The sequence below is a fragment of the Vulpes vulpes genome, chromosome 5, assembly GCF_048418805.1.
Source record: "Vulpes vulpes isolate BD-2025 chromosome 5, VulVul3, whole genome shotgun sequence".
In the NCBI taxonomy this organism is placed as follows: domain Eukaryota; kingdom Metazoa; phylum Chordata; class Mammalia; order Carnivora; family Canidae; genus Vulpes; species Vulpes vulpes.
In genome coordinates this window covers 35577290-35649378 of record NC_132784.1, presented here as the reverse complement: position 1 = coordinate 35649378, position 72089 = coordinate 35577290, and the positions used below count along the sequence as shown (strand labels likewise).

The following is a 72089-nucleotide window of genomic DNA, read 5'->3' as shown; positions in this document are numbered from 1 at the left end:
CTGAGCATTAATCAGATAATTTTTAATGATATTTTTAAAGATATCATTATATTTCATTTGCTCTTCTAAGGAATTTTGTAATGCGATAGCCCCGGGTATTAGAGTTCTCACTTTTACAGAAGAAGAACTAGGCCCAGAGAGATTAAGTGATGGCTCAAGGTCACAGAGTTACTTTATTTGAGTAGTTTGCAGTACAGTTAGGCTAATAAAACACAGCCAGGCACATAAAACATCCTGAGAATAATTAGAAGCTTGTGATTCTCTGAATCAAATTCCCAAGAATTTGAAAGAGTTCCACACAAACAAATCATCCTTGTCTGCCTAAGAAATACAGTTGGTTCTTTTCGAGGATGAAAAACAAACTTGCGTTCTTCAAGCTTGCAGATGTAGTAGAAATATTGGTGCAAGACTTTTACAGTTCATTAACTGTCATCCCGAGCAAGGAAGATTTGTGGGTTGCTTAAGGGATCGTTAGGCAGGAGTATGACAAACTTGCCAATAGGGTTAACTCTTCAGCAGCAGGCCATGTCAACAGACCAGGGGGCCACCAGCGCCCAAACAAAGGCAATGAGGATGTCAATCAGCCTCAGGATAAATTTCTTTGAGTCCTGAAAATTAAAAAAAAAAATTTCTAGAAATTTGTGTTTTTAGATTGGTTCTTATATGCTTTTTGGTGGTTTCTGTTTAAAATCAATATTTATAAGCCACCTCTGGAAGACCTATGTTGTTAGTATTAGATGTTATAAACTGAACCCTCAGCTCCACATTCCTAGTTCTTTAGATTGATAACCAGCGTTTCCTTATGTGCCAAAGCAAAGGACAAAAACTGGACTGAAATCTATGGTATAAAAGAACAATTAACACGTATGTTTGATGACCAAGCAAGGTGTTCTTCAAGTTCAGCAGAACTGCTTGGTATTCCACCCACGGCATGCTGTTTACTCCAAAATAAATTTCACAAAAATTGACTGATTCAGATCAAATGTGTAACCCCGAAGAGCACTGAAAAAAAGAAAAAAAACCTGAAATGTAATCTGGGGGTTCAATCAGTCATCTTGAAAAGAAATGGTAAGTCGAACTTCTCAAGTCAGCTTATCTTCAAATGAGCTCCATCTTATTGAGTCATACGGTGAAGTTCTGGCTCACAGAACCAGAGTTTCGAGGTCCCTGTGTTCTTCTATTGATGATATTTGCTGTTTATTTGGGTGAAATAAAGTCTTCTGTGTCCATATAAGTAATCAGTGATTGATATTAAGTGATACTATGTTAGATTTATTCAAGAGTGAGTCAAGAGAGCTTGTATCTCACAGAAGGGATATAGACAGTTAATATTTCTCCAAGCTGAAACTGCAACCAAGGCATAAGCTGTTACTTATGGTAACAAACAATTTTCCATCACAATAGAACTAAAAACAGAAATCTGATTCATGAATATGCTCTCACTTATTCCTCCCTGCTGTGGACATTATTAGTCTTTTTCAGCCCTGGAATATATTGATAAAAAGTATTGTATACAGGCACATGAGTGGGGGGAGGTGTACATATGTGCATGTGTGTGTGAATGTAAATAGTCAATAACATGTAACTCCACTCATTTTTTTATAATAACTACCAAATAATAGCATCTAGTGTTCAGCAAATGAGTAGGACAAATGTTCTGAAACTTTTAATCCAGCGCAAGGATTATGCCTAACGTTATTACTGATGTACTCTCTTCAGATAAGATTACAAAAATAATCTCTCAGTGAGTGATATACAAATTATATTGTGACAATCTTTTGAGGTCATAAATAGGTTGTCAATGATCAATAAGTAGGTAGTCACTCATTCATTCATCTTTGATTCAAACTGGTGTAAAGAATACTTGCGTTACTTTCTGTCTACAAGTATATGTCGTTGATCCTGACCCCGTATTTCAAAATTCTTTTAGATCTCTGATCTTACAACCAATGGTAAAACCATCAACTGGGTGGCAGTTGCAGCTGCCATTAAATGTTCATTCATGAACTTGGTCATAAATGTTCTAGTGCCATTACTTCAATTAAATAATTTGAAAAAAAATTGAATAACTTGTTAGGCCTGAAATGAAAAGCATATCATTAAAAGATCAAAAATGCCATACAGAATTTCTTTCTTGAATTTTTATGTGGTCTAATTACCAAGCATTTTTTTTAGTACTTCGTGAGTATTGAATTAGAATCAGAGAGATCTTCCCCAAGCTGAGATTAAAAATGTTCCTGCCTTTTACCTTTTATTTTTATGGTTTAAATTTCTTATTCTTACATCTTCGATCTTTTTGAAGTTTATCTTGTATTCTATCCTTTTTCCCATTTATTGTATTCTAAATTTGTTCATATTTATTTTAAGGCATTCCTGGACTTTTGATTATTTTCCTTTGGTCTAGTTGTCAATTCATGCACTGGTATTGCGTGATTTTAATCAATAGGACTTAATAATAATGTTTTAATGTGCAGTAAGATTTTGTATACCATATTTATCTTTTTTCAGAGTTTTTCCAGCTGTACTTATTTTTTGTTCTTTATAAGAGCTTTAAAATATGCTGTTTCAAAAAAACATTTGTAACGCTAACTGCCTTAGATTTAAAAATTATCATGAGAGAATTGATATTTTTATAATGTTGAGTCTGCCTATACAAGGATATGAGTGTCAAAGATGGTTAGCTAGTCACCAAAATAGTTCCATAATTGCTACTAGAAAGTGGCTGCCTAGCGAGGACTACATTTTCCACCTACCCTTACCTGTAGGTGGTCAAGTGAAGGTGGGTGGAGAGAAGCACTTATTAGTTTTACTCATAGATATTTTACCACTTTAGGTACTCTTGTAAATGGGATATTTCTGCCATTATGTTTTCTAACTGGCAATTGTTTATATATATGAAAGCTGTAAATTTCTGTACATTATCTTTTTACTTCAGTACCTTAGGGAATTTTCTTATGTTTATTGCATTTCCGTTAATACCTTGGATTATTCATCATATCAAATCCAAATTTTTATAGGTTTATTTTCCCTCACTATTAGATTTCTAATCTATCTTATCAAATTCCATTGACTAGCACCTGCCATAATGTTAGATAATACTCCCAGTAGACATCCAAGCCTAGTTTCTGACTTCTGCAGAAATATCTCATGTGTTTCCCTCATTAAGGCTGATGTAGTCTTTGGGCTAAGACAGATGTACTTTATCATGTTGAAGATACCATTGGCTGATTATCTTACTGTTTTGAGCAATAATAAATGTTAACTTTTTTTTTTTAAGAATATTATTTTTATTTTATTTTTTTTAATAATTTTTATTTATTTATGATAGTCACACAGAGAGAGAGAGAGAGAGGGAGAGGCAGAGACACAGGCAGAGAGAGAAGCAGGCTCCATGCACCGGGAGCCCGATGTGGGATTCGATCCCAGGTCTCCGGGATCGTGCCCTGGGCCAAAGGCAAGCGCCAAACCACTGCGCCACCCAGGGATCCCTAAATGTTAACTTTTATCAAATATTTTTCAGTGTCTATTTTTCTCCTTGGGTCAATTATTATGATAGGTTATTAACATGTTATAATACTGAGAATACTGCATTAATTGCATTGCTAGAATAAAATTTATTTGTTCATATGTTTGGGTCTTTTAATGTGGTACTAAATCCCTACTAATGATTTATTTAGGATATTTACATTAATCTTCATATGTGAAATTTATATAGAAAGTTACTTATAACTTTCTTTTTTAAAGATTGTATTTATTTATTTGAGAGAGAGAGTGTGAGCCCACCCATGAGTGGGGAGAGGGGCAGAGGGAGAAGCAGACTTCCCACCGAACGCAGTGTCCCAGGCGGGGCTTGATCCCAGGACCCAGCAGGACTCAATCCCAGGACCTGGAGATCATGAACTGAGCCTTAACTAAGCCACTTAGGTGCCCCTATAATTTTCTTGTCTGTACAGTTCTTATCAGGGTTTGATATCAGTAACTTTCCCACTTCATTAAAAATATGTGGATTTATTCCTTCTTATTCTTTATTCTTGAGGAGCTGAAATAACATTCTTTAATGGTTTCATAGAATTCTTCTATGTAAAGAAAAAGAACCTCATTAGTTTATCTACTTCTGTTCACATTAGCATAATAATATATGTTCTATCTCTCCTGGGTTCAGTTTTGATAAATTGTGCTTTCCTAGAAAACGATGGATGTAAACCAAATTTTCAAAGTTATTTCTACAAAGTTAGGCAAATAGATTTGGAACTTTCCTATCATTCTGTAGTTAATTTCCTTTATCATTTTTTACATGTTTATCTGTCCTTCTAAAAAAGATATTGTCCCCCCTTTGTTTGAATGACCTACTACTATATTTATTCAACTTTTTGTAACTTTATCCTATTTTTTGTATATAGTTCTAGTCTGTTGATTTTCAGTTACCAACTCATTAATTTCTGAATTTATTTATACTAATTAATTGTTTTGCTTTTCTTCAGTTTATTGCTGTTTTACTCACTTTTTGAATTGGATATCTGATTTATTGTATAATTCTTTTTATTGATATAAATATTTAAACTATGAGTTTTCCTTTGGTCACTCCTTTGGCTATATTTCATGTGTCAAGCAGCAGTCTGAATCATGGTGCTTTAATTATTACTAAGAAATTATGCAATGTTTATTATATGTTATCATTGATCTTGAAGTTGTATGACACCTTTCATTTTTAAAAATTTTCCAGTTGTAAGATACTGTTTTTGTGTCTGATTTTTTTCTGAAATCTTATTATTTTACATTATGAAAAATTAGTATTTGTAAATTTGGGGAAAAATATTTCCCTTCTGTGTGTCTCCTTTACTGCTCATACTACTACCATTTTTACAGCATTTTTAATACTTCTTGTCACCAAATGTGTGAAGTTTTCTCCCCCATCAGGCAATCCCCTACAACACCAGTTGGGTGTCCTACAACTTAACTCCATTCTGACTCTATATACCTGGAGACAGAGGTTAAGATCCCACAGGTTAAGGGCTCAGTCCTATAAGACTATCCACCCCCCACTTTAGATGCCAATCTGAAGGGGTCCAGGTTGGCACCTATGGTTCTGACCAATCGGCTATAAATCAGAGGTTCCCACAATTCCTCCTCAGGTTTGATTACTACGGCAGCTCGCAGAACACGGGGAAACACTTATATTTAGTAGTTTCTTAAAGGATGTGTTAAAGGTTACAGATGAACATCCAGATGAAGAGATACGTAGAACACAGTCTGGGAGGGTCCCAAGCACAGGAGCTTCTGTCCTCATGGAGTTGGTGTGCATCACTCTGCACAACCTGTTATGTGAATGTGTTCCCCAGATTGGAAGCTCTCTGAGTGCTACCAGGAGGATTTTTATGGAGGCTTTATCATGTAGGCAGAATCAATCACTAACTCCATTTCCAACCCTTCTCCTTTCACAAGAGGATGGGGAGAACTGAAAATTCCAAGTTTCTAATTAAGGTTTGGTCTTTCTGGGGATTAGCTCCCATCCAGGAGCCCATCAAGAGTCATCTCATTAGAACAAAAGACAATGCTATCATCTAGGAAATTACAAGGTTTCAGGAGTCTTCCATGGGTCAAAAACCAAACAAAAGATGCTCCTTGTGCTCTATCACTTATGAAATTAAAATGACTTGTCAGATAAAGGGTTACTATCCAAAATCTACAAACACATTCTCAAACTCAACATCTAAAAAAACCCAAAAAATCTAGTCAAGAAATGGCCAGAAGACATGAACAGACATTTCTCCAAAGAAGAATACAAACGGCCAACAGACACAGTAAAAATGCTCACCATCACTTGGCATCAGGGAAATGCAAATCAAGACCACAATGAGATATCACCTCGCACCAGTGAGAATGGGGAAAATTAACAACTCAGGGAATAGATGTTGGCGAAGATGTGGAGAAAGGGGAATCTTCTTCCACCGTCAGTGAGAATGCAAACTGATGCAGCCACTCTGGAAAACAATACAGATGTTCCTCAAAAAGTTAAAAATAGAATTACCCCATGACCAGCAATTGCACTACTAGCTATTTACCCAAAGAATACAAACATAGTGATTCAAAGGGACACCTGCACCCTGATGTTGATAGCAGCAATGTCCACAGTAGCCAAACTATGGGAAAAGCTCAGAAGTCCACCAACAGATGAATGGACAGAGAAGATGTGTGTATATATATATATATATATATATATATATATATACACATACATATACAGTGGAATATTATTCAGGCATCAAAAAGAATGAAATCTTGCCATTTGCAAAGATGTGGAAGAAACTAAAGGGTATTATGCTAAGCAAAATAAGTCAGTCAGAGAAAGACTGGTATTTACCATATGATTTTACTCATATTTAGAATTTAAGAAACAAATGAACATGGGGAAGGGAAGAAAAAATAAAATAATATAAAAACAGAGAAGGAGGCAAACCCTAAGAGAATCTTAACTCTAGGAAATAAATTGAGGTTTTCTGGAGGGGCAGTGGAGTGGGGATGGGGTAACTGGGTGATGGGCACTGAGGAGGGCGTGTGGTGTGATGAGCACTGGGTGTTAAATGAAACTGATGAAGCACTAAATTCTACCCCTGAAACTAATCATACACTAAAAGTTAACTAAATTGAATTTAAATAAAGAAATTTTTTAAAGAAATTATAAGGATTTCTGGACTTCTGTGCCAGAAACCAGGGGCAGAGACAAAATATATATTTTCTATTATCTCATAGTCTGTATTACTTATACTTCCTGGAATATATTCAAATTTTCTCTATAATCTAGTATATGGCCAATTTTATTACAATTTTCCAGGCACATAAAAAATTATTTATCCTCTATTTTCATGGAATAAAGTTTGAGATATATCCATCTCATCTACATGTGTGTGAATCATACTATTTTTTCTCGACGTTTTTGATCACTTGTACTATCAAAGATTTAAAGAGGTGACCTAACGTCCCTTATTGCTTATCTTTCTCCTTTTCTTTTTATTCCATGTAATTTCTTTATAATTTGGATGCCATGCTATGTGATGTGTGGGTAAGCATAATTGTTCAAGATTCAGGAGTTGCACGCTATAGGATAAAACTGCCTTTATTTTATTTAACCCCTTGATTTTGCCTGAATTCTACGATTTCTAGTATTAAAATCATGACGCTTGCCTCACTTCCCTTTTTGTTCCTTTAGTTTTGGGGGTTTGCTTTTGTTTTAGGGAGTTTGGGGGGATTGTTTCTGGTTAGTTCTCCTTTGGGGCATTTTTTAGAGGGGCGGGGCGCAGAGGGGCAGAGAGCAAGAAAGGCTCTTAGGCAGGCTCCACACCCAGCGTGAAGCCCATGCAAGGCTCTACCTCACGACCCTGAGATCGGGACCTGAGCTGAAGTCAGGAGTTGGACACTTGACCAACCAAGTCACTGAGGTGCCCCTGGCATTTCTTTAGTTTACTTTTGCTCACCTCGTATCTTCAACTTCACTGATATTTTGTTTGGGTATGTTACCCATACACCAGATAGCTTGGTTTGCTTTGCTGACGCACTCTGAAATTTTTTTTGATAGTGACTTCAACCTATTTACATTAATATGAAGTATATTTATCTTAGATCTGCCATTTTATGTTCTCTCTCTCTCTCTCTCTCTCTCTCTCTCATTTTAATTAATGGTATATTTTCTTTGCTTCAGTCTTGGGGCATGTTTCTTCCAACATATACAAATTTCATTTATAATTATATATAACCCCCTTAGTCTTTTGTTTCTTTAGACAGTGTATGTTAATTCCTGACTCTGAGAAACTATAAAATTAGCACATTTCCTTTTCCCTGACCACCTTTTTTCAGTTACTGTTATGTTTACCTTTGTAGAGTTAATTATGTCAATTTTCTAATAGCCTGTAATAATAGCTATTGACTATTATTTAGTGAGACAGTGAGCAAAACTATTCTACTTCCCACCTTCTTTTAACTTTTCTCTAAACTTTTGTTAGAATTTGTTAGTTGTAACATTTCCAAACTATCAGAACACATAAGACTTATGTTATGGTTCATTCCTCTAGTCTCCAATTGTGTACCAGTGTTGATTCTGGAGGGAAGTATATTCACTCTTCCTTGCCTTTTGCTATAATTTTCCTAGTCATCTGTTGGCTAACGTAAGTTCATCCTCTAGAAGGTTCCTCATAAAAGGCTCCTAATACTTAAAGTTTCTTATTTTTTGCATATTCATAACTTTGGCACATACCCTTTATACTTAAAGGACAGTTTTGATGCATAGAAAATTGATGACTTATGCTTTCTTCCCTTGAGTTTTTTTTTTTTTAAGTGTTGCACCATGATCATTTGTCATGGAATTTTGCTGTACTGGACTTTAAAGGCTGCTTAATTCTTATTTCTTTATATAGGCTTTGATCTTTTGACCCCAATGCCCAGAGAATGTTTTAAAAATCTTTACATCTAACGAATTTACTTGACTCTGTCTCAATATTGATCATTCTAGGTCAATGTTTCTTATCTCATGGTGTGAACTTTTGACATAGTAAAATTTCATTAAATTACTTGCCTAAATATTTTTCTCTCTTCCATTTTTCACTTTCACCATAAGAGATCTCAACTACGGAAATGTTCAGTCTCTTTGGCCATTCTTCGTTAATCATAATATTCTATCTACACCTGCACCTATTCTTTAGAGTTGCACTCATGTTCGTGACTTCTCTAATTCCTTCCTCTTCGTCTGCGATTGTTTTGCATGGGGTATGTTCTCCACTGTACTTCTTAAAATTTTGTCTCCATTTCCATGATGGCTGTTCGTTTTCTACTTCTCTCCTGAGATCCGACTCCTCATGTTTTGTCTTATTACCTGGCCATTTCTTTCCCAAGTTCTTATCTTTTGCATCTAACTCTTTATTTGTAGAGGTGATTGCTTTGTTGTGGGTCTCTTTCTGTCTCTTTCTTTGATTTGTAGTGAAATGCAGTGGTCGCAATTTTACTCTACTTTGTGGAAACATTTTTCTGGTAAATGTTCATTTGTTTGTAAGTTTTGATGCTCTTTTGCTTCTTTTATTCTTAAAATACCTTTGCATTGACTTAGTACCCGCTCCTCTTTTTTCTTAGCCCTCACTGAATCCCTGGGCCAGCTATTTGCAGGAAGTCCCTTTACCGGAGGGAAGAGCATACTTTAGGGGAAGGGGTAGGCTAGCAGACATTTGTAACCCAATCCACGCAAAGGTGGCATGTGGGTACAATCGTCTACGAAGCCTCCATCCTCTGGTTCTCTCTACCAAACCCATTTTATGACAGCTTCTGCTAACACCTCTGATTAACCCAGATCCCACCTCTATTATTATAAACAAAACACACAGTGTCTGCATTTGAGGACGTGTTCCTCTGTTCAGAGATGCTGGTACCTCCGAAACAGCTACCACCTTGTCCATGCTTCTTCTCTTCACTTCATGCACCACTTCTCCCCGTTCTCAGCTTGGGATCTGTGAACTATACAGTTCTCCTAATTTCCAAAAACAATTTCCAAGTCTTTGCTTTTCTAATTTCGCTTTTGGAATGTTGATAGTTTCTGGAATGATAAGAATAAATGCCAACTTACAAAGCCATATTCCTTCAGAGCTAACAGGAGAGCCTTTTAACCAGAACCTCCCTCCATTATCTTTCCTCCCCTTGTACCAATCATCTTGTGCGTTGGTGCCAATAACTAATCATTTTTTAAAAAGATTGATTATCCATCTGTGCAAAACAATACAGCAGCTTCCTGCTGAATTCCTACTCCTTAACCCACCATGCGAGGCTGAGTGCTATGTGGTCGCAGCCTAAACTTTGAACATCCTTTTCCATTCAGGCTTTTCTTTTCAGCCTCTTTGTTTTGTGCACGTTGTGTTTTCCATGCAAAATGCCTTTCCCCTCCCCTTATCTTTATGTGAACTAGTCCTATTGTGAACCCGTACCTCAAAATGATTTTTATCTTACTCTCACCTCCTATAATATTTTTCAACACTTAACCTCTGAGACTTTGTCTTTCTCTCTGACATTATAGTTATTCCCATTTCTTGTCTTGCCTCCCAGCATAAAGGCTCCAGAGAACACCACGTTGCCTGATATATCTTGTTTTCCCACAAAACATCCAGCATATTAAAAACACCCCATAAATATGTGTTGAATGAATGAGGTCATTCTCAGGACCTAAGAACAAAAAATAAATATTACTTTAAAGATGAATCATTTTTTTCTGGGCTTCAGAGATACCATCTTTCCATGTGGCAGGAATTAGGAATTATGTGTGCTTTGGTGTTTTCATACAACAGAATTTTTAAAGGAGCCATTTATCATCGAGGGTGCCCACTAACCAAGCTCCGGCTACCTGTGGCTCGGCAGGTCTTCAGCGGCTCTGCACCCCTGCCTCTGTCCTGTGATTCCTCCCTTCCCACCTGGGGCTGCCTCTCTGCCCAGAGACCCAGCAAGAGCCGCCTGAGGCCTCTCCTTCCCTGACAGCTTCCCCAGCCCCCAGGACTCAGGGGCAGGCTTCCTTACAAAATCCCAGGGCAAATATATTGAACGTGAAGTTCTTGGCAGAGACTCCCTTTCTCCAATAACACTATTATGACTAAATTTCTTACCTTCCCAAGCAGACTGTCTTCTTTAAGGACAAGGGTCAATATCTTACAGCTTTTGTCTTGAACCCTAACAACTGGATCACATCCAATAATGTTAGTTATGTGGCTTCCAAGAACCTTAGTCAGCTCAGCCCTACAGACAGCTCCCCCAGAGACAACGGCCATATAAAATCCCATCACAACATCTCAGACATATGCAGTTCTGGTGTCTTCCCTCAAAGCCAAGTTTACCAGCATCTTTTCCCCTCTGGCCTTTGACCTTCAGCACTTGAGGCTGCAACTGAAGCCTTGACCACCATATAATGGACACGAATACTGAAAAGGTAATGCTGTGCTGTGCTCCAGTAAACCAAACGGGGCCAGCTGGTCCCGCCATTCTGACCACGGGCAGGAACATGGAAGGGGCAGGGACGCAGGAGACAAGGACAACTGGGAAAGACTGTGTGTGTGTGTGTGTGTGTGCTGAAAACGATGCTTTCTACCCAGAATGTAAGGGGATGGCCCTTACATCATTTACCTAAAAATGTAAAAAGGGTACTGTAAGGGGATGGCCGGATATCCCCGTACAGTCCCCTTGCCAAGGCCCCAAAAGGAAAGAACACATTGTGATTGTACAGACGAGATTAGAAGCCCAGACATGACAATACACGAGACCAGGACGCGGTTAGGAAGCCCCAGCTACCTGCGCCTGGACAGTCTCAGCAGGACACAATTTTCTAGCAAGAGAAATAGAAAAAGAAAGCTAAACGGTGAGTGCCACCTGGTGGAGAGACCTGCCCCTGCAGCCGAGCCCCCAGAGTGGGAGGAGGACCATCCCTGTGCTTGGGGATGCGGCTTGGGGATGCCAGGAGCGCACACACACCCGGGGGCCTGTCCCTCACCACCTCCTGTGCGGGGGGGCTTTCCACTCTCCCCAGTTCCTGCTCCATCGCCCGCCACGACTTCCCTTCGTCCTCGGGGTCCACGGGGAAGAAGGCTGCAGCCTCTGGGGTGGCTCCCGACACCTGGGCGGGGACCCTCGGGGAGGCGGGGACCCTCGGGGCCAGGCCTTGTCCTGGAGGAGAGGCCTTGCTCCTTTCTGTCGGGTGGTCCACGGGCCTGCGGTGCAGCCCTGAGCTGCGGTGCGGCCTGGACTCCTGGGCTTGGGGTGCAAAGCCTTGGGGGCAGCGGCTGCCCTTTCAGAGGAGGTCCCCTGGGGGGGATGCAGCGGGGCGGCCTCTGTCCTCCTCCAGCAGGGATGCGGAGGGGCCGCCTCTGTCTTCCCCCAGCGGCCCCCAAGGAAGCCGGGGGCTCTAGCCAGTGCTGCCGCTGAAAGAGGCCGCACCTGGACCCCGGCTCCCCTGGGCCCCTCAGTGACCTGCCAAAGGTACAAACCTCAGGCATCCTGGGACCCACCGGGGCTGCTCCCGCGGGCCGGTGGCCTGGGGCCCGAAGTTGCCCGGGGGGCAGAGAGAGGCTGAGGCAGAGGCTGGGCCTGGCCGCGCCTGCTGCAGGGGGAGGCCTCACCTGTCCTGGGGACCCCGGCCCCCCGCGTCGGGCCTCCACTGTGCACCTTGCAGCCATGGACGTGCACGGCCCAGGACATCAGGACATTTTTTAAACTATGATAATACAACAGTTGTATTTGGGATTGTTTTAAATACTTTGCACACAGTTGAGATATTTGCATGATTCTCTCTCATTACTTTAAGGTAAGTGTCATGCGTACCCACTATGAAGACAATCGGGGATCTCAAAGGGGGAACCCTTTTGCAGCCGATCCTAGGTTTTGCTTAGATAATGCTCTGCACAAGCTGCTGCTTTGGCATTGATAGACTCCTCGTTTTCTACAAAGCAGGCTTTTCTTCTCCAAAGCAATAGAAGTATTTATTACACTGCTACGTGTGTCTGTCCGGTCCTGGGTTTCTCCTCTGGGTTTATTTTCAGCGTCCAAACAGTAGAATTCACTGTGCAGTTCTACGACTTCTGACGACTGCATGGACTCCTATCGGCTCGTAACCACAACTGCCACAGAATAGATCTACCCAGCCCCCAATTTCCTTCACGCTGACCCTTTGTAGGGTCAGTTCTTGGCCATCACTGGTCTATTCTCCACCCCTGGAGTTTTGATTTTTCCAGAACATCACACAGATGGACTCATAGGATATGCATCCTTCCAGGTGTGGCTTCGTTCACATCCCGTGAAGCATCTGAGACGCATCCATGTCCTTGTGACCCTCAGTAGGTCGTCCCTCCTCGTCGCTAAGTAGTTATGGGAACTACTTTAGGACACCTGTCTGTTAGCGCTCCTGCCCCTCGTCTCCCAGCCTGGTTCCTAGGCAAATGCAGACCAAATCCGAGAGTCTCATTGGCGGGTGTGCCGTACTCGGGGGTCTTTAGGAGATGGAAACTAAAGAAATGGTCCTTGGCCTTAGGGAAGCTGTCACCGCACTGGGCAGCTAGCACCGAAGCAGCTGCACCACTGAGCCAAGGGTCCCAGGCCGGTTCCTGGGCCAGAGCGGTTGATCACAGCCATCAGAAAGCAACATCAGGGTCTGAGAAAGAGGAAGATCACTGGAGCGTCAGGGAGTTTTCACGGAGGAAGTGGGCCTGAATTGAGCTTTAAAGTAAGAGGGATGAGCACTGGGTGTTATGCTATATGTCGGCAAATTGAACTCCAATTAAAAAAATAAAATAAAAAAATAAAGTAAGAGGGAGCTTTGGGCGGGCAGAAAGGAAGAAAGGACGCAGGGGAGAGCAGCATGGGCCACCACTGGAGCAAAGGACAGGGGACTCCTGTGTGATGCTAGAGGGGGTCGAGCACAGTCAGTGAGGGGAAGACTGGTAGGAAATGTAATGAGCAAAGGGGCCAGAGACCGGATTAAGGGGCCACAGGGCCACTGTGAGTACATCGGATTTGCTGCATGTGCGATGGGAGCTGCTGGAGGGTTCTGAGCAGAGGGTGGCCACAGTCTAACTCACCTGGTAGTAGGATCACTGTGGCTGTTCTGCTCCAAACACCCTGCAGAGGTCAGGGGTAGAAGAAAGGGACCCAGTAGAGGATTTTTTTTTTTAATAATCAAGGTGATATATGGTAATGACTTATGTCAGATGGGTAGGGAACAGGTGGTGACAGAGAGTAGGAATCTGGATGTATTGCAAAGGTAGAACAACAGGATTTGCTGAAAAATGTCACCCAGGAAGATGCAAGTGGTGTTACCCTGAGATAGGAAGATTGTAGGAAGAGCAAGTTTGGACTGTGGAATCAGCAGTTTGGTTTTGGCTGCCTTAGGGTGAGGATGTGTCCTAGATGCTGAGCACAGCGATCACGGAGGGAGTTAGGGCTAGAAATTAAGGTGTCATCTGTGTATAGATGAGAGAGCAGGGAGACGTCAAAGAGGACAGGCCGTGAAGGGGAGAAGGCTCATGACAATGGTCCATGCACATGGGAGGGGGATGGACAAGAAGAAATAGAAACTTAGAGACCTTTAAAGGATGTCTCTCTGGCCTTGGGGGAGAAGACAAAAGGTTCCCATTTAAATCTTGAAATGGTCACAAGACTGGGGTCGCCTTCTTGGGAATAATGATTCATGGATCTCGCTCGAATTTTAGTGCAGAAATATGTCTTACCTATGACGAAAAGCACGAGCTTTATATTATCAAAAAGGAATTAGTGCAATTTTTTTTTACCTCAGTAGAAAGAATGCATAACTTTTGTGATAGTTTATCATCAAATGATGGTGTGTGTTCGACTCCAGCATCCAAAGAGCTCCTACTCCTTCTATTTTCCTCAAAAACATCTCATCGTGAATAGTCCAAATCTGTAAACTATCTCAAATTGTTTCCAAAGTGGGCAGCCTGCAGAGTTGGAATAAATTCAAATTCAAATGCCAGAGTTCAGTTCCCTGCTTTAATGAAAATAATTGAATATCTCAGCCTTGATAATGATTCGCCAGGCCTCACGGTCATCATCCTAAATATCAGTGGTCTTTGTCCCCCACGGAGAGAGACGGTGCCTGAAGAGCGCTGTTCCACTGAGCCTAGAATTTGCATCCACTGCTGGGAGCTGCTTGTTTATATCTTTAAAAATTCTCTTTTCCTTCACACAAGCTAATCCCTGTTTCTCTTACGTAGTTCCATGAGGCAATACCTATTCTTCCAACAGGAGTCCCTTTCTCCAAAGGGAGCACCCTCCTCAACTTCCTCCTCTCAGGGAACGGCCCACTAACCATCCCAGCACCAGAGTGAAGCGTGAGAGCCATCTGGTCTCCACCTTCCTGTCAATCAGGAGTAGTGACTCCCCTCACTGGTCTGTCTCCATTCTAGCCCCTTCTGCCGCCGCCGTCTTTGCTGAGCCCTTCCTGCCTGGACTGCTGTCACAGGACCCTAACCGGCCCCGGGGCTCAGCCTCCTCAGATCCAGCCTACACTCCCACCACAGTGTCCTCTCCAGGGCATGCGGTCTTGCTTGCAAGCCATTTCCCATCGCTGGGACGATAAGGTCCCACCTCCCAACGCGGCCTCCCGCAGGGATCCACTCTTCTTCCCCAACCTTTTCTCCTGCCAGGATCCCTGTATGACTCAGACCTTCCAGGCGCAGAACGACTTCATGTCCCTCGGCAGCCTCACCCCCTCTTGCTTTTGCACCTTTACACGAACGCTGCTTCTGCTTTGGCCACCCTTCCACGGTCTCCGGACAAAGATCGTCACCATTCTCCCTGGCCCCGCTCAAGCACAGTCCCTCTGGCCTATCTCCCCGGCCATCCTGTCCCAGCACTGGGTGAGCTGCTTTTATTCACCTCACTCCCCAAACACCCCACCCTCTTTCCATCCCGCCCTCATTCCACTGAATCGTAACTGTTGGACTAAGGCCCGCAAACCTGTGTGCATGGGGGGGGGGGTGCCCCCACACACACACACACAAGAGGGACTCCTTCATTTGTTTTATTCTGTGCGCTTAGCGCAGCGTGGCGCAGAATAAACATTTACAAACTTTTGACTTAATTAATGAATTAATGAGCCAAACGCTTTAGGTTTAGTGGGCTCTGGCAATTCGAGATGTTAGTGTGAGGAGTTAAGTGCACATGGAAACATATTTCCCCTTTGCATTTTTAAGGATGCCATTCTTTTTTTTTTTTTTTTTTGGCCTCTACAAAAGCCCTTCATTTAAAACTTTCCACATGCAAAGTGAACACAAATAAAAAGCAAATTTATTATAAAAAAAAAAAAAACTTTCCACATGAGAACTTTATAGATGGAACAAAGCCAGAGCCCTCGGCAGAGGTGTGCAAACTCTGCCCATGGCCCATCGGCAGCATAAACAGCTGCTTTTGTTTTGCCACTTTGGACACTTGGAACAAGCCAACCTCAATCAACCTCAATAGTGTTTAGAATCCAACCCCTCATAAGTTCAAAAAAAAAAAAAAACTTTAGCACATACGTGTACAGTGCTCCAAGAGGGGGTGCTTTCCCGCAACCCCAGGCCAGCCCGGGCCTATCCAAGCACACGGAGCACTGGTGCGACCAGACGGAAGGGACGGTCCAGTGGACCTCGGCCCTGCACCGGCCTGCCCGTCGGCTGAACCACACACCACGCAACTCACAGATGCCCTCGGCAAGCCATCCGGTCATGCAGGTGTCCTCACCCAAGAGCCACCATCCTTGGTCCCCATCGAGAGAAGCGACCAGGCTGCAGGTCCCTGTGATGGCAGTGGTCCCCGGGGGCCGGGCGTCAGCTCCTACACCCGACACACAGAGCCCGACCTCCAGGACCAGAGGCCCCGGAGCATGACAAGAGCTCGGAAGGCGGACGACAGAGAGCAGGCAGCTCGCAAACCTCCCCAACCAGGTGTGGCCCTCCAGCTGTTCTCTGCAACAGCCTTTCCCTCCCCTGCTAAGCAAAATGGACTGAGGAATGTTCTTTGTTTTATATACCCGCAACCCTCCCGTGATTTTTGCCAGGCGCTGGCCAGAATCTGGCTCCGAATAAGGTCCCCAAACCACACAACCCGAGCCTGGCTAGGGTACGGGCATCAAACGACAAATGAAAATAACCACATGATCTCTTTTCAGAGGCGTGATTGTTCTCGGTGGTTCCACAAAACCGTCATTTCCCCCCCGAAGGCAGAGCAAGGCTGCTTTTCAGGAGATGCCCCCATGCAAGTTAGTGGGGTGCAGGCTGGGCCGCAGCGCCGGGCGCCTGGGAAGGTTGACCTGCCCTGATCTCCACTATGCCCATGGATGCTACACCGTGACGTGCCTCTCAAACGTGTCCTGAGTAGCAGTTTAACAGAGATAGACGGTGTCATGCCATGTCTTCCAGGGGAGGGACTCAAAGTGCACAGCAAACAAATTAAACAGATGACGAGAGCAGGCCGGGGGGTGGCTCATCGGAGAAACGGGGCATTAAGGAGGGGGTGTGCTCAGCGGGAAGGACTCGAGGTCGCCGAGGCAGTGGTTTCCTGAGAGGCTGCGGGAGAACCAGGCACCAAAGGTGTCAGGTGAGGCCTGATACAGCCGCAGCCGAACCAGGTAGCTGTGGCAGGGCAGGATCCGGGGAAGCGGGAGCGCGAGAGGGCCGGAAGGCATATGCTGTATCAGAAAGGATTAGAGGAAAAAAATTTAAAAAATAAAAAAATTAAATAAATAAATTAATTAATTAAATTAAAAATTAAAAAAAAAGGATTAGAGGGACCCCCAGGTGACCTCAGAACCCTAGAAAGGCCCGTCGGCAACCTAGCAGGGTGGGAGTGTGGAACTGCTACTGACGTCCCTAGAACCCGGTGAGGCCTGCCGGGTGCCTTGGATGTTCTAAATTGGCCCATTTGCTTCCTCCGGATGCACAACCACTGCTTCCAGCTCTAAAAAAATATGTACAATTATCAGCATCCCTACGACAGTGTACTGCCCCGTCCATGTAGACAGTTGTCCCCGTCAGTCACTGCCCCAGCTTCCTGCAAGCCTACCGCCCGCCCCGTGGGAGGTGGCCACCTCTGGCCTCAGCACTGACTTGCTCCAATGCCACCCAGATGCTGTGCTCGCGGAGGACGTGAAGCTTGGGTGAAAGAAAGGAATTAAAGGAACAGCGAAGCAGAGAGCCAGAGCAGATTAAAGCATTTTTCTTTGCTTTTCTGTTTTTGTTTTTAAGATTTTATTTATTTATCCATGAGAGACACAGAGACAGAGAGAGACAGAGACACAGGCAGAGGGAGCAGCAGGCTCCATGCAGGGAGCCCGACGTGGGACTCCAGGATCACACCCTGGGCCGAAGGCAGGTGCCCCCCCCTTTGCTTTCCTGTAGGAGGCTCCAACTTTGAACAGTCACTGTGATGTGACAAAGGAGACGGGCTGGGTGTCAAGCAGACAGGAACTATCTACACAAGCAGCCTCAGAGAGGTGTGGGGTTGCAGCCAGGACGTAGGGCCAGGGAGTGGGTGCTCCTCACACGCACTAGCAGGTTCCCTGCCCAGAGTTCAGGGAGGAGAGAGTGAGCAAGGACAAGGGCCAAAGGACCATTCCAGGCCAGGAATAGTAGATAGTAGAGCCCAGCTCCCCAGGAATCGTGCTTCCCTCAAGCCTCAGATGAAGGAGCAAGCCCCCCCCACAACAGAGACCAGATGGAGAGAAGGGTGGTCAGGGTCTTCTCTACCTGAGTTCTGACTCGGGGTGTCTTGAGGCCCCTGGAGAGGGGCAGACCCCTCGGGGCTAGAGATGAGGGGCAGGCGGAGACGACGTCCTCTGGGGAAGGCTCGCTGGACCAAGAAGCACACGCTCCAGCTGTGGGGCCGCGCTCTGCTAGGGGCTGGACACAAAGCACTGCCTCTTAAGGCTTGACGTAAGCGACAGAAAATGGCACAATGACACCAAGGCCTAGGCCACTTGGAATGAGCGCTCCGGCCGCCAGGCCGGACTCAAGGTCTTTATTGTACGACCACCAGCAAGGACGCCAGTACTCACCGAGGCCCCTTGATCACAGTCCCCAGGAAGCATGACCGTGGTTACGGTGTTTGCACACCTTAGAGGACGGTTGGCTCCCAGCTTGTGCCGACCCCCAGTCGGGAGTGAGCTGGTTCTCATCCTCTGGTGGGGACAGTCAGTGAGGAAGTGACATTTAGTCCTTCCAGGTTCAGCCTCTCTCAGCACAGACCAACTGAAGAAAACGCTGTTTTCACCACCTCCCAGTAACGGGACCTGCACCACGTATCATTGGATTTTTAGAGCCCATTCATCTCGTTGTGGCAAGATTTTAGTGAATTCTGGCTGAGGAGGTGTCCCGCCACTGTACTTGCAACTAAGAGAAGAATAAGGGGAATTTGACGTCCATCATCCTAAAAATATATATTGAATGGGGATTCTGTCGGGCGCAGGGCCGGGCACAGCCATGAGCAAGCCGGACCACTTGCAGTCCGTAGTCTGGAGAGGAGACAAGCAGGAGACAAGCAACAGGAATATGAATGTTACGGAAGAAAAGCACGAGATGTACGGGGTAACATTTTGAAGGATGAATAATGTTCATCTACCTTTTGTTGTCCCATTTGTGCTAAAAGAAAGGGGAAAAAAAGAAAAAAGGAAGGAAGGAAGAAGGATGGATTTAAAGCTAAGCATCAGGGTAAGTAGCAACTGGCTCCTGGCCTTAGGGACAGGGAGGTGATAGGGAGCGGTGAAGACTGTGGTCAACCGGGAGCACGCCCCAGATCTGAAGAAAACTCCTCCAGCTCATTGCTTCCAAGTAATTGCAAGGCCGCCGCTGTTTCCAAATCTTCTACTTCTTAAAGAGAAGCAAAAAAAAAAAAAAAAAAAAAAAAAAAAAAAAAAAAAAACTGATGTGTTTTAAACTTTCCTGATTTTTAAATATTCAATCATATAAAAAATTAATGAATTCTATACCAGCCAAACCTGGCAGGTGGGAGACAACCCTTGAGGAGGCAATTTGCAGCCTGTGCTTTGGACGGTCTCATGAAAGGTCATAGACCTCCGGGGCAGGCCCCGGAGGCCCCATTCCGTCAGGCCCGGGGCTCTCGGCCAGCATGGCAGATGCCACACCCCAACTTCACAGTCCTCCTGCGCTTCCGCCTCCGCGGGCTCAGCATTTTACCGCAGCTTTCTGTAGGCCGAGGGCTGTCCTTCCGGCAGGACACTGGACGGCGTGTCCTCACAGGTCACTCCTGACTCGAATTGACAACCCGCATCTTGAAATTATGTGAATGATGACAGCACGCGGATGCTGCAGCCAACGATGCGTGAGCAGCTCATCTCCAGGGAGGGCCCCGAGCTGGCCTCAGGCTGCTGGAGTGGCCAGCTGGCCCCTGTGCAGGAGGCGTCGCCACAGCAGGTGCTGTGACAGGCCGGGAGCAGCCGCTAGGCCCGTCCGCCTGCTGCCACCTGTGCGGGGACCGGGGCCGTGTGCTGCGGGCAGGCTGGGCCACAGCTGAGGGCTTTCCACGCTTGCCAGACCCACTGCAGCCGGACCCCCCACATCGCGGGGGAGCTGGTACGGGGGGCCTGGAGGAGGGGGACAGGTGCCGAGGGAGCCAGAACAGCGTGGCTAGCAGAGGGACGTGGGGTTGGCCCCGGGGAGCAGGGTCATGCAGAAAGCTCCAGAAGGAGAAGGAGGCCACGCGAGCCAGTCCCCTCCTGGGGCCCACGGGTGGCCATGCAGGAGAGCAGAGCTGCCCTTGCCCACGGGGCCGTGGCGCCCTTGGGTGGGCCCAGGTGCAGAGCCTGGGTGCAGAGCCTCGGGGCCCACCCCCACCTCTGGCTCCGGGCTCCCCATGGCCCACCAGGGCTCCCCAGGCCCAGGCAGGAGCAGCGGCCAGAGCAGGGCTCCAAGGCCCGGAGGGAGGCACCTGCGCACCTGGGCCCAGAGGGGAGCGTGGGCTGAGGGGCCGGGGTGGTCATCGTGGGTGGGGGCAGCGCGGGGCCAGGAGGCGGGAGGCGGTGGGGAAGGAAGCCAAGGGGGGAATCCTGCTTGGAAATCGGGAGAAGGAAGCCTTCGACCTCATAGACTTCCCCACCTGAGGCGAAGCCCCCGCTAGAGCAGCCCCAGCTGGGCACCCGCGTCTGCCAAGAAAGGCCAGGGCTGGGATGGCAGCTCCTGTCCCAACGCCTTCACCCCAAGGGGCTGCTGGCCTCTGTTCCTAATCAACTAGGCCCTCCCTCCCCCAACCTCCTCTTCCCCCTCACATCCCCTGTGGCTGCTGAGACAGGTCTCTAAGGAACCCTCTGGAAGGAGTCTGCGTTTGGCCTTCCCCCTCCTCCATCTCACCCTTTCTGGGCGGGGTGACAGCACCTGGCTAATGGGGTTTGGGAGCAGCCCGTTCCCCAGTGGCCTTTGCAGTGTCTGGCCCTCCTGGCCCCACCACCCTCCATCAACACATCTGTTCTCCCCTCGGTGAGACTCGAGGGGGCAGCAAGGGGGGGACGTGGGACAGGGCATCAGAAAGGAACGTCCCCATCAGCTCCATCATAAGGGCTGATGTCATCCTCCGATGTGCCCATGGGCTGGAAATCACCGCAGTAACAGAAACATGGACACACGGCCCACAGGAAGTGTGGACTCCTTTCCAACAATTACATTATTCATATCAATAATAGTGATAATAATATCATTTATTCTAGATACAAGAACACGAATGTCACCATGTGTGGCACGTACTGGGCGTTTAATTTATTTATTTGTTTTTTTGAAGACATGGGTCACAGCTTTGTCACCTACTTTATAAACGTTGTCTCTGAGGAAAACAAGCCGTAAGAGATTCTTAATTTTTTTTTAATATTTTATTTATTAGTGAGAGAGCGCACAAGCAGGAGGGAGGAGCAGAGGGAGACACAGGAGCAGAATCCCCAGGGAGCAGGGAGCCCGATTTGGGGCTCAATGTGGGGCTCAACCCCAGAACTCTGGGATCATGATCTGAGCTCAAGGCAGATACTTAACCAGCTGAGCCACCCAGGCGCCCACCATAAAAGACTCTTAATGATAGAGAAAAACTGAGGATTGATGGAGGGAGGTGGGTGGGGGATCAGCCAGATGGGCGATGGGCATTAAGAAGGGCCCTATTAGGATGAGCACTGGGTGCTGTAGGTAAATGACAAACCACTGAATTCTACTTCTGAAACCAATACTGCGCTGTATGTTAACTGCCCAAAATTTACGTTACAAATAAATAAATAAATAAATAAATAAATAAATAAATAAATAAATATTAAAAAAAATAGAAGCCTCAATATCAGAGCACTCATGAGAGGCAGCTAGCATCCTCGCCATTTTTTAAAAGATTTTATTTATCAGACAGAGAGCACAGCGAAGGGAGTGGCAGGCAGAGGGAGAGGGAGAAGCAGGCTCTCCACCGAGCACGGAGCTCAACGTGGGGCTCGACCCCAGGCCCCCGGGATCGTGGCCTGAGCCAAAGGCAGACGCTTCCCACACAGGTGCTCCTGTCACCTCCACTTTAAAGTCAAGTTAAATGAAGCGCAGAAGGACTGAGTCACCTGCTCAAGGCCTCACAGGCAGTAAGACACAAGGGCAGGATTTGAACACAGACCCCCGTGGCTGAGGCTGTGGCCTTCCACCGTGCGATGTTGCTGGGCCACATCTGGGTGACACGTTAGTCAGTCCCTACGGTCTACAGCGTCCTCAAAGGACTGACCCCAGTTATGGCTCGAGCTTAAAGCCTCAGGGCAGATGCCCATTGATGTAAGAATCTTTCATTAGCAGGAATCACATTTTCTTTAATTCTGTACCATGGCTGTTTTTCACAAATATCAGTGAGTACCTGTTGAATTGCTACGTCACAAGTAACGCTCCTGAGACTCGAAGATGGAACTCAGAGGCCCTACAGCCACAGAATCTAAGGACCACAGTCCGATGTCGAGCTTTGACTGTGAGTCCAGGGACCTGGGCACGAACACACCCGCTGCTAAGCTCCGCGGTACATCATCTCCTGCTGTATAACGACTGAAGTTCCATGATTGTGGTTATTTCCATTTTTTTTTTCTCTGACAGCTTAATATATATACTACCAACTAATAATCATAAACTTGAGTTATTTCAGTCTTTACTATAATCAAAGTAATGCAAGCTTATTATAGAATATTAGAAGAGAACAAAGAGAAAGCAGTGAAATAAGTAATTCCAGAACATTTAAAATGAATATTTTACCCCAATATGTTTATGCCTTTTTACGTAATTGAGATTATAGTCTTCATATAACTTGCGGTTCTGGTTGTTTTATTTTTTTTTCGGTTCTGGTTGTTTTAAATTTAATATTATAATATAAACATTTCCCTACTTAGTTCGGTAATTTCCCTGTTTACTATTTAAATGACTTAATATTGTCATTTTATATGCTCGATAATCATTTTTTAATGACTAAAAATGATCCATTGTAGAGACTATCAACTAAACATTCCCCTCAATCCTGGATAACTTTTCACTATTAAAAAATATTAGTATGGTGAACTTTTTTTTCCTTTTTGAATTTCAGAACAATTTTTAGTGTAGCTTTGAACATTTTCAAGCCTCTTGACATAGATTGCCAAATTGCTCTCCAAATGAGTTGTGCTAATTTTTTCCCCTTCTAACAGGGATTTGGATTTCCCCATCATTTTAAATTTAATAATTTCTTTAAAACACACACAGGCAACCATAATGTTCTGAACTGAGATATGAAAGAAATGTTGGAAACGGTTTAGTTAGGCACCCCCTCATCCATCTTTCGTACATTAGGAAACAGGTGTGGCAAATTCCATGGCCTGCGCCCAAATCAAGGCAATGCGGGGGGACGAGCTGGGCTGGAGCCAGGTCCGCTGCCCCCACCTCCTCACACTGTCTCCGAGGGATCTAAAAACAATTCTACGACGTGTTTATCTGTTCAAAGGCAGCGTTGCACAGTTGCCATCCCTTGACAACTTAATATTGCTTCTACCTTCAAGGGAAGGACCTTTGGAAATATCTGGGCCTGGCAAGTAACAAATTTCACTCTATGGTGAGAAGAGGGTATTTCCTGACAACACTCTTCTACCTGCCAGGGTTCTGCAGGGATCCTTGTATCTACTTATCACTTCCTCCTGGCTCAGGCTTCTGGAACTCAGTTAGTTCGTCCTGCCTGACGTGCCCCTTGGCAGCTTTCATCGCATCCTTCCCGCAGGTCTCTGCTTTCCCATCCCCGCTCAGCATGAGGGCAGCCTACCTCATTGTCAACCTCGGGCCAAGCACAAGTGTTGCTCCTGCCCATCTGCCACGTTGGCCAAATTTCCCTGATTGCTAAACAATTCCAGGCTCTTCCCAGGAGGGCTGAGCGAGCTGCAAGTTAAAATTTCCCTCCAAGGCTCTGCCTGGTTCTCTGTCACTCCTGGAGCTACAGCGGGGTATGCACATGCCCCTCTTCCACCAGGACCCAGAAGGCCCATCTCTGGGCCCATCCATCACTCAAGGGTGTGGTCTGTGCTGTGCTGTGGGAGGCAGAAGGTCCGTCCCCACCAAAGTCTCCGAGGTGACATCCCAAGTCCAGCCTCTTCCCTCCAATTCGTGTTGCATGATCACGGCCAGACTGCGATCGCCATTCCTCTGGTCATTCTGCAATACGTGCTTCTCTGCCCAGAAACCTTCCTGCGACCAAGAGCTGAAAGCGCTCGGCCCTCAAGCCCTTCCCTAGGCTCCAACAGCTAACCTCCCCCAGTTACTCGCTCAAGTTCACCGTATGCCAGCCTAGCTAGGAAAGGATTGGGAAGGAAGGGGAGCAGCCGACGGAGGCAAGCCGGCTATGGGTGAAGTGAAGACATGATTGGGCCCCAGTAGGAGAGTAGGGGGCTTGTCCTGTCTGCCCTGCCTGGAATATTCCTTCCCATTTTCTCTCCCTGGTGGACCACTCATCTTCCACACTCCAGTTTTCCATAACCTGCCTTGTCTCCAAACTTCAATCCCTTTTCATACCTCTGCTCTGCCATTTTTCACGCTGAACTGACATCTTAAAAAAAAAAAAAAGCCTGACTCCCTCATGACTAAATGCAGATGGCATTTTTTTAAAGGGCCTTCATCTGTACATCTTTTTTTTTAATCCTCAATCTCCGATATTCCCCTCACACTTGATGCATGATCAAAATATCTGTTGAAAGAATGCATACAGTGTGTAAGATAGAATTAATGCTGAATGGGATGAATGAATGAATCATGGAAATGTGCCTGGAAAAGAACTGCTAAGCTCCCTGGCTGATTGTAATAACCATAATACCTGAGACAGGTGTAAGAGCATGCACACACACATACACACACATTTGCAACACAACCTGGCACCTTTAAAATCAGGATGTAGGCATGCAGCCATCTAACCGGGTGTCCTGCACAACATGGAACATGGGACGTTAGCAACAAATATTGATCGATAATGAGCTCGGTAGTTTTTCTCAGAATAGCCTCAAGACTACAATTGCAAGGCCAAGCTCTATAGTCAGAATGTGGCCAGCCAGAAGCAATCCTACGTTTTTTTCCCATGGCACCACATACATCACGGGCCGCAGGTGATCACTGCTGGGCACCCATGACATCCTCGCAACAGTCTCCTATCTATTAAGGAGAGGAAGGCTTGAGTGCAGAGTAAGCATTTGGTGGCCCAGAGGAAACGCAAAGCTTAACTTCCCACACATCTCTTGATCACCAAATAATACGCCAACACTAAAAACATGCATGGAAGAATTATGTCTGGTTGGGCATCTGAAGAAGCCCCTGCACATTCTACTTTCAGGATATTTGGGAAAATGTGATGGTGTCTTTTACCCACAGTTCTTACTTAAATCAGATGGAGCATTCTTGCCAAGTAGCCTAAGAGCTGCTGGTGGAACATCAGTCACTTTTTCCCTTTCTCTTCTTCTTTATGCATGTCTGTGCTTTATAATTGAATCTAAATATGGCAGCGGGGTATTTTTAAAATCTAGAGATTGGAAATACTTATTGGAAGAGGCTGGTTTACAGGTTGGAGGCTTGGCATTGGCAGCAGCCAAGGGGCCTGGAGAATACGGCAGGATCGAGCTGGCCAGAAGCGGCGGGCGGTGGGGGGGGGGGGGGGAGTGTGGAAAAGGCCAGGTTTGGCGTAAGAGACTTAGCGTCAGCTGTTATAACCTGGCAAATGGTTAAGTAATTTTTTTCACAGCCAGCAGTAAAATGAAACTTATGGAAACAATAAAGTAAACGCTCTGTCTAGCCAGTGAGTCAAATTAGGGAAGAGTAGAGTTTTCCAACCAGGCCTGAAAATCAGTGTGCCTTGGTGGTCTGAGGACGGCCAAGAACCTAATGGCATCTCAGATTCCGAGTTAATGATATAGAGCGCAGGTCGACAAAGCAGCCCACTGCCTGTTCTGGTAGGCTTACCAGAGAGGAAGAGTTTTTACATGCTTTATTGGATGGAGAGAAAATTCAAAAGAAGGATAATATTTCATGACACATGAACATCATATAACATTTGAATTTCAGGATCCATAAATAGAGTTTTATTTACCCTGCCCTACTCATTCATTTACATGGTGTCTAAGGCTGCTTTCCTGCTACAACTGAACACAGAGTTGGGTCATAGCAGAAGAGACCACATAGCCTGCAAAGCCTAAAATATTTATTTCCTGTGTGGCCCTTTTCAAAAGCTTGCTGACTTCTAATATGCATAGACAGGGGAAATTAACTCCAGGCCCGTTCCTCACAAGACAGAGGCAACACATAGCACGTACAAGGGTCGAAGTTGGAAGAGACTACAGAAGACTTCTGGCCCAGCCTCTACCCCATCAACTGGCCTACGGAAGCCATCCAGGTGTGAGGACCCATGATGTCCAAGAACCCAGCTGAATAAAGTTCAACATCACAAATTTACCAATTATGTTTCTGATGTTAAGATAAAACAATCCCCATCCCCACCCCAATATAGGCTTTCTTATCTATAAACTTTTTCTACAGGGAGAGGACATTAGCCACAATCTTTCTTGACCAAAGAGTAGACTCCTACCACCCTCCACAGGCTAGGACTTTGTATGTCTTAGGGGATTTTCACATATATAGCCCTGTTTTACCTTCACAACATCTCCTAGAGAAACTATTCATCTCTACACAGAAAACAGTATAGAGGAAGAGTTTTTAGAGAGAAATCTAGAATTAAAGTTATGGACTGAATTGTGTGCTCCCCCAAGATGCATCTATTGAAGCCCTAACACCCAGTGTGACCGCATTTAGAGATATCTTTAAGACAGTTAAATAAGGTCATAAGAAGAGAGCTCTAATCCAAACAGATGGATGTCCTTATAAGAAGAGATACCAGAGATCTCCTCCTCTCCCCAACGTGCACAAAAACCAGGTAAGGACACAGCAAGAGGGTGGCTGTCTGCAAGCCAGGAGGAGAGCCCTCACCAGAAACCAGCTTTGACAGCATCTTGATCTTAGACTCTCAGTCTCCACAACTGTGAGAAACTAAGTATCTGTTGTTTAAACCCCCTAGTCTGTGGAATGTTGTTATAGTAGCTCAACCAGACTAAGAAACTTAATAAGGTTAAATGACAGGTTCAAAATGAGGCAGCTCACCAGTGGCAGTGGTGATAGTGACAATGAACTTGTCACTCATTGCACAAATTTTTTTATTAAGCACTTGCCAAGTGTAAGGAGTCTTATGGAGGAGACAGGTATTCACCTAAGCATCACACCAATGCAAATAAAACCACAACTATGAAAATAAAATAAAATAAAATAAAATAAAATAAAATAAAATAAAATATTAAATTAAATTAAATTAAATTAAATTAGATTAGATTAAATTTTTAAAAACCCACAACTATGATAAGTGCTACCACGGAGAGATGATTGTGCTATGAGGTACAAATAAGATAAGCTGACTTCTGGTGGCCAAAGGAGGCCAGCCCAAGACACAGCTGACATGAGAACTGAAAGGTGAGGAAGGGAGTGAACTTCCTGAGGGATGGCATGTACAAAGACCCTGTGGTAGCAGGAAGCATATGGTGTTCCAAGAAATGAGAGAAGGCCAATGTGGCTGGATCTGAAAAGTGGGGAATGACAGGAGATGAGACTAAAGAGGCAAGAACTGGTCAGACTTCTCATGGCCCTCTTGGCCATTTCAAGTAACTGAGGCTTTAGGAAGCATTACAGTACTTTCAACATGAGGATGTCTCTGTACGTTTTCCAATTAGAAAGGATTACTCTGGCTGCAGTGTGAGATATGGATTGGAGAGAGTCAAGGGAGCAGCAGGAAGACTGCAGTTTAGAGACTGTTGGGGTCGGCACGGTGAGAGATGACTGTGACCCCGACGCAGAGGCTGCTTTGATGGTATAGAGTAGGAGAGGGTTGTGAGCACTGTTACAAGGTAAAGTCATCAGGATCTATGGCCGATGCAGTATGGGGTTGAGAGGGAGATGGCGAGTGTGACTTCATGGTCCCTGTACACTGAGGTTAATGGATGAAATGAGGATGATGCTTACTGAGACACGAAATAGTGCAAGATGATGTCCATGCCCTTTAGCTAAAGACCACCTGGAACACATCTGCAACTGAACCAAGTTGGGGTACAGAGTTGTTGCAACAAAAGAGAATGCACCCAATGGGGAGTAGTAGAGTGGCTCAGTAAGAGGGCGTTGAAGGGGCATAAGAAATTTGGACTTCTCGTAGGTGATTTGCTGGTTTTACAGGAAAGTGTGGTCTATTCTACTTTGGACGCTGTCAGGAAGTGGGGTAATTCCTTGATTGGGTAACTATCATTCTTCCCTAGAAAGATGCAGTGAGGTTGGGTCGGGTACCAGTAAAGACAAATCAGGCTTCTGTGATCCAGGATGGGGTGAAGTCAGATCATTTTGTGGTAGAGACAATGTTTATGATTTTGTCTGTGTTCTGACGTGATACAGAATGATCTTATTTGTGTCTTTTCTAAGTGGTCTTGCCTGGTGTTGGTATTCTTTGAAATCGTCTATTGTCAGAAGGGACACACCAAAGCCTCGCTCTAACTGACAGAAAGCACCTCACAACACCACTGCCCCACTGACAAGGCCAGGTGAGCTCCTGGCTCTCAGGGTCACTTTCCTCCCTCAGTTACCCCTTTTGGCCAAGGACAGATATGCAAGGATATTCAGATGGCCACCACTGCTGAGCTTTTGCTCATTAAGAGGTTGAACAGACTATGGGAACTAGTCCATAGTGGGAATAGGGTTTGTGACTGCTGTTCCTTTTGTTGCAGGACAAGTAGCTTAACATCTGACAAGATAACGGCTGCATGGTGGCATTTATAACTCTGGACAGGATGCATCAGCCACCTGCAACACAGGCAATTACCAGGAACAGAAACAAAAATGGGTTTTAGTTCTTGTAATAGACCCTGAAGACAGGGACCTAGATTATCAAATCCAGGCAATGAAAACATGTCCCAAATTCCAAATGGTCTCTTCTTGAAATCCAAATGGTGCTTTCTTTTCTAGACTAATTATAGGCTTCTATTTAGGTGCAAAAAAAAAAAAAAAAGTGAAAGTGAAAGTGTTTGCTCTAGCATAAATGTCCCCTTGACTAGTTAAGAAAAAATAAGGGTTATATGATTAGCTATGAGAAACTTTAGCTAATGAATTTAAATTGAAGTTGGTTTGTTGGGTTTCCAAAGCAGAAGTTGTATCACTTATGATATCTGATAGGGTCAGAGGTAAGTTCCAGATCACCTTTTCTACTTGTACGATTCTTGCCCTGGAAATTGCAGCTTGCATAGCAATGAAACGAGAGAGAGTCACTCCTTCCTCCTGGGAATTCTCCTGAGTGGACTGTATTTGTCTCTTTTCCAAGGTTTCTGGGGATTCTTCTTATAAATCCATAGCCCAGAACCTCATCTCCTCTGGCTGGAAAGGAGGATGGGGAGAGTGTGGAGAGGGAATTGTCAGTGCCAAGAAGAGCAAGCAGTGACCCTCTCGTCAGAGAAGGGCTGACTGAAGCAGTTCCAATTCGGGGTGAATTTTGCTAAAATTATCCCCTTCAGAATTATGTATTCGAGTTTAATGTTTCAAATCCCTGATTGATTGCTCAAGTTAGAGCTGTGATAACAGTGGTTGGTGTTCTTCAAGAGGCTGAAAATGCCAGCTCTTGGGAAAATGACAGTTCTTTGAGAAATAATCAGGTTCACTGCACATCTCTCCTCAATAGGAGGATTATCACTGGGTTCACAAAATTGCCTCTGATGGTCTTCCCCTAGCTCTGAAGGTCCCTTACTCCTACCTAGAGACCCTATGAGAAAAGAGGAGACATTTCCTTTTAATGCCCTGTTGATATCCATTATCCTTCCTGTAGTCATCTTATCACAGTCTGTTGCTTGAAAATAAATCCCTTCCATATAATTTGAACATGTCTTTGGAAAAGCAGAGGATTGGGTTGTATGACCTCCAGATGTCCCTTTGTGTCCTTGGAATTCTAGGATTCCTGACCTGGAAATAGTCAAAAATATATAATCTGATGCCATTTGGGCTACATACGAAATTAATTAATATCAATGGTAATAACCACAGAGCAGGAAGGCCAGGGAGATAAGGGAGATGTTGCTGATAACCATGACGGTGAAGAAGTCTACGTTGGCGGGGAGGCCACAGGGTAAAAGAATCATTTTAATTCAATTTCCAAAGAACTTGATGAACTTTGTTTCTTCCTAATAGATGTTGGAAATGAAAAATCACAAATTCAAAAAAGAAAAAAGAAAAATCACAAATTCGCAGAGGGAGCAGAGATAGCTTAATACAAGAACACTATGTGTCAATAGTTGTAAGGCAGAGATTACAGTCAGGACCTCTGGGCCTAAGATAAAGATAACGTATTTGAAATCAATTAAAGGATCAATAATTTTTGGCCTTCAGAAAGGCTCACTGTATCCTCAGGAAAATGGTTCGTAGGAGCCTAAAAGCTCAGAAGCCTACCATTTTCTCTAGGATAAGGTGAACATTCACTCCTTCCAAACATGAAAGCTGCATCTGTGTGACTGAGTTGACAATTACACATGGGACCATATGGATATATTTATAATTGGTATAATGAACAGCTCCTTGTTTCAGATATTAAAAGCAAGATGATTTGAGCACATGATAAGCAAGCACAAGGATATAGACCCTATCTAGCCAAACGATGGAAATAAACTTAATAATAAAACCCACCAGAAGAAGCAACTGCTCATCTGAATTTAAAGGAAATTTTCCTGCCATCTGCTGTTGTTAGCATTTTATATCACCATATTTGCCTGCTCTCTTCCAGAGCCCAGCTCTGCTAAGCTCTTCATACAGAATAAGCTACTAGGCAGGAGAACAGAGCGATCTGGAAGCACGCAAGTGAATACAAAAGGCACTTCACCATTTCCAGACCCACAGTGACATGTTTACCAGCAGCACAGGAATCAGTGTTGGATTTCTTCAGGAAAGCTTTCATCATAGAAGTAAAGGACAGAAAGGGGACCAAAGAAGTGGCGGGTTGGGTGGCTCAGAGATCACAAGGGACATCAGATTGAGCTGCCTGGCCACACCAGTATCTCACTGCCCTGCTCTGCATCCTGCTCCCCCTCCAGGACCACACAACATGAAATCCAGAGGTAATCAGCTCTGAGGATTGAGACAGAGAATGCTCAGAGGAAGAACACCTGCAAGCATCACCAGAAAATAACCTGAGCCATTTATAGTTGTTCCAAAACCCAGGATAATGTCAAAGGCCATTAGAGGGGAAACAAGATTCTCATAAATGGCAAATCAGGCATTGGTGGCAATGGTAGTAGTAAAGAGATGATATCTGATGTTTCTCTATTAAGAGAAGAACTTAGGAGACAAGGTGCCTAAATGAATACTGATCCAGGTAGGTCTTACCCCACAAGCTTAGGGTAGAGAAAATGGAATTAAAGAGACAATGGGTACAAGCAGAGAGCAAGCTCTCCCTCCTCTCCCACCGCCCCCCGCCCCCCGCCCCAGGAACTGACTTGTTTGGACTGTGTTCTCAGGTAAGGAGAAAGGGAAGCCTTACCTTGGGTTAGGCTCAGTGCCCAAGGGAGCTTCAGTGTGGCCAGGTTCCCCAGAGAGAATAGCCAGGTTGACACAGGGACTCAGACCTTCCCCAATGTAGATGATTTGGACTCCCGTAGAGACACCCCATGAGCAACCTGTGAAAATAGAACTCCTAACAGGGGACCTCGGCAGACCATTTTTCAACGTAAAGAAGGCCTGATGTGCTGCCTTCATTGGGCACCCAGTAGGGCCCACACGGGGGCCATCACAGGGTTTCACTAAGACTTGTGCTCAGTAGGAGTATAAACCAATTGGAGAGCCATTGAAGATAGGCCAGATAAGCCACATCTGCATGCTCTGCTCCTGCGCATGGCATGCAACTGTGCCTAGCAAGGAAGAACCACCTGTTGGCCATAAAAAGCAATAGGTTCTGGTATGAGATCACTCCTGGAGGGGATGGGCTAACTGTTGGCACAGCTGCATCAAGTGGGGCTATTCTGGAGATAGGCAGACCCTGAGAGCTAGATGGAAGACGCCTGGAACGCCTGGAACGTGGAGATCTGGCTCTTAAGTGTTTTGTTTTGTTTCTTTTGTTTTTGGTGAGATGGAGCTGTGGGTTAGAGTGTTTATGAACGTATATAAAATGAAAGCTAAAGTCAAACATCTCCCCAAACAAATGTATTTACATGCGACTTGCCTTCAATTTCAGGGAGCTGACAGGGGCCCTAAAGTCTACATATGCACCCCTGCCTTTTTGGATAGCACAGATGAGGAGTTTATTTCTAGGACCTAGAAACTTCACTAGCAATTTCTCAAAGTGTATTTCCTTCAGCATTTGCATGGGAATCACCTGGTGCCATCACTCAGCGCATGCTGAAAATGCAGATTCCTGAGCCCCTCTTGGCATTAAGGAATCAGGATCATCCAGGCTGGGGTCCTGGAATTTGCGCTCTTCCTCAGCACTCGGGTAGTATTTATCACTATACACCTCAAGAACTGCTTAGAGCTGAGAATGGCCATAAAAGAGGTCTTGGGAGTCCAGCCAAAATCTAAGACTGATACAAAAAGCTCTTGGACACTGATCACTCATTTGGGCTGTCAAGTGATTAGGACACAAGGAGGTGGGTAGAACTCAAGGTTGTCTGATTGACCAACAGGAGGGGGTCCACTGACACTGGTTACGAGCCAACATTTGTCCAGAATCCACTTTAGTCCAGGAACTTGAGCGTGTGCTTTATGCCATTTAGTTCCTCTCAATAATCCTATTATTGAGAGGAAGAAATCAAGGTTCAGAGAGTCTAGAGAACTTACATTGTGTCACAGAGCAAAATAAGGGGAGCCAGACCTTCAACACAATCTGACCTCTTTTTTAATGATGATATCGATCTATTTATTTATTTTCAGAGGAAAGGGCAGAGGGAGAAGGGGAGAAATAATCTTAAGCAGGCTCCATGCTCCACCCAGAGCCCAACTCAGGGCTCAATCTCAGGACCCTATCTAAAAAAAAAAAAAAAAAAAAACTCAGGACCCTGAGATCATGACCTGAGCAGGAATCAAGGGTCGGACCCTTAACCGACTGAGCCACCCAGGTGCCCCCAGATGATTATTTTAAAATGAATCCACCCAGTTTGCCCTTTGTATGCCAGACTTGGATTTCAAAAGAAAAATAGATTCACTCACTATATTCTTTAAAATGCTGAGCATATGCTGTCTTCAATTATCTGGGAATATGCTTCAGAACAAAAATTTACTCAGATGAAACAAGAGAAGGAAATGCAAAATGTGATGTCAGCCAACTTGGAACATGTGAAGTTTGGGCCGCATGTGCAACAGGCAGCCAGGAGTGGAACTCAGTATACAAGTGGCTGGAGAGGCTCCCTAGAGGAAATGGTGTTTTGTTTTTTTTTGTTTTTTGTTTTTGTTTTTTTTTTTTTTTTGGAAATGGTGTTTTGAATCAACCCTAAGGAGTCAGTAGATTTTGAATGAATTCAGCCTTATATAGAGCTTGGATTTAAACAGACTAGAGTCTCCTAAAAATCCACCTTGAATTTTACTTTTGATAAACAAGAATATTTTATGGAAGGTAGTGACAGGAATTCAAAGAAAAGTTTCTCACTTTATAACCACCAGTTCCTTAATAGCTTTCAAAAGATAAAGCTAACCGGTTGGGTGCTTACTCTGTGCCAGGCATTGTATTAACTCACTTAATCCTTATAAACACTTTTGGGATTAGGTGTTCCTATCACCCCACCCAGTTTTAAAAGGACACACCCTTGGCCGAAGTGTAACAGGTGGGAAATGGTGGAAACACGATTCAGTCTGATAGTTTAGGGCCAGTCTGCTCCCTTTAACCAGAGGCCGCCCTGTTGAGCGGGCACCATTGCAGATTTGGGGAATCTGGCTCAGTCCACCGTGCTGAAAGGGAAACGTTGGAAAGATCATATGTGGCAGGGCCTTGGTATTCACTGGGGGTCATAAATGATTATGTTTTGAAAGGAAAGGACACGAGGTTATCAGGCTATGCCAACTATGAGATTGAAGGAGGAGGGATAAATGTTTATCTGTCTCTTTCTGTCTGGCAAACCACCTCATTCCCTGAGGAGAGTTTCTCCCATTTGGAAACATGTTTATTTTAGCTCTGAGCAGGGTTTTGTTCCCTTAGAGTCTAAGGAATAGTCCTGAAGGGCACTGACCTTGTCTCCAGTGCTTTCTCCTTTTTGCCACTATCCCAGACTTTGATCCTACAACTTAGCCTTTGAGCACGCATCTTTTTAAAAGTTGGTTTGACTGATGGCAAAAAACGAAAGGGAGGAGGATTTATAAGGTGTGTACTGCCTACCCACGGGTTCACTGACAATCCATCTTGTCAGAGAATGGTGTACACCTCCAGTCCCCTAAAAGGGCAGGGGACATTTGGCTAGCCTGCTCAGATGGGGGATCAATGATTCAGCAAGATGTACCCCAAAACTGATGGTAAATGTTCAGCTGCCCTTATAAGCTCATCCCTTACAGCATCATGACTCGAACCCATTCCCTCAAGATGCGTCTACGTGTTTCCGATGGAAGGACTTCTCAACTGAAGCTTTCTCATGAACATTTTTCAGTGACTTTCTTTTGCTCATCTCCTTGGCCCAGTTTATCTGAGAGAGTTTCTCAGTGTTGTCTCAGATACTCTGGTTGGCATGGGAATGCTGGGGCCTCTGTCTTCATATAATGACGTGCTCAGTGATAATCATAAGGGCTAAACTAACATTATTAAGCACTATGTGCCAGGTGATAGTCTAAGCAATTACATGTATTTACTTGTTCAAATCTTTAGAACAAATCAATGAGTTAGGGCTGTTTTGTAGATAAAGAAATGGGAATGCAGCACATTCCAGCCCTTGGCTGAAGATCACAAAACTAATATGTGGCCCAAAAAGATTTTAAGGCATTCACTTTAGCTTTCAGAACCTGTGTGCTCAACTAGTTGCTCTTTGCCACCAATATGTCTATATTTCAACCCTACTGTTACCTCTTGTAGATTGACTTATCCACACTCACAACTCACGCACACATTTTTTTTTTAAGGAGCTCTGGCCAGTTTTCTTAAAGAAAAATTTTGCATGATTTACTTTTCACCCGTCTGTTCTGGCAGGCTTCTCATGATATCAGAATCACCTGGACCAATGACAGCCAGTGTACATACTCTATAGTGTTTCCCACATGCTGTGCCCAGTTCAATATTATTGCCACTGTAGTAGTGATGGACACCAGTTTTGGCCACTGTGGCGGAGTACTCTATTTCTGATTCCCTCCAGGCTGGGCTGTTGTTGGCCAGGATGACCAATTTCGCTTTGCCATATCTGACCATTTTCAAAGTCTGATTGTACCCCACTCCTCATAATGAATTGGAGCCTATAATTGTTAGACTCCAGCAACTTTTTCGTCTTCTTTGTAGCCCGCATCTTCCTGCCTTAGGTGTGGGATGGCCCCAACCAAGAGCAGCCTTTAATGAGGCTCGCTTTCTCCAAGTGAGAAAGGAAAGCTCAGGCACATATGCTGGAGCAGGAAAGTATCCCTAAAGATCAAAAACATTATTCAGGCAATAATAATGGGTACCATTTATTGAGCTAATTTTACATTCTCAATGATTTTAAAAGCATCCCTGCAAAGTGATATGATTAACCCTAGGAGTCAGACAGGTCAAGGGGACTATTTAAGATCATCAGCAGGTCTATGGAGATTTGAACCCAAATCTGCTAAATTCAGAGGCCTGTGATCTTTCAGCTACTACTTGAAGGCTTCTAACCTAACCCTTAGGCCCCAAAACCTAGTGTAGTCAAATAAATAGTCATATAAAGTGACTATCATCATTGTGGAACTATTAACACCCAAAGAATGAAGAAAGTGGTGGAGTCCAAGAGGTCCAAGTGACCCCAAGATAGGCCACTGTAGCATGAAGATTGTTTTGAGTTAAAAAACAGCCAAACCCAGCAGATTGAGGAAGAGCTCTTTACTTCTTCCTCACTTGCCTAAAGAGAATTTACAGGAAGAGAATTACACCATAGACAACCATACTATGATATAAACTAGGTATGGTAGACAGAGAAGAACCTAACAAGGCCTGTTTGGTTAAAGTCCTCTATGTCCCATTGTTTCCAAGGGGCCCAGAAAATATTTGTCTACCAAACATTTATTTCTTATCTTCCCATGAACTACATTCCTTCCTTCAAAAGAAGTTCCAGACCCTTATCCCTTCTCCTTAGTCCAGAATGACACATACACCTTATTTTGCTTGCCTTTGGGATTTCCATGTCTGTGTGGATTTCCTGTATGAACACTATTGAATTTTATTTTCTCCTGTTAATCTGTCTCACGTCAATTTGATTCTCAGTCTGGCTAGAAGGATCATGAAAGGGACAGGACATTCTTGCTCCCCAACAGAAGCACTGGCCATAATGAGACATGAAAGCTAGATTTTAGGGGGAAAATAATTTGCAAAAGTTCAGAGAAAAGGTAGGTATGGCCCTTGGCAAAGTTAGAGTGGCTAAAAGAAGAAAGAAGTTTCACAGGAAAGATTCCTACCTGAACAATAACAAATGTCTTCATGCGTTTGGGCTGCTGTAACAACGCATCAGGGACTAGGTGGCTTGTAAACAACAGAAACCTACTCCTCACAGTTCCGGGGCTGGAAGTCATAGGTCAGGGCACCAGCATGGTCTGGGTGGGCTTTTGGGGAAATCTCCCTTCTGAGCTGCATATTGCCAGCTTCTCCTTGCATCCTCGGGTGGCACAGAAAGAGTGAGTGAGCTAACCACCCAGGTGATTTGGTCCCAAATCACCTCCCAAAGGCTGCATCTCCAAATTTGGGAATTAGATTTCAGCATATGAATTTTAAGGAAACACACACATCGCTCAAGAAGAAAAAGGGGAAGCATCCTTTAAAAAGCAAACCAGGGATCCCTGGGTGGAGCAGCGGTTTAGTGCCTGCCTTTGGCCCAGGGCGCGATCCTGGAGACCCGGGATCGAATCCCACGTCGGGCTCCCGGTGCATGGAGCCTGCTTCTCCCTCTGCCTATGTCTCTGCCTCTCTCTCTCACTGTATGCCTATCATAAATAAATAAAAATAATGATAATAATAAAAAGCAAACCAAAAGCAAACAAACAACAACAAACCATGCAGACAGCTCTCTAATGATCCCAGATTTTTAAAAGTGATTCCTGAAATATGAAAAGAAGCACTTATAACCAAGGAAGATTAGCCAGTCCTAATGGTCCCAGAGAAACAGAGGCCAAATTGGCCTGAGGCTTAAAATGGGTGTAAGGGGGCTTTGGACCGGGGTCAGAGCAGAAGGAATGAAGGGCCTGTTGCAGGCAAATGATGTCATGGTGAAAGCTAACAGAGAAACCAGGGCAATTTACCTCCTATATTGCTTTCTCTATCAAGGAATGTGATCTTCAAACTGGGAAGGCTGGAACAAATACGGTTAGTAGGAAATTGAAACATGAGGGAAGTGAGGAGGCAGGAAAACATCTGGCCGCTCAGATGCATTCGGGCGAATGGCATCCCATTTCACAGAGGCAAGTGTGGGGTACAAGCAGCCATGTTTTGGAGAACAGGAACATGCTCCATTAAAAAAAGAAATGGGTGGATTACAGAAAGGTGAAAGTTAAAATATCCAGACCACTAATATTTCTTTACAGATATATAGAGTTTTATTATTGCAAGTATTTCCATAGCCATAAAGATCTCCTTAAAACAAAGAGATGTCCAAGTGTCTTTGTTAAGTTGTGATTTAAATGAAGTTGAAAAAAAAAAAAACAAAAGAAAAGGAAAATGAAGTCGAAACACCTCAGTAGCTCAGTTGGTTGAGAATCTGACTCTTGATTTCAGGTCAGGTCATGGTCTCAAGGTCATAGGATGGAGCCCCACATCTGGCTCAGCAGGGAGCCTGCTTGAGATTCCCTCTCTCCCTTTCCCCCTCCCCTTCCAGCCAACCCTTCCCCCCACTTTCTCTCTCTCTCTCTCTCTTTCTCTAAATACATAAACTTAAAAAAACATAAAAATAAAATGAAGTAAAATAGGGAAATTAATTATAAATGAAAACACTTCAGCATATGAACCAATACATCTTCTAAAGTTTTTTAATACCAAGACCTAATTACATTATTTTCCAAGTTAGAATCACTAATAATTAATGTGAAAACCATAACTAGTACAGATGGCACAGGTGATACTGTACTTTTCCAAAGTAAAGAAATATATTTGATCTAAATTTTTGTGAGTCTCATTTGGTATCACAAAATAAATTTAACTGGGCAAAGAAATTGTTTAAAAATACCAGAAAAACAGACATGATGAAAAGATAGACATTGTGTGCAAATAAGGTTAAAATATTGTCACAAGCATGGAAATGTGACATCATCATTTGAATATAATAAAATGTTATAAGGCAAAGGGTTGTCAAAATACAGAAGAAGAGATATTCTGAAACAAAAGAAAAATCAAGATCATGCAGTAGTGATAACAATTTCTAACAGATACGCAAATGTCATAGGGGAAATGAACAGAACTATCTCCTGAAGCGGTGCTGACAAAAGACAGAGGTGGCTTCCAAAAATGCAAGGGACGTAGCTAATTAACTTACCACCTCCTCGAAATAAAAGTGAGAATCTCTTGGGAGAATCGAAGCCCCTTAACAGACACATTTTAGAGCAGTTCATGAAATGCTTCATATTTCAGTAGCAGACTATTTCAACGGTGAGGTGACATAGGAATCCGAAGCATCTTCTGCTGTAACACTTCGTAGTTGACATTTTCCCAAACAGCCACCATGAGTCTGAGGTTCTCATGAAACTGATGTCTCCCAGCTACACGACTATCCACACTCATTGCACCGAAGAACACGAGCTCTGCTGGTTGCTCCACATTCCGGGCAGAGAACATCAGTTGGTTTTATGTGTCTTCAATCTAAAGGGCAGCAACTTCCCTCTTACATGTGTCACCCCGCGGAGCTGGCCCATCAGGTTTCATCTGGAAAATAACCAGTTCATGGACTCCTTTGGAGGCTTTTCTGTTTTGGACAATGGTACCACATAAGTAATCTCAAACTCTTGGTTAGCGAGGAGAGCCAAATTTGGGATGAGAAATTGTTCTGGGCATTCCTTATTTTTGATCAAGCCTTTCTGAACTTCAGTTTCATGAGCAAAACTATCACACTTCCAAACATGAAACACTTCATTTACTCTGCCTCCAAATTTTGCACTCCTGAAACCAACCAATGCAGAGTCAGCTGTTCAAAGATGAATGATTTTTGTAACATTTTCTGGAAACTCATTGATCTTTAAAAGTTTAAGGCCATAAGTATGAAACTCACGGAGTATTCCATCATATTGTCTGCCCCCCCCCCCCATAGCAAAGGCGGACACATCTGAGGGTGAATGGCTATGTGGCCAGACCCATCAGGAGACTATCATGCTGGCAGCTTCAAGTGTTGAGAAGGGCAGCTGGTCAGCGGTCTTTCAAGGGTCCCTCCTCTTATGATTTCCCTATTAGAAACTAGGACCTGGCTAATTTTTTTTAATGTTGCTATCTTTTAATATTTAAATGAGAATGATTGAAATAATTACTTGTGCCACCATGATTTTTATGAAACAAGCTTTACCAAACTAACCTTGTTTCTGTGCTGAGAAGCTATAAGGGAAGCCAATATTTTCCTGGGTTGAGATTTCTAGAAGTTACTGTCAAACTCTCGCTGTGGACAATGTGGGTAAACATGGAATGAATGAGTTACATGAAGAAGAGTTTTCTTAACTAGTTGAATTACTGAACATAAATGCTCTTGATAAGCTCAATTCTGTCCATCTGAAAAGTAGTGCATGATGATGGAAGGGATCCTCTTCTTGCAAAAAACCCATATTTTTGGCACATTTTTATGACTCAAATGTACATATAGAAATCAGATACATGATATTTTGATGCAACTGCTTTGAAGATATTTTGACATTTGTGTAAAGCAATTTAAAGAAATTTTTCTAAAAAAAAATAGAAATTTTTCTAAAGTGCCACTAATATAATTATAACCACACTGACTTCCTGCTGTTCATATTCATCTTCCATTTCTGAGTGAATTTTAGAGGTGCAGTAAGGTCAAACCCAAGAATAGGATGAGGCTTTGAGATGTTCATGGTTCACATTTCTAGGAGATAAAAAAGCTATTTTTACATTTTGATGTGCCCATTTTGATATGACCAAATCACAGTCATCACATAAAAGTGGTTTTTCCGGACCTGATTCCCATACAGTCATTTGCATCACAGATTTTGAAACTCCATAGCAATCAGAATAGGTCCCTTCAGCACACCAAGAGGAGCTTACTTGCCAGGTTGGCAGTAATTCACTGTGCTTCCAATATTGTGAAGACACAAACATAGAGGGATAGCTGGTGTGCTGGCTTTAGAGTCAATATTTGATAGATTCCCACCAAGCCAGGTGGTTTCCTCTCACTTTCAAGAAATACAGGTAAAGACTGCACATTGTTTTTTGGTTGTATGCAATTGAAATAGACCTTAGGTAACCTGAGCAAGAAAGGACTTTATGGGAGGGATTCTGGGAAGTGCTTGCAATAATAGTAAGAAGAGGAGGGTGAACCGCAGGGTCTTGGAAAACCCCAGAATCAGAGCAGCTGCAGGGATGTCAGCGGAGAACCCGAACACTGCCTCTGTAGGGAAGGGCCATCATCGGAGTCAGTTCCAGCGACCACGTGTCCCTCAGCAACTCTGCCCAAGTCGCCATGTTTGTCTGATGTGCCCCACTCTGGGAAAGGGGCTGTTGGGGTCATGGCACTGACGGCCCAGCCACATGCATGCAGGAGGGCAATTTCCCAAGGAAAATAAGAAGAGCACAATCACCAGAGCAAAGAGGCAGCCTGCTGGGAAACGAGAGAGAGAGAGAGAGAGAGAGAGAGAGAGAGAGAAGGAAAGAAAGAAAGAAAGAAAGAAAGAAAGAAAGAGAAAAGAAAAAAAAAGAAAAAGAAAAAGAAAAAGAAAAAGAAAAAGAAAAAGAAAAAGAAAAAAGGAAGGAAGGAAGGAAGGAAGGAAGGAAGGAAGGAAAGAAGGAAGGAAGGAAGAAAGAAGAAAGGAAAGGAAAGGAAAGGAAAGGAAAGGAAAGAAAGAAAGAAAGAAAGAAAGAAAGAAAGAAAGAAAGAAAGAAAGAAAGAAAGAAAAGAAAGAAAGAAAGAAAAAAGGAAGAAACAAAGAAAGAAGACAGAAAGAAAAAGAAAGAAAAAAGAAAACAGAAAAAAGGAAAGAAGAAAGAAGAGAAAAAAGAAAGAGAAAGAAAGAAAAAAGGAAGAAACAAAGAAAGAAGACAGAAAAGAAAGAAGAAAGAAAGAAAAAAGGAAAACAAAAAAGGAAAGAAAGAAAGAAAGAAAGAAAGAAAAGAAAAGAAAAAGAAAGAAAGAAAGAGAAAAGAAAAGAAAAAAACAAAAAGAAAAAGAAAAAAGGAAGGAAGGAAGGAAGGAAGAAGAAAGAAAGAAAGAAAGAAAGAAAGAAAGAAAGAAAAAGAAAGAAATAAAAAAGGAAGGAACAAAGAAAGAAAGAAGACAGAAAAGAAAGAAAGAAAAAAGAAAACAGAAAAAAGGAAAGAAGAAAGAAGAAAGAAGAGAAAAAAGAAAGAGAAAGAAAGAAAAAAGAAAAAGGGAAGAAACAAAGAAAAAAAGAAGACAGAAAAGAAAGAAAAAAAGAAAGAGAAAGAAAGAAAGAAAAAAGAAAAAAGGAAGAAAGAAACAAAGAAAGAAGACAGAAAAGAAAGAAGAAAGAAAAAAGGAAAACAAAAAAGGAAAGAAAAGAAAGGGAAAGAAAGAAAGAGAAAAGGAAGGAAGAAACAAAAAAGAAGACGGAAAAAGAAAGAAGACAGAAATAAAGAAAAAAGGAAAACAGAAAAAAAGGAAAGAAGAAGGAGAAAAAAGAAAGAGAAAGAAAAAAGGAAGAAACAAAGAAAGAAAGAAAGAAGACAGAAAAGAAAGAAAGAGAAAGAAAGAAAAAAGGAAGAAACAAAGAAAGAAGACAGAAAAGAAAGAGAAAAAAGGAAAACAGAAAAAAGGAAAGAAAGAGAAAGAAGAAAGAAAAAAGGAAGAAAGAAACAAGGAAGGAAGGAAGGAAAAAGAAAGAAGAAAAAAAAGAAAGAAAGAAGAAAGAGAAAAAGAAAGAAAGAAAGGAAGGAAGGAAGAAAGAAAGAAAGAAAGAAAAGAAAGAAAGAAAGAAAGAAAGAAAGAAAGAAAGAAAGAAAAAGAAATCCACCCAACCCAGATCCCCCTGGGGACCCGACTTCAGGCAAACACTCCTCTTCATTCACAGGCTCGGCCTCGCCTGCTTCCTGCACCAGGGGCCTGGGGAGCTCCCCGGGAGCGCGGGGTCCCGCAGCAGGCAGTGCCCCTCAGTGCCTGGCCCGTCCGGGGCCTCCCGTGGCTCTGGGCCCGGGGACACCCCTGCCCTCGGGGGCTGTGGCTGCTCCCTCACCTTGCCTCCCCCTCCCCCAGCTATGCAAGCACTCCTGGGTGGGGGCGCCTGGGGGCTCAGGGGGCACCTGTCCTTGGCCCAGGCCGTGACCCCGGGTCCCGGGATCGAGTCCTGCACCGGGTCCCCTCAGGGAGGCTGCTTCTCCCTTGGCCTGGGTCTCTGCCTCATTCTCTCTCTCTCATGAATAAATAAATAAAATCTTAAAAAAAAAAATAGCTCCTGGATGAAGCTGTTGTCCCGGCAGCGTGGCAAGGGTTCGTGCCTTCCTTGCGGGGTCCTTGGCGGCTGTGCTGAGGCCCTGGGGACGGGAGGGACTCCTTGCCAGCCCTGCTCGCGGTGGGGCCATGGGTGACGGAGGACATGGGGACTGTGATAACCACCCCCCCCCAGGGGTGTCATCTGCAGAGGGGATGGGCCGTGTCCGTGCAGTTCCAGGGGGCAGGGCCAGTGACGGGGTCAGGTCAGGGAGGCAGTGCTCCCTTCAGAGCTCGGAGCGGTGCCCCACCCTGGGGCTGCCCACACCAGAGGGGCCAAGCTGGGATCCATCTCCCGGGCACCGGCGGGGCGCCCACGGCAGAGATCAGCGCTCCAGGCCCCCAAGCCCCCGCAGGAGCCGCGGGCTCCAATTAAGGACTTGGCAGTTTTCTTTTACCTTTTTTTTTTTTTGAGATTTTATTTATTTATTCATGAAAGACAGACACAGAGACAGAGGCAGAGACCCAGGCAGAGGGGGAAGCAGGCTCCATGCGGGGACCCCGACGGGGGACTCGATCCCAGGACCCCGGGTCCCGCCCTGGGCTGAGCCCCCACATGCCCCCGTCTTGTTCTCCCCACGGCTCCCATGCCCTCGTGCACCTCTGCGTGGCCCCCCTTCTGAAGCCTGGGTTGTGGGGCCGGAGTCTGGGAAGGGCTGCCCCCCACTTGGCCACCCCTGAGCCGACGGCCTTGGGGAGACGACAGAGGAAGCCGTCCCCTCTGAGCCCTGCTGACCCCAACACAGAAAGCAAACCCCTAACTTCTGATGCCCCCAGAGACCTGGGGGAAAAGCCAGCGCTGCCCTCGCCTCCCAGGGGAACCCGGCCCAGCCCCAAGCCCGCGGCCCTCGGATGGCTGCAACAGGCCCGAAGCCAAACCCCATGGCCTTCTGACCCAGGGACGCCCCCCGACACCCCACAATCCCACTGCTTCAAACAGTCCTGCTCCACAAGGGGGGAGCCCACAGGACTCAGTGTCCCCGTGGCTCCACTCGGGTTCCTGGGAAGCGGGGTCCACGCTGGCGGCGCATGTCGGCGGGAGGGAGCGCCCTTCGCCAGCACAACCCCTCGAGGAATCCCACCTTCCGTGCAGCTTCCCCGTGGCTTTTGCCCAGGGCTCCTCCCGTTGGCCTCCTGTCACCGCCGACCCCCAGACCAGGCCAGGAACGTGCTGAGAAGGGGCGGGTGCCCTACACCTGCCACGGTTTGGGGGCCCCAGGGAGCTGGACACCTGCCGACACGGACCCACCTGCAGGCGTGACTTGGAGGCTGTCCCCAGCAGAGGGGCTCTGAGGCCCTGTTCTCCAGGGCAGGCGGTGTCACCGGTCACTGGGGGGGAAGCACAGGGCAGGAGCAAGGGGCACCCTGGGGGACACAGTGGGTTCCCTCAGGCTGGGCCCCCGGTGGGAGCAGGGAGTTACTCCCCCACTGCAGGTTAGGGACCCGGCTCCTCCGCCCGCCCGGGCCTCTGCACGGCGGCTCACACTCTGCGGGCTGCGTCCTCCCTCTGCCGCCCTCGGACCCCGGTGCCTTGGTGCCCCTCGCCCCCCCACCTGCTTCCAGAGTGCGGCGGCCACCTGGGGACCCTGGGGTCCAATAACAAGCCGAGCAACTGCTCGGAGCCCTGGGGACTCGCAGCTGGGGGAGCGGAGTCCTGCCTGGGGTCGGGGGCACAGGGTGGGGGGGCGGCCAGATGCGGCCTAATTAGGGCCCCGCTCGGGAGGCCTCAGCAGATGGCAAGGCCCGGAGCCTCGGGAGACAGCAGGACTCTGTGGGGACCCACGGTGGCTCCTCTCCGGCTGCCCCCGAGCCCTGGTGGGGGTGGGGAGGGCTCTGGTCCAGGGCCTGGCTTTCCCTGCCAGGAGGGGAGAGGCTCTGCTCCCCGGGCCGCACCCGGACCCTGCGCCCCCTGCAGCCCACCTCTGGGCCCCGCTGGTGCCGACTGAAGAGGACTTTCTGTGAACAGCGCACCAGAGGGGTTGGCCTGGGGACGCTCTCCCAGGTGTAGGCGACACCGTGATACCCGGAGGGCAGGACAGGCTGGGGGGGGGGGAGGCCACCAATTCCCGGGACGGGCCACCACCTGGCCACCTGGCCATGGGCCACCGCTGGCCGGACAGGGCCCAGCGTGTACGGAGACAAAGGTCCTGAGGGCTCGGCTGGAGCGGGAGCGGGGCCCCATCCCCCGAGGCCCGGTCATCAGAGAAGAGTGTGCCCCGGGCGCAGCGGGGCGGCTGGTGACGAGGGCCGCACACCTGGGGGTGCAGGAAGCAGAGCGCAGTGCCCCGGGGACACGTGGGCCTCGCGGTGGAGGGACAGACCCCGGGGGCTCCCGGAGGCCAAGGAGCCCCCCCCCCACCTGCCCCCGCGACCCTGGGCCCTGTTCACCGGCCCTGCAAGCACCGCAGGGATTTGGAGCGCGACCCGCACATGTGCAGCCGGTTGTGGCCCCTGCGACGTGGTGGGGACGCGAAGTTACCCCGGCCCGGCGGCGCCCAGTCCCCCTGCAGCCCCACAGCGACCGCCCTCTGCTCCCCGGGCGAAGCCCTGAGAAACACGGTCATACGGCTGAGAGAGCGGCGTCCGAATCCACGACTGGGACGGATCCCACTAACCCTCTTACGGTGCCTTGGTATGGGACCAAGCAGCCGGGTGGGGGCGGGGGGCAGGCCACGCACACACATTTTCGGCCAGGGGAGGACCGGGCGGCAGCAGAGGGTCTGAGCCACCTCCGGGCCCCGGGGCTGCTGGGGGATGACACATCCTCCCCTGGTCACCGGTACCGTGGACATTAATGGCTCAGCTCCTCCAGCAGCGTCTGCAGAGGGAGGCTCCCTGGAAATCTGGGGCAACAGTGCCATCTAGCCGTCCCTGCTCCAAGGTCTTCAAAGCCGGGTTTCCCCATCCCTGACCGGCCAGGGAAAAGGCCACCATTGTTTTAAGGTTGACCAAGCTAGGGAGATGCTCCCCAGGGACCCGCCTCGGCTATCTATGAGCACGATCGGTTTGCAGCAGCTTGGAGTCCAGTTGGCTTTAGAAAAGGAGCTCAGGGGGCACCTGGGGGGCTCAGCCGTTGAGTGGCTGCCTTCAGCCCAGGGCGTGACCCCAGGGTCCTGGGATCGAGTCCTGCATCGGGCTCCCGGCATGGACCTTGCTTCTCCCTCTGCCTGGGTCTCTGCCTCTCTCTCATGAATAAATAAAATTTTTTTTTAAAGTAGCTCAGCTTTGCATTCTGGGTGGACAAGCCAGGTTTCAGTAGAATTGCATTAGCGTGGAGCAGTTCCGGACACACGATGGGGACAAGGCAGTGTCTTCAATAAACGGTGCTGGGGAGACTGACGGCCACATGCAAAATAATGAGCCTGGACCATTTTCTCATCCGACGCCCCACACGAAAGTAAAGTCGAAATGAATAAAGAGCTTCCTGTGAGATGCAAAATTATAGAACATTTCACCCAGAAGACACTTCGGGGCTGAGCCTTTAAAAGGTAAGGAAACAGAGAGGGAGGGGGGCCCAGGGAGAAGACGACGCCGGCATCTTGGAGGGCACTGGGGGAGCTTGTGGTTGCTTCAGACTCACAAACCACAACAAATATCCCGCTCGCTGGGTAGGAGCAACTCTTTCGCAAAGGCTTCCGGAGCCGAAGATAAGAACGCGACACGGAGGCGAGAGCGCCCCGAGGAAGGGGATCCGCACCGCAGTGGTGGGACGGCGAGGCCCGTATTAAACACAAGGACAGAGTGGGCCTGTGTCTAGGACACAGGCAGACGTAGTGGACGCGTCGTTGATCAGCCCTCCAAAATGTCATCGAAACGGCTGGGACAAATAGTCAAGCTAGTCCCCAGACTGACGTCTCCGTAGCCTGGCCAGTCAGACGTCTCCCTCAGCGCAGGAACGTTGCAGATTTTAATTTGGGGAGTAGGGGTTTTCAGGTTTCGTTCCTCCAAAGGCCCTTCGGAGCTTTTTTAATTTTTATTTTATTTTATTTTATTTTATTTTATTTATTTTATTTTATCTTATCTTATTTTATTTTATTTTATTTGTTCATGATAGACACAGAGAGAGAGAGAGAGAGAGAGAGAGAGAGAGAGAGGCAGAGACCCAGGCAGAGGGAGAAGCAGGCTCCATGCTGGGCCTGACGCCGGACTCGATCCCGGGACTCCAGGGTCACACCCTGGGCCAAAGGCAGGTGCTAAACTGCTGAGCCACCCAGGGATCCTCCCCCCCTTCGGAGCTTTGACTTCAAATGTGTCAGAGCCTCTTTCTATCCCGGGGTGAGGAACATCGTGGGGAGGCTCGGCTGCTCTGAGCCGGTAAGAGGCTTCTGGATGCTCATTTGAACTGCCCAAGGACGTGTCAAAAACAACAGACGCCCCCAACCCGAAATGATTAAATCAAAATCTCTAGTGGAGAGCCTAGGTTATGAGCAATGTTGAGGTCCCTGGAGCGACTCCAACATGCAGCCAAGGTTGAGAATCCCCAGCTTCCAGCCCAAAGTTTCTTCTGGAGGTTGAGAAAACCAAGGCTCAGAAGGACACAGCGACTTGCCCAGCAACGCACGCACAAGTCATGGCAAAACCGGGACCCGTTCCCTCCTCCCCGTCCTTCCCGGTCTGCTGCGGCGCACATGTCATGCTCAGCTCTGCGGCGTGCTCGGCTTCGTGAGCCACCAGCTAGGTGGCCAGAGTGGTCGCCCCCTGCAGACACCACCCCGAGACACAGCCATCTGGGAGCAGCCTCTAGGTATTGGCGGTGCTCCAAGCGCTGGGTAAAATCAGCATTTAGGAACCTGAAAAAAAGAGATGCTTTTACCATCTAACCAATATGGGGTGGTGCTACTTGGTGATATATTTTTCTACAACTACGGTCTTTAGATTTGCAGAAATAACCACAGAGTGGGCCAGGGGGCACCCCCAGGGACAAACTCCATTGATCACCTGATTGGTGGACCATCGTGGCGCTTTGTGTCTCCAGTGTTCACTACTTTCCAAAAGTCTGGGTCCATCCTTCTCCTCACGTGTGCGATCACCCTGATGGGCTCTTGAGAGGTTAGGAGGAAGGCTGGCAATGTAAACTGTTGGCTTTGCAGCAGATTTCCTCAATGGGACTTCTCCGCCCTATCATTCAAGGGCCTCTGGGTCTAAGAACTAGCTCAAGTCCAGATATCGTCTTAGGGCCCACGACCTTCTACCGACCTTCACCACACCCAGAGCTTTTCCATCCATGCAAATCAGGTAAGCCTTTAGTAGCCTGCCCATCTGTTTCAGTTTTCGAGGAATATCCGGATCACCCCGCCGATGCCATGTCCTGGTGGCCATGCTATTCTGATTTCTACTTTGGCTCTACTAACCCTTTCAGGAGCCACACCCACCCGCCTTGTCATTGACAGTTAAATACCACCTCCTGCTCCCAGGTTCCATCAGCCCCACTTAAGTCAGGGAGCCCGGGTGATGACAGCAGTCCCCACTGTCACTCCCGGTGCAGAAACAAGAGCCACCATGGAGCTTTCCACGGAGGTTGGGCCTTCCCCCACAAATGCATCGTGCCCAAGCTTGGTGAAGGGAGTGCCCCCCAGGCCCTCCGGGGCGGACACAGTCAGGAGATGGGTGAGTTGGTGTCATGATGAATCTGCCCCAGCACATTCCCATTTCCTGAAGGCTTCAGATCCCTTCTTTCTCCATCTCACTGAGGACACCCAAAATAGGTCATCCTGCCCCATCCCACTTGTCCGAAAGGTCTGGCCAGGACTCATTACCTTTTTTCTTCATGACAAATCAAAAACCCCAGTGATTCCAACATCCACATTTTGCTTCCAAACATCTCCCAGGCTGCTTCTCAAATCTTAAAATAGAAAAAAAAAATCCTGTTAAACAAAGTGCCCCTGGTTTTACAGAAATAGCAGATCGTGAACCATGAAATGAACAACTGCGGCAACACCAGAAGTTTAGGAGAGAAAAATGACTCAGGAAATCTTAGCAGAAGATTCTCTAGGCCAGGTTTGCCGTGACCAGGAATTTACCAGCAGGGCATTGGCGTGAAGGTCCTAGGCTGAGCTTCCCTGGCCCACTTTCAAGGCTTACCCTCTTCCTTCAAGCAGAGATGCAAAAGTGGGGGGTGAAGAATCTTGACCTGGTGAAGCCAAAATTGTTCCTGGGCTCTTACCTCTACTGCTCCTTTAGCATCGGCCTGGAGGCGGTTGGTCTTTAGCATTCCCAAGGTGAAACCCCGAGGCTTTAAAGGGTGGTGGCCCTTAGCAACATGCATAGGGACTCGCATCAGGTTCCCAGCTACACCTGAGGATGACTTGATCTCCAAGCCCCTCTTTTTGGATTCGGATGTTGTGACTAACATAACGTAGGCTGTCAAAGAACCCGGTTCAGGAATCCTTTCACACTGTGGGCACGTCTTGTCACTCCTCAGTGAAACCCGGGCCTCAGCTTTCACTCTGAACAAAGCACAAAGGCCCTTCCAAAGGGCACAGACCCTGGGAGACAGGATCCCCCTTTCCTTTCCCACTCCCTCCCTAGCTCACTGTGGTCCAGACACAGCGATTTCCTTGCTGTTCTTCAAACATGCTTCGGGCCCCCACTGGCCGTTCTCTCTGCTCCGCAGGCCCCTCCACTAGCTAGCCCTCTGACCTCCTTTAATCTTTGTGCAAATGTCACCCAAGAACAACCCCAACAACCCCATTTTCCACGGCATCCTCTATCTCCCTGTTCTGCCTTTTTTTAAATTTTTTTAACCACAGTACGTGTTGTTTTCTGACATACCGTGTACTTTATTTATTTTGGCATCGCCTGTCTCCCCCACAAGAACGAAAGCTCCATGAAGGCAGACGTGTTTTTCTCTTTCGCCACTGCTAAATCCCCGAGAGAAGCTTGGCACATGGTGGGTGCTCAGGAAGTATTTTGATGGCAATTGAATGAGCCCGGACGTGCTTGGCTCTGTGGTTAAGCCAATCACAGCTTCATAAATAGGATCCATGAAAGAGCTAGACATGGCCAGTTTGCCTGCTTTTTCTCTCCACTAAAGTGGAACAATCTCCCAATTCAATTAGTTAGAAATTGCCTAAGCCGGATAAGGCAAACAGACACAACAATTAATATTTCTACAGAATTTCTTTTTTAAGTTCCTTAAAAGATACATGGGTGGTTAAAGCAAAAGGTTTCCACTCCACCTGAGCTTGCCATGTGCCTATAGTTTAAAAAGTGAATCCTGTCCCACTAATAGTGATCTTCATCGTTTTGTTTGGAGAAGGAGGTTTCAAGTAGAAGGGAAATCATAACTGCGATTCCTTTCACACTAGATTAATCACTTTACAAAACAGCAGGTTGTATGTAACCCCACAGATATGGAGGATGTGAGAGGAAATCCTCAAACACCTGAAATAAATAGCATCAGTTCACAAGAGGCCACTCTTGTCGGGCCTCATCTGAGTATTATTCCTTTTGGCCAAATGAAACTTCAGCCAATGGATTGCTTGGTTATTACAGTTTATTCTTGTGGGGTTTTTGTTGTCGTTTTTATGGGGGAAGGGGGCAGAGGGAGAGAGAAAGAAAGAGAATCCTAAGCAGACTCCACACCAAGTGCAGAGCCTGATGTGAGGCTTGATCTCACAACCCCAAGATCATGACCTGAGACAAAAATCGAGAGTCAGATGCTCAACTGACTGAGCCGCCCAGGTGCCCCTATTATGATTCATTCTGAACCCTGGTAGCTGTCGTATATCCTAGAAATTGATCGCCAACAAGATACATTTAGCAGTTGGGGAACTCCTGGTAAAATATTCATTTCTTTTTAATTTGTCACATACTAACTTAGCGTCTCATAGGCTTGTTGAATATGCCAAGTAGAACACTTGGAGATAATATTTCAACATAAGTAGAGAGAGGGGCTCCGGGATGGCCTCCCAGATAACGTGTCCTTTGGACAAGCGCTGAACCAAGCGAAGAAGAAGCCGTGGAGATTTAGGAGGGGGAACATTCCAAGGAGAGAACATGCAAAGTCTCTCAGGTGGAAATGAGTCTGACATAGCAGGACACAGAAGACTCTGCTTTCCGCCTTTCTCCTTCCTCTCCTTGGGGAGAATCCCAACCCTTCATCCCGCCCCAGGGGACAGCCTCCCCTTCTCTGGTAGATCCAGGGCCTTCCCAGCCCTTAGTTTGAATCAGACGTCTCAGAGTAACTGTGCCCTGGAACTTCTGTTGCCAGAGGCCCTAGGACTAGTTCTCCCAGGTAAACAAAACCCCTTTGTCCACCCACGGACAGGAAGCTACAGATTCTTGGCCTTTCCACATGGGTTTTCCATTGCTGACAAACCCCATAATCAAGGAGAAGGGTTGGCAAGACTCCACCTTTCCCTGAGCAGTGCCCCCTCCCGCCCCACCCCACATTCCCACAACGGAGCTCAAAACATGAGAAGTAAGACAGAGCTGAGTGGCATGAAGGGCAGGCTGACGGTGTGCTCATCCTGCCCCATTTCTCACAGGCCGGATATATGTCATCATCGTGGGTGAGCTGGATTCCCCACTTCCACCCAGACCCTCTAGCAAGGGGAGTCAGCAGTGAGGAAGAGGAGGAGGGAGCCACCCCCACCAGAGCCAGGCTGGGGTTACAGTTAGGGACACGCAGTCTGGATTAGACCCTGCTCCTGGAGGGAAATCACAACAGGTAGAGGAAGAAAGCACCCTGGCCATGGGTTCAAAGCTCCTCCAACCTGAGTGAATGGGGCCGCAAACAGTGTGCAGGCTGCAGTCTTTGCTAAGATGGGTCCCGGTTATAGAGGTATTAATGTTCCCACTCTTGTTTTCCATTTGTCTCAGCCTCATTTCCAGCAGTTCCCATTTCCAAGCTTAGAGGCAAGATGGGCCATTCATTTGAACAGAAATGTACACAGAATGAATTGCAAGGATTATAGAAAGACACGGGGAGCCAAGGTATCGTTGACTGTCTACTGCCTGCTTGCTACCATAGTTTTCTGCTGTGAAGTCCTTGTGGTAGGTGCCTTCTGCCTAAGCTCACACAGCTAGAAAAGAACCAGAGTGAGACAGAAATGTCCATGGTTCTAGAGTCCAAGGACACTGATCCTCCTACAACTCCATGCAAAGACACTTGGAAGAGAAATAACTTTATGCTGAATACTTGTGAATACATTAATTTTTCTAACTCACCTTCTTAGAATGAGAAAACAGGGCATCAGGATTCCATTAAGTTGCTGGTAGGAGGAGTGAGAGTAGAGGAGTAAGGCATAGAAAAGATGCAAAGCCAGAAGAGAGCATTGCTGACTTCGTGTTTGTTTGCTGCATGGCTGGAGCTAGCCTTTCTTCCCAGGGGTAAAGGGAGAGAAGCCGGCAGTAGTCATCACCTGCCTGCAGTCCAGCTTCCCACCCTGCCTGGCAACCGGCTCCTCAGATACATGACCGAAGCAGCCAGCTGCCCAAGCGATGTGGAAGGGAGGGACCCAAGAGGCCTGCCACTAAAAATCTCCCTACCCCTTGGCCTGACATTTCCCTTCATCTCGCAAATACAAATAGAGAGGCATGGAGGGTGAACAAAACTGGCAAAGAAGACATCACCAGTCACGCAGAATCAGGATGAGAAAGAAATGAGCAGCTCACCCACAGCTTGCGTGTTCATTCATTCATTCTTTCATTCATTTATTCAGATTCATTACAACAGCAAAGCTCTTGCCCTTGTGGAACTGATGTTAAAGTGAAGAATGTAGACCAGATGTCTGGTCAATAGATGAATGGATAGAGAAGATGTGGGGTACACACACACACTGGCATTTTACTCAGCCACCAGAAGGAATAAAATCTTGCCATTTGCAATGACATGGATGGAACTAAAGGGTATTAATGCTAAGCAAAACAAGTCAGTAAAAGAAAGACAAATACCATATGATTTCACTTACATGGGAAGTTTAAGAAACAAACAGATGAACATAGGGGAAGGGAAAGAAAAATAAAATAAAAACAAAGAGGAAGGCAAACCATAAGAGACTCTGAACTCTAGGAAACAGAGGGTTGCTGGAGGGGAGGTGGGTGGGAGGGTTGGAGTAACAGGGTGATGGGCATTAAGGAGGGCACTTAATGTAATGATCACTGGGTGTTATAAGCAACTGATGAATCACTAAATTCTACCCCTGAAACTAATCATATATGTTAACTAAATTGAATTTAAATAAAAAACTCCTTAAAAAGGAAGGTAGACCATAAATGAATAAATATTCAATACTGTATTGGTATAAAGAGGTAGAGAAGAAGTTGGGACCGGGCCTCCCTGGGATGCCTTCAAGCAAAGACCTGAGTGAAGTGATACGTACATACAAGGTTACTGCAGGGAGAAGGAACATAGGTGATGTGTGCAACAAGCTGGAATGGGGGCCAGAACACCTGGATGGGAGCGAATGAGGAGATGGCAGGGTGGAAATGGTGGGAGGGAACTCGTGCTCTATTTTTTAATTTTTTTGATTTTTAAGATTTTATTTATTTATTCATGATAGACAGAGAGAGAGAGAGAGAGAGAGAGAGAGAGAGAGAGGCAGAGACACGGGCAGAGGGAGAAGCAGTCTCCATGCCGGGAGCCCGAAGCGGGACTCGATCTCGAATCTCCAGGGTTGCACCCTGGGCCAAAGGCAGGCGCTAAACTGCTGAGCCACCCGGGGATCCCCTCTATTTAAAAAAAAAAGAATTATTTTTATTTTAGAGCCAGTGGGGTTGGGGGGAGAGGTAGAGGAAGAGAGAGAACCTCAAGCAGACTCTCTGCCAAGTGTGGAGCCCGACACAGGGTTCGAGCCCATGACCCTGAGATCAGACCTAAGCTGAAACCAAGAGTCAGATACCTAACCAATTGTGCCACTCAGGCACCCCAAGAATGTAGAAAAGTTTTTAACAGATGCTAGAAGTAACATTTACATTTTTTTTTTTCCTATGGAGCATGACATGGGCCATCTATTGCAGTAAATATCCATTATCTCTTTGTCTCTTGGGTCCTTAGGCCTTTCAAATGCTCTTCTATGTATGCCTCGAATTATTAGAGGTAACCTGTGCATGACTTCACTACCTAAATGTTTTCACTTTAGATTGTCTTAAACAGGTACCCGGAAAACTTAGAACTTTTACAAAGTCAAGTTTATATAATCATATATGTTGCATTCCTATTGCTATTATAATGCAGAATTCTTTTATGATAGATATGTCTCTAGAATAGGGGTCTTTCACTGGGGTGAATGTTTTCCCTAACATTCTCTGATGTTCTTTGCACAAGGATATACTTAAGTGGGCTTGGGTCACATCTCATCATCAGATCAAAGCAGTTGGCATGGCTGGAAGAGGTACTATCTGTGTGTATTCCTATGTACAGGAATAATCATGCTCTATCATAAAGCCTTCTGTGAGAAGAATAGCACTTTGGATTTATCTTAATAGTGATGTAAAGCCGGAGAGCTGAAAAGAAAGGAACATCATTATCTCCTTTATGTTAAAAAAAAAACATAATTCCTTACTCTTTGCTACCATGTAGAGAAGCAGCTGCAACCTGGAGAGCCGGAGAGGTGGAAGGTGTGGATGGCGTGAGCTGGAGCAAGGAGGGCAGGAGTGAGAAGTGTGGGGAGGTCTTGGGGCCAGGAAGTGTTGCCAAGGTGGAGGGAAAGGGGTCTGCTGATGCCTTGTATACAGAGCATATGAGAAAGATGTGATTCAAGGGTGAGAGCCTAGTTTTCATCCAGAGCGTGTTCTCAAATCATGACACCACTGACCAAATCTTACACATGTCAGAGTCTGTGTCAAATTTAGCCTTGTATCTCCAGCCCCCAAAACAGTGGATCCCAAATAGAAGGGGCTTAATAAATCTAAATGATCAGATGGATGCAGTGATTAACACATGCACATTTGCACAAATGCCAACATTCAACTACCCTCCTTCCCTTAGGCTTTGGCTATGGTTTTCCAATGATTTTAGCTTGTTTTCAGGTAAAACCCTGAGTGCATAACCAATAGGTAAAATCAGATAAATTGCAAAATTTTCTTAATGGACATTTATAATTTGAGTTCAACTATGAGATTTACTTAGGATAAAGGTGATCAAGGAGGCCAAATGGTTCTGATAAATACAGACATTTGAAATCAGATGTTAGGGATGACAACTGCAAGTTTTTATATGCTCTACCGTCCGTTTTGTTTGGTTGCACCTTATGAAGAAATGCTTACAACTGGCAAATGCTTTCAATGTGTTGTGTGCCAGTTAGCAATGCCTTTGGCTGCACATAAGGAAAGAGTTAAATGCCAGAGGCTTACCCATCAGGATATTTATTGTTGATTAACAAAAGCTAGGGATATAGAGGAGCGTAGCGGTTAGATATAGTGGCTTATAAGACCCCAAGTACCCCAAAGGTGGGCAATGCAGAACTAGTTCAATGGTTCAACAGTGTCATAAGGATCCAAATCTTTCCCTTCTTCCATTCTGCTAGCCCCAGGCTCACCTTTCACCTTTAGGAGGCCACTTCATAGTCATGAACCATCAAAACAACACCAAAAAACTGGAACAAAGGGTAGTCAGGACAGAAAGAGACCTCTTTGTGACCCTCTCCCTCTGCCAGGGAAACATCTTTTCCAGATGCCACCAACAGAGTTCTCTCACGTCCAACGGGCCAGATCTGGGCCGCATGCCCAGTCTTAGATTGTCAGTAAGTTACAGAACTTTCTGCCTAATAGCTGAACAAGACCAAGGAGTAATTTCAAGAAACCTTTCAATAACCAATCTGGAAGCTTGAAAGACAAGTGGCAGAAATATTTTGCATAAAGTGGAATAAATAATCATACAAATGTAAAACTGAACCATCTCCTGCTATTCTAGGGTAACAAAAGGCAAATTTGATCAGATCTAGTCTGAAGATTTCTGAAAGTGGAAATAAAATGACACAAAGAAAAACGTGAAATATTACAATTTCCTATTTATCAGTGTCCCATCGACTGTGGCCTCTGCTCCCCAGAATCTCTCTCCTCTCCCATAAATGCTCTTGAGGAACTTCATCCCCCCTGACTCCTCTCCGCCATCTCTCCTCATCTCTAGTCCCTGTGATCACCAGCCCAATCTCTTGACTTCTCCATTTGCACTTCTTCCCACTACACTGGTGAGCGCAGTCATGCAGACAAATGATTTCCCTAAAATTGAAGAAGGGAAAACATCATAGTGCCCACACTTTCTCAATTTCACCTCTGTCACATAATGATATTGAATAACAATTCTCATTTCCTCTCATATATAATAGAATCAGATCAGAAGTGCCTCAAATTTACAATAAGGGCAAAAAAGTTACTTATCATTCAACATTACAAATTTACAGCATAGGTTGACTTGTTATTCCACTAATGACTCAGCGACATGACATGAACAGGTTCTGAGCATCTACTTCAGAATGATCCATGTATACTTTAGGGCAGAACTCTTTTGTAGCATTTTCCGTGATTAGTTAGATGCAGGCCTGAATTTTTTGTAAAACCAATAGTATTTTTTTTTCAAGTTAAAACATATGCTCAAATATGGTAGGAAAAGCTTTCTTCTGAAAGCTACACTCCCTACACACACACACACACACACACACACACACATACACACTAAACCTAACAATGCAAAAATCTCTAATGTTAAAATGAAAATAGGAAAAATTTGGTGTGGGTCTTTTTCCTTAGTCTATAGTTTTTATTTTTATTTTTTAATAGTCTACACTTTTTAGTTTAAATTTAATTAGTTAACATGTAATGTATTATTGGTTTCAGAGGTAGAGGTCAGTGACTCATCCATCTTATAGAACACCCAGTGCTCACTCCATCATGTGCCCTCCTTAATGCCCATCACCCAGTTACCCCATCCCCTCACCCCTTGCTGTCTAGCAACCCTCAGTTTGTTTCCTATGATTAAAAGTCTCTTACAGAATGGGAGAAGATATTTGCAAATGACACATCAGATCAAGGGCTAGTATCCAAGATCTATAAAGAATTTATCAAACTCAACAGCAAAGAAACAATCCAATCATGAAATGGGCAAAAGGAATGAACGGAAATCTCAGAGGAAGACCTAGATGTGGCCAACAAGCACATGAGAAAATGCCCCGCATCACTGGCCATCAGGGAAATACAAATCAAAACCACAATGAGATACCACCTCACACCAGTGAGAATGGGGAAAGTTAACAAGGCAGGAAACCACAAATGTTGGAGAGGATACAGAGAAAGGGGAACCCTCTTACACTGTTGGTGGGAATGTGAACTGGTGCAGCTGCTCTGGAAAACTATGTGGAGGTTCCTCAAGGAGTTAAAAATAGAGCTACCCTACGACCCAGCAATTGCACTGCTGGGGATTTACTCCAAAGATACAGATGCAGTGAAACACCGGGACACCTGCACCCGGATGTTTATAGCAGCAATGTCCACAATAGCCAAAATGTGGAAGGAGCCTCGGTGTCCATCGACAGATGATGGATAAAGAAGATGTGGCCTATGTACACAATGGAACTTTACTCAGCCTTTAGAAACGACAAGTACCCACCATTTGCTTTGACATGGATGGAACTGGAGGGTATTATGCCGAGTGAAGTAAGTCCATCGGAGAAGGACAATCATCTTGGTTTCAAATGGTTTCACTCATTTGGGGAAAATAAAAAATAGTGAAAGGGATCATAGGGGAAAGGAGAGAAAATGAGTGGGAAATATCAGTGAGGAAGACAGAACATGAGAGACTCCTAACTCTGGGAAATGAACAAGGGGTCATGGAAGGGGAGGTGGGCAGGGGGTTAGGGTGACTGGGTGATGGGCACTGAGGGGGGTCCTTGATGGGATGAGCACTGGGTGTTATACTATATGTTGGCTAGTCGAACTCCAATAAAAATATACAAAAAAAACCATAAAAAATAAAATAAAAGTCTCTCATGGTTTGTCTCCCTCTCTGATTTTGTCTTGTTTTATATTTTCCTCTCTTCCCCTATGATCTTCTATTTTTGTTTCTTAAATTCCACATATGAGTGAGATCATATAATTGTATTACTCTGATTGGCTTATTTTCCTTAATGAGCTACATTTCTTTTTTTTAAAAACAATTCAATTCTTCCCATGGTAGATAAACATAAGTTGTGAGAAAATAGTTTTTCACATTATTTTTCCAGAGATTCCTACAAACATATAAATGCATTAATGAGGAGAAGTGTCATGTTAACATGTTAGAAAGGAAGACAGGGCCCCCAATAAATTCCTGACCCCACCTGTATACAATAGTTAGAAGGAACCCAAGCAATTCAGTCTATGAATTCCATGCAACCATCCCCTCTATGACAGGTATTTATTTGACCTCTTCCTATTGAAGGTATTTTAAAAATGTAAAAATTCAGCAAAAAAGGACACGAGTTACCATCTAGCACACTAGATGAAGTTTATCTCCCATTGTAAAGAGGTCCATAAATGTATTGGTATTATCTAAGGATAAGAACAAATAAATAAATACTCACTACATGATTTCAATACTTATTTCACAGGTACAGTAATTAAAACAGTAAATTATGAACATAAAAGTAAGTAAAGAGATTAGTGAATAAAAAGTCCTTAATAGATGTTCACTACATATACGGCTGATTGATTTTCAATGATTTTCAACAGACAATGGCAAAGTAATTAAATAGAGAAAGAAAAGTTTTGACTTATTTTGTTTTTCAATAAATTGAGCTGGAACTTATAAACCATAATGAAAACAGAAGAACCTTGATCCCCACCTCATACTCTATGTGAAAATTAATTTGATATAGATCAAACACACAAACATAAAAGAAAAAACAAAGTCTTTAAAAGGAAACTATCTTTATGACCTGGGGATAAACAAATATTTATAGACAGTACACATATTTCAAGAAAAATTTGTGCAAAAATGTTGACTGCAATTTAATTCGTAAATAACTCCAAACTGGGAAAAACCCAGGAAACTATCTAAAACCAAGGAAATAGAAAAGGAAATAGTGGTATGTTAATAAAATAAAAATTAACTACTGGTACATTAAAAAATTTTAATGAATATTAAAAACATAATATTAAGAAGCCAAACACAAGAATATATAAACTACCTTGTTCTATTTATAACAGGTTCAAAGATAAGCACAACTAACCTAATGTGCTATAATTAATAGTTGCTCCCTCTGGGAATAGGACATGAGCTATTGACTGGAAAGAAGCACAAGAAACTTGAAGTAGTAATGGAAATCTTCTGTTTATAGGGCTATAATTACCTTAATGTATATGTGCATCAAAATTTATTGAACTGTATGCTTAATATCTATGCATGTTTTGTTTGTAAATTATTCCTCAATAAAAACAATATATAAATGCTTGAATACATGAGTACTGAATTGTAAGTTGCACTTTTACTTTTTCTATATTCTAGGGTTTCTGCAATTGTGATGCGTCTTTTAATTATGGACCGTAGAAATTTTCCAACCATCTGGCATTAAATTCTTTTCTTTTTAAGATTTTATTTATTTATTCATGAGAGACAGAGAGAGACAGAGAGAGAGAGAGAGAGAGAGAGAGGCAGAGACACAGGCAGAGGGAGAAGCAGGCTCCATGCAGGGAGCCCGACGTGGGACCCGATCCCAGGACTCCAGGATCACACCCTGGGCCAAAGGCAGGTGCTAAACTACTGAGCAATCCAGGGATCCCCTGGCATTAAATTCTTTAACATGACTTTAATATTGGGGCACCTGGGTGGCTTACTTGGTTAAGCATCTGACTCTTGGTTATTTCAGGTCAGATCATGATCTCAGGGTCATGAGATCAAGCCCCGACTTGGACTTCATGCTGAGTGTGGAGCCTTCTTAATATTCCCTCCTCCCTCTGCCCTTCTGTGCTCACACTCTATCGCTCTCAAAATATAAATAAATAAATAAATAAATAAATAAATAAATAATAATAACTTTGATATTTATTTAGTAAACTTTTCTACTGAAGTGCAAAATATATGCAAAGATCCTAAGTATACAGTTTCATAATTTTTCATAAAATAAATACTGCCATATAACTGCGTCTAAGATCAGGATATAAAATATTAGCAACACCATGGAAGTTTCCCGCTGCCTCCTTATTGCTGTATAGTGCTCCCCTGTATTAATACACCACAACTGATTCTGTTACCAATTTCTGGGTATCGTAAATAAAGCTGCCAAGAACATCCTTGTACATTTTTGGTGCAAATATGTATATATTTATGGACCATAAGGTAGGCATATGTTTCGCTTTCCCACGTATTGCCAAAATGATTGTGCTAATTTACATTCCCACCAGTAGTGTGTAAGAATTCCAGGTGTTCTACATCATTACCAGAACTTGGTATTGCCAGATTTGTTTGTGGTTTTTGTTTGGTTGGTTGGTTTTTACTGTGTGAAAACTGAAAAGTTGACTGATCCCCATGATCACAGAGTTGGTTTAAGAAAAAGAGCCTGGGCCAGGATTGGAATCCGCTGCTCCGCCAGGACAGGTCATTATGACCATCATAGAGAAATCGGCCAAACGTACCCATCTTTCATCATCTATGTCTCCCATCCAGCCTAGTACTGACAGAGTGGGTGGGTGGGGTGCATGGACGTCTTGGTCTCCTCCCAACCCCGTACTACATACTACATTCTCTTTTCTCAAACAGCTAGTGTAAGACATTCTGGAAAAGAACGTTCATTGTCCGGATTTTGTGTTTCAATCGATTATTCTTCCCCTGAATTTATAAATTTACAAAAGGGCATTGTTCACCCCTCTACCATCCAAAAGAGAGACGTCAAGGATGTGAAATCCTCTTTAATGAGGGACTGAAGAAATATTTTAGAGGTGACAGTCTTTTGGGGGCTCATAAACCAGGTTGTTGGTTAGGTCTAAAGATTCAAATGTTCAGCAACCCAGTAGAAACTACCTTGCATTGAAAGAACATCTCCATTTAGAGCTGAGACTTTCTTTCAACTACATCACTCATGATAAGGATAAAGACTTCCCAGTCCATTGACTAGCAAAGATAAGCATGTAAGTGGCCTAATTATGCCTGAACTGGCAAATCAACCTTACAAGAAAGCTAATGCTTTTTCAACCCAGCAACAATCCAACTGTTCCTCTGTCTCTCATAATGATCGGATTAACAAGGCAGGAAACACCTTTAAAATCAAGTTCTTGTACATCTTGATTCATGGTAACAACCTCCAGTAGAAACCCTTTTCCCAACCAAGGGAAGAAAAGTCTCAGCAACTTGAACAGCTGGCAAAATAGAACATATTTTTCAGATGTGTGATTTAAAAAAAAAAAAATGCTATCCAAAGACTTATTTTCAATGGAGGATGATTATCTCCACAAGGCTCCAAGCTGCAAGAAAGTCTAGAAAAATGAACAAGGAGATTCTATTGGGAGCTTGTCTATCACCAACCAGGGTCCCCTGCTGGTAGGTAGGGCCTCCCTGACCCAGGGAGCCCCGGGAGCGGGCCACTGGCAGAGTGCGGGAGGCGGGCCATGTCAAGGTTAGACACGCTTCGTCAGCCCGTTCTTGTCCAGCGGAGTGAGGGAAGGCAATCAAGGTCTCAGTATGAAAGGAAGGGTAAACAGAGGCATCAAGAAAGTACTTTTAAAGGTTAAGGTCACTAAAAAACTAGTAGATATTATAGAACTTAGAGAAGATTGTGAAAGCATTGGGTTTCCTGTGTCTGCACCTTTATTTCTCTTTAATATAAACTCTGGGAAGAATCATTTTTAAAGTGAAGCATTCTTCCGTTATATAAATAGTTTTTCTCTCATTTTTAATCATTCATATGTTCAGATTTTCATGTACTGACTTTGACATTAGGTAGTAGTTCAGAAAATGGAGAGGGGAATCATTCTATGGGAGCAAGGGAGCCAATGAAAGTCAAGGAAACTTGCATCAATTATTTGGAAGCACTTTCTTTGATAATTCTCTTTTCAGTGGGTCGTAGACAATATTCTCTCCACTGAGAGGAGTAGAGAGTTCCTGTTGGAAAACAGTGAAGTACAGAGTGGCTTCCCCAAAAATGTAGATCTTCACTGGGGCCCTAAGGGTACTGGTTTTAAAGTACATTCCAACCCTTCTCCTAAAATAATTAGGGCACTCTTTTATGATGGCCTTCATAAAGCTGAAAGAAGTTTGGTGAACACTAATGCAATGAGATGCTCCTCCACAAAACAAAACAAAACAATCATTTTCAACTTAATTTAAGGAAAGCTTCATTTTAATTCCCTTGTTAGAGGATCAAAAGCACATCTCCATAGTAAAAACTAGCCATAAATTTTTTTTTTAATTTTAAAAAAGCTGTTAACATTGTTTCATGCACCATTTGCCACTTAGCCATGGAAGCCTTTTTTCTTAATACCTTACAACCCTTCCAGTGTAACACTCTTTGGAAAATGTTGTTCTAGTTAAGAAAATGTTGAAATTCTCCTAAACTTCCTCATTTACTTGATGGGGAAACAAGCATACCCCCTTGGGCGCAGGCGTGAAAAGGGAGTTTTTCTAGTTGATCTGTCAATTAGGACAAGGGACCTGATCTAACTTTCAGCCAGGGTCTCTCTTCTCTACAGATCCTGAAGACCACACTCATTAACAAAGCCTGCCTGGCCTTTTGTCATTCGTTAATGGTATCATGGAAGAAAATAGGGCGAGGTTTCCTCCTCCGGGATGGGTACATATCACAAAGCTAATTTGCTGATTTATCTTCCAATATGGTGCATCTCCTCTGACCCCATTCCAGTGTCATCACAGATCAAGTTGGTAAATGGGAAAGAATGAGAGCTATCTGGCTGTCCTAGCCTTCAGTGTCACAGGAGGTGAATTCTGGAAGTTGATACCTAACGTGAGAGCCAATCAAGGTACACAAAGGTCTGGAAGAGAGAACAGGTCCTCGACTGTCTGGCGTGCTTGAAGGAAGCCCTAATGACTCCACAGTTCCACCCCAATTAACCTGGCAAAGCATCATACGTCATCAGATAGTATCCAAGTCACAGGTTTGCAAAACCAGAAGGTCGTATCCTAGATAAGAAATTGTGTTCGACTGAAATTAAATTGATGGACTAAGTAGGACTAAGTTTTTTTTTTCTTAAGCCTAAACTAAATTAAACATAATACCTTTGCAAAATTTATGTTGTTACTTTAAATCCAAAGTAAAAGGAATTTTCTGGATTTTTAGTATGTGAGATAAAAAAAGGGGATTCTTATGACCCTACAGTCCTGTTCCATCATTTCACAAATAAAGAAGACTCAGATAAGATGATCACAGAGCTACTTAGGAAGGCACGACATAGCTAATGGACCTATAGCCCGGAATTCTTTTTCCCTGTAAACACTGCCTCTTGAGAGTCATTGAAAGTGAAAATACACCCTCACAACAGGACCCATGTTTAATATGCTAATGTCCCTTTTAAAAATTTTTTGACTTTTATTTTTAATTGTAGCTGACATACAATATTATATGAGTTTCAGGTGTACCACATAGTGACTTGACAATTACACGCATTACGAAGTGCTCACCAGACATGTAGTTTCCATCCGCCACCTTACAAAGTTTCTACAATATTACTGCCCTATGCTGTGCTTTTCATCCCCACGACTTATTTATAACTGGAATTTTGTACCTCTTAATCCCCTTCAACTATTTTGTCGTCACCCTTCGTTCCACGCCCCCCCCCCCCGCCCCCATCCCTTTTTTTCTTGATCCTTAGTATGTTCACTTTTTTTCTTGGAACTAAACTTTCAGAAGCTCAAAATTAGTGAACATTTTTGAGGCAAACCTTGAGTTTGGAAACAAAAACTTTTGGAGTCTCACAAAATTGGTAAAAATGATGTTTAAGAATAGAATGTTACGTTTGCCGAGAAATTAAACAAAAGATGGTGTACAAGTAATTTTTCTGTTTATATTAGAGTTATTGTAGAATTCAAGTATTTACTGAGGCCATGGTGGCTTCTCAGGCACCAAGGGAGAGAAGCTTCCTGGCGCAGGCTCAGAAAAGCACCAATATCCCTCCCATTAGCACCTCCTTTTCTCCAATCTGCCTTTACACCCCATGCACTCATCATGGACACCAGCCAACAGGAAGCTAGGCTCTGTTCCTTGCTCATCCCAGTCCCACCCACTCAGTCCATAATCTATGGAACCTCTGACTTCCCTAACGCACTGAGTCCTGGTTGTGGTTGACCAGGAAATGAATGGCATTGGATCCTGACTGCAAATTCTGAACAGGCCCAGCCTCCCTGATACCATCTAGGGTCTCTGCAGAAATCCTTTACCCCATCTGTGTTTTTCAAGACCGAATTCTCATCCCACTTCCGGATGGCTGAGGTCCTGCCTTCTTTCCCACAGGGAACTGAATAGACTGTGATGAAATTTCACCAATAGGAGTTAGGGCTCCTGATACTTTATATGGGCTGGCATCTTGGGGCCTGTGCTCTGGGGTGTCTGAGACTCTCACTATTGGTGTTTTCCCCTGGTATGTCCCCCTGGGAGGCCAAGCTGCGGAGCAGACCCAGCCTCAAATAGTTTCAGGAAATTCTTGGCATAAAAATCATGTCCTATCGAAATCTATGAGACCTGCCCGATATTTTGATCCACTAGGATTGAAATAAAATCAATGCTTTGGTAGAAATCCTATTCCCAGGCTGAGATGCTGGAGAGAAATCAGAATTCACATCTTCATCACCCTCTGTCATGAATTCAAAAGGGGGAAAAGCTGCTTTCTGAACCTACTAAGGGAATGAGAGAAGTTTTAAAGCTCTATCAATAATATTTTGAGGGGTTCATGCAATTTTACATTTGTGATGCAATTGTAGATAAAAGGCATCATGATAGCTTGTAATAACAGTATCAAGAAGGCAGCAGTCAGGTTAATGACCTCAGTCACTGCCTTTCTTCCTTCAAAACACTATAAAGAAAGGATAAAATACATTAATTCACACTGAGAAGTAAGTGATTGCTAAAACTTAAGAAGCTTCTCCAAAGTATCCAGGATATTTGTTAATTATTACCGCTGGGCCTGGTGTCTATGGGTTGCACTTTTGATTTAACTAAACTTTAAGCCACATTTGGAACAAAATAGAGATGAGATCAAGTCCAGTTTTATAATATACTTTTGTGTAGAACTAAGGAATGAGAAAGGTAAAATATATTTTCACGAGTATTCTTAAAAAGAGCATTTGCCTGCCAAAACACCTGTCAGATTGAACAACTGTGAAATCATAGATTGATCAATCACACTCTAGGGGACTAGACTATAGAATGAGTCTTGAGTTATGACAATGGTATGATTCAATATAGAGAATATCATTTTTAATTCTTTTACAATAATTTTATTACTCAGAGATTATAATGTTTGGATCTCCAATACAGTCTCTTCCACAGTAGCTCTGGGTGTTTGGCTAATAATTTTGCTTTCTAAGTTTATTTTGGCATAAAACTGTTGGGCCTCTTTTAGGTTCCAAGAGATCCCCTGTATGCGGGGAGTGTAACATTAGAATGTTGAGGTCCTTCACTGCTTCAGTCTCAACAGTTTGCCATAAATAGGGAAAGGGGACTGCTCTTTAGATATACAGCTTCCTAGTGGCCACCCAGCCCTAGACAAACGACAGCAGGGTGGGAGACCCTGCTTCCTTGACTCTGTCCTATGGGCCATTGGGTGGATCTATGAATACGGAGGCCAGATGGTGCTGGGGAGAAAGGCAGCCTTGGAGTATAGATGGTGCTGAACTCTGTTTCCTAGGATAGGACTGAAGAGGTAAAGGGAGCCTTGGAGCCTGAAAGTAAGCTGCAAAGGGCGACTTCAGAAACCTGCATTTTGCAAACCTGTTTTCTTGTTTTGAGCATTTCCCCTGCATGGCCCCATTTATTTCATTTGTGAATGAATGGTCCATTTTGAAAACTGACTTCCTCCATCGTAATGAAAGGAACAAAAGGGATGACATTCATCTCTGACTACAACTGTAAGTGATGTTGCCCACTTTGCAGGGGCCAGCAAGAGAAGGGAAACAGTAAAAGATCCAAGAGCCTTCCAAAGGGAAGTTCAAACCTCACGACAAACAGAGCTTTCGTCTCTGAGGTGTCCTTAGCAGGATGTCTTGGCTAAGGACCACCAACACTAAATAGAATCTGGGTGTGAAGCCTGGCCCCTGGAGATTGGCACTGGAGCTGTATCATTCTCTGCAGGTAAAAATGGAAATATCTTTGTGGGAGGATCCCAGTCAATCTCACTTGGAGGCCTTACCTATTCTGGGCCAGAGATACTTCTCCAACCAGGAAAGGAAGGACCTGGGGACCACTCTTGATGCCCCAGAGCTCTTTTACCTATTGATTGCCTGTATCCTGGAAACAAATTAGTACAACTGAATACTGGGTAAGACGTCTGGTTGGTGTGAATCTGACTTGACAGTCCCATCCTGTGCGTAAGCTCACAGGCCATGGGCATTGTTGGGGCTCTGTAATGTGCAGAATTTGGGAATCATTTTGGCTTGATCCTGAGGGCAGAGGCCTAGGCTGGTGTCTGGGCCATTCTATGAGAAATATAGATTCTAGAACTGAGTGGGAACATGATAAAAAGTACGGTTGAGGAAAGTGAATCTAAAAGTTTTCCTCTAATGGACAATTATTTCTTCCTGGAGTCCTATTATCTGTTCTTTCAAAGGAAGCTAGAAAACACTATCACTCTTTCTCAGACACTAAATCAGCCCCTGCCATGACATGTGCAGTGGATTTTTTTCCATCCCCATCATTAGGAATGCACTAAGTGTCATCACCAGATACAGCTACTGTTTAGGAAAAGCGCACTGGAATGGAAGCCCTAAACTGGTAAAAATAAGGGAAAAGTTGACCATTTTCCCCAGGGAAATCTCTACACATATGGACTTTTAAATTCCAAATCGCAATGGCTGTAGCTTTTTAAATTGAGTTTTGAAGTACCTCCCACCCACAGCAGAAAGAGCCTGCAAATATGTTCTCTCTCTCGATCTTCCCAGCTCACCTTACTGCCTCTCCAGCTTAATGATATTTCTGAATAGAGATCTGAGGTTTCTTGTGTTGAATCAAACATCGCTTACAAAGGACTTGTAAGGATGATTACTTGTAGGATGAATCTCCACACCATGCCCAAATTAATCATCCGCCCCACCAGCCCACATTAATTCTAGTCTTGAGAAGCTATTTTCTCTCCTCTCTTCAAATAATCTAAATCAGCTCATGACCACCAGTGACATTTTTGGGGTCCAGGGAGAAAGGAGAAAACCAAAAGGGAATCAGTGGCTGGTAAAGAAATAGAAGTTCTCCTGGGGTGAAGGGAAAGAAAACAGAAAGCTACACAGATTTAAATTCCCAAAGAAATTGAGGGAAGGCTGATGAATTTCTTCTGTTTAGAAGAATCTCTTCCCCAATCAGTCGAAAAATCCATTTTTCTTTGACTTGATCCCAATAGGGAGATACCACTGAGGCCACTTTCAAGAGATAGAAGCACTCCACCTGCCTGGAGGATGTACTGCAGCACCAATAGCTACTGTTTCTCGGGTGTCTTGTTAATGTTTTCTGTACACTGAAGTCCTGTGCAATTACATGGTACGTTGCCTTCTAGGAGCTTAAGGCCCTTTACAGAGAGCTTAATGCTTTAGAAAGTGATTGCCTGGCCTCCTTCATGAAGTCCGGGTATTGAAAGAGCCATCACTACCTACACCGGCCTGTTCTTATTCCTCTCTCCTGGATCAGGTATCTCATGCGCCACAATCTTTGGCTCCCTTCTGTTCCAGCTGTGGCTGGACACCGGCCCCCTGCCAATGTTCGTGGACGGGCCTTGCCTCAGCTGCTCTGAACTCCTTTTGCTTTCCACCACGGCTTCTGGGACAGGTGGGGAGGAATGCGCTAGTGCCTGAGCCACCTGGGAGTAGAAGGGCGTTAACCCCTCATGTGAGCCCATTGATAAAAGCTCTCTCTGTAGAGCAGACCTCTGGTTCTCAAATGTGAACATGCACGGTCACCTGATGGGTGTGTTAATACACTTCCTGGCCCCCTGCCCACCAGACATTCTGATTCAGAAGCCTGGGGGGCACCGGGCCATGACTTTGCACGAATAGCATAGTCAAGGTGATGCCAATGCAACTGGCTCAAGGGCACATACAGAACAATTCTGCTGTGTATTCCATTGTGGCGAGATACCTGATCCAGAGGCTCCCGGCAAACCAAGGGCCACCCCCAACAGAAATGGCCAATGTTTACTGGGCTTTTGCATTGTCTTCCCCTGCTGCACTTCACTCTCCCCAGGGCCTCACTCCTTCCTGAGATCACTTCCCAAAACACTTCCTAAAATGTCCTTGCCTCAGGCCCTACTTCCTGAGGAGACCTGGTGGAAGGCGTGGAGGGTGGAAGGCGTGGAGCAGCGGTAACTCCCACTTGCCCTCAGTGTTCCTGTTAGACCTCGGGCCTTGTTCCCCTAGACAATGCAGCGATGAATCCAGTCTTCCTATTGAAGCAATAAAATATGATCATAACTAACAAGTTGATTCTGCCCTTCAAGCCAGTAGGGCTTCTCTGAGCTCAGATATTTAATGAGAGTTTGTATTGTTTTTGTTGCTGTTTTATGCACTTAAATCAAAAGAGTGGTTTTTCTAATTTCTTTTTATGATGCTTCTATGTTGTCCAAAAGTTTACCAAGTTCTCTCAGAATTTTCCAAAGGATCCCCCAATAGAGCAGAGGGGAACATACAGCTTCGGGTGTTTTAGCATTGGCACAGCAGGTGCCCACTCAGCAGCTATTCCTCTCTCCCAGCTAAGGGCACCTGTGTTCATGCAGTGCGCCCAGCTCCAGGGCACAATCATGATGGGCTAATCCAGTCATGGCTCGAGGGTAATATACCATATCCTCATGCTCATTTTCCAAGCCTTCCTGTTGTATGTATGTAGGATACCTAATTCTGGCCATTAAGAAATAAAAGGAATAAAAGAAATAAGAAATAAAAGGAAGTTTGAGAGCACTTCTTGTAAATAATTTCTATCTTCATCAGAAGAAGGAGCATCACACAAGGATCACTCCATATTGCCTCCCTGGATGCCCCCACGGCTCCTTACCTTCCAGTGCAGGAATAGTGCTTGAAGCAATGACAGCCAGCTTGCAACCATGATGTTACAAGCACCGGCACGAAGGCCCAGCATGCTGAGGCAGATCTGCTTAGTCAGCCATGGACGACCTGGCTCTAGACCTTTTGTTTTATTAGATCACTGATATTGCTATTGCTGGAGTCCTCATTAGTCACATTCTGTATTTTATTATTTTATTTCATATTATTTTATTTTGTCCTGTCTTATTTGTTTTGTTTTTTAAGTAGGCTCTACACCCAGCTGGAGCCCGACATGGGGCCTAAACTTATGACCCTGAGCTAAAACCAAGAGTTGGACGCTTAACTGACTGAGCCACTGAGGCACCCCCAACTACTGTTACTTGCATTCAGGAGTACTCCTGACTTACAGGTAGTGAAGGATGTGTATCCAGAATATATAAAGAGCCTCTCCAAATCAGTAGTAATAAGACAAACAACCCAATAAAAAATAGACAAAAGATTTTCACAGGCACTTCACAAAACAAGCCATACAAATGACCAATAAGGCCATAAAAAGGGGCTCAATATAACAGCTCTCAGGAAGTTGCAAATTAAAACCCAGTAAGATACGGCTACACGTCCACCAGAATGACTAAAGTCGTAGAATGACAATCCAAGTGGTGGGAAGGAGGTGGAATGAGTGCAACCCTCTCCTTTGCTGGTGGGGGTGTAAAGCGGTGCAGCCATTTTGGAGGACGATGGTGGAGTCTAACAAGGCTCATGCCTGCCTACGTTGCAGGACAGCTTTAACCAGACCACAGCCCTTTGATCAAAAGCACCCTAAGCTCTGCCTCTCCAGGGGACCCAGACTTTCCCAATGCCAAGTCCTCGCCAACCAAGGCCCAGCTGTCTCCCTGTGTTACGTCCTTTATTCTTAGCATGTCATGCATGATCCCCCCCCCAAACGAATTCAAAGACAGAGGTAATTCTAATAGGATTTAACTGTTTTTGAACCCAAAACTGGTTACTTACGCTGGCAGGGACAAACGTTCGTTAGGCAGATAGCAATCAAGTCTTTCATATCAGAACTTCTCCGGATAACCTAGTACTTGTGTTAAGCACCTATGTTGCTTTAAAGCCTCATTATTGCTTACTAGATACACGTGCATCTTACAGATTACAAATAAATACCTGTTGATTTTAAAGGGTTGTATATTCAGGGCTTTGGAGAATACATACTGAGATTCATAGACAGCTCTAGCCTGCATACATGCTTGTGCACACACACCCCACACCATCATTCCAGCCCTCGCATGTCAAAGCAGAATGAGGAGCAAAAAAGGGCAGGAGTGATCCAGTAGAGGGAAAATGTTGACGGTGCTGGAGCAAGTGGCTGTAATCAGAGGAGCAATGGCTTCGAGGGGGGGTGAGGGCTCTCCCTGAATCCAGCGCAGACATGAAGGCTCTGTACTAGGAGAGCATTTGGACAGAGCATTATAAAGGGGAGGACGGCTCAGGAAGCGGGCCACCTGTGAGTGGGCAGTGTGTTTGGTGGTGAGGAGCTTCCCAGGCCACCTGGGATGTGTGGTCATCTAGCTTACAGCTAACAGTGACAGCTTTGCTACAGCTGGAGAGCCCCGAAGCCACCTCGCCCCGCGTTGCCACTGCTCTTAGATCTGGAGCTGTCCCCACCCTTAGCTCCGGGGCCAGAATGGGTTCTCCACTGCCTCATTCTGTGCTTCATCAGCCACAATTCAAAGTCTGGGGTGGGGGTGTCTGAGTGATGGAACCCCGGTCACACACCCACTCTAGCTTTAGGGGAGACCCGGAGAGCATCTGGCCTTTCAGCTTGCTGCCCTTCGCCTTCCCCTGGAAAGGATGCTGCCTCTGACCACCACCCATAGGTGAGGGTTTCCTCCAATCTAAGCAGGGTTTCAAACTCTAGGCAGCCTAAAAGAAGTGGCAAATGTCCTCTAGAATCACTCCTCCTCATCCTTGGTTGAGGCCTTGGAAAGCAGCCAGCATCCTCTGGGCCTTTTTATTTAATCTTATAAGACATTATGAGGAGTTCAATTTGGGAATATTTGATTGATGATAGAGATTCAGTCAGAGCGCATTTCCTGCTAATATTGCGATCTCACTTCGGAAGAGGTAACTGTGAGCAGTAAATCCACTTTCTAAAATGCCAATTTTACACAAATAAAATCAATTTGAAATTGATTAACTCATAGCCACTGATGTTTCCCAATAAAATATGAATGATTTAAATTACTCCTCATCAGTATTATAGAAGCCTCAAAGTTTTCATGGGTTTTCCCATAAAACATTTTATGACTCCGTGCCTCAGTGTCCATTTATAAACAGGGTTGCAAAGGTTTCTCAGAGCTCTGGGCACATCCTCTAATCAATATGCCCAGTTAGTGCACCAACTCGCTGACGGTCTGTTTTTCTTAAATACAAACAGATACTTGCCGGGGCCAAAGCTACACGGCAAGGTCCGTTTGGCCCAAGGTTTGCAATGCACAATTCCTCTCAAAGTCATAACCAAATAGCAATAAGAGTATGTTCACCATGTGCCGGACACTATGTCATGTGCTTTGTATGGATTGTTTCGTTGCATCATCACAACCTTATGAGATACATAGGATTATCAGCATTTTATAGATAAGGAAAAACGAATATCACAGAGGTCAGTTTTTTGTACAAAGTCATACTGCTACCGAATATCGGAGCTTAGCTGCAAACTCAGGCCTCGTTTAGAGCAACTCCAACTCCTTGGCATCCGCCGTATGCTAAGCTCACACACACACACCCCTTCTTTTCATTGTACAGCTAGATTCTCAAACCAGGCTCCCAAAGCAGATGAAATCTATATTTTTTCTGTTTTAAATTTAGGAAATTATTGTATACACTCAAATTTTCTTTACAAATATCAAAACTCTTCAACAGAAACCTAACCTGAGAAGCACAATTAGATAGACTGGGTCTGTGCTCCTTAGGGGACTACCAGTTGCCCCAACCTCCAAATGTCCTTCCATGTTTCATGGGGGGGGGGGTACATCCTAACAGGGAAACTACCCAGGATGGAGCTCCCCAAATTCAAATTACTCTCTTGACAAAAATATAGGCAACTGGATGGACACTTGATGGACAACTATTCTCACATTCTAATTA

At 44.9% G+C, this 72089-nt stretch overlaps 2 pseudogenes; both read right to left on the bottom strand.

Annotated features, from left to right (window-relative positions):
* Positions 1-35171: 35171 nt before the first annotated feature.
* On the bottom strand, positions 35172-35530 carry LOC112919214 (large ribosomal subunit protein eL30 pseudogene; annotated as a pseudogene).
* Positions 35531-38192: 2662 nt separating this feature from the next.
* On the bottom strand, positions 38193-45020 carry LOC140599123 (protein NipSnap homolog 3A pseudogene; annotated as a pseudogene).
* Positions 45021-72089: the final 27069 nt, after the last annotated feature.